Consider the following 71,234-nt stretch of genomic DNA (forward strand, 5'->3'; position numbering starts at 1 on the left):
CAGGATCCCCAGAAGGAAACTTTCATATGCCAAACAACCTATATTTAAAGTCAGACAATCCCAATCATATCCTCAAAATTTGATGAAAGTCAGTCCAGCCATTTTCTTATGATGGGGTACAGAAATAGACAAGAAGTCACAAACTTCATTCTATTATATGGATAAATGCCCCACTGCTCCCCAGTTCTGACCTTTAGGGGAAACGAAGAGAAAATTTACAAAACAAGAGCCCACTTAGCATGCTGTTCTGTACCTGGCCTTCTTTGTTTCTTACTTATCACTAGATCTTGAGATGGCTTCATGTTTTACATCAGTCCACACAGTTTGCCCTTGTATTCATAGTATCAATACTGGTTCAACCTCATTTGTGAATGTACCTGTTTATTAACATGGGCTATAATTATTAATAATCTACTTATTCTTTCTAAAATAAAGTCTTAATTTCTGTTAAGTATACGGTGACCAACTCATCTCTTTGCCTGGGATTTTCTCAGGTTTTTTTCTTTTTTTTTTTTTTTGAGATTAGGCCTGAGCTAACTACCGCCAATCCTCCTCTTTTTGCTGAGGAAGACTGGCCCTGAGCTTACATCCGTGCCCATCTTCCTCTACTTTATACGTGGGACGCCTATACGTACCACAGAACAGCTTTTGCCAAGCAGTGCCATGTCTGTACCCCAGATCCGAACCGGCGAACCCCAGGCTGCAGAGAAGCAGAACATGCAAACTTAACCACTGCGACACCCGGCCAGCCCCAATTTTCTCAGTTTTATCACTTAAAGTCCTGTGTCCTGGGAAACCCCTTAGTTCTAGGCGAACTGGGATGTTTGGTCACTGTATTTAAGAACCACATAAACATTAGACAAGTTTGAAGAACAGGTGGGACGTTATAACAGCACAAGGAGTGATCTTCATCTTTGCCCTAAGAGGAAACTATTAACCAAATATTGTCCATATAAAATAAAGATTTTCCTAGGACTTTTGTTATTATTTTTGAGAATTGCCTCATGCTTTTAGGGGGCTGCATATTATTCCATTGTATGACTTCACCATAGTTTCATTCAATCTGTTCCCTACCGATGGACATTTTGTTTCTTTCCAGTGTTTTGCTGGAACAAACAAGTCTGCCATAAAAGTCCTTATTTATCTGTTCTACAAACTGGTAAATTCTGCATTATAATTTGTTATGAAAAAAAGGTTTTCCTGCTAAAAACAAAACTCGAAAAGCCGCAAGATTAAAAACTCTCTCATCTTGGGCCTTCTGTGAGTCTCTTTTTCTTCAGGTGACTGACTGGGCTGAGGATGAGTTTAAAATGGGTTGGCAGCCAAAGCCTGGGATGGAAGCCCAGGCAAAGGGGAGACTGCCGGGGACGCATGAGGGAGAAAAACAGCCTAGTGCTGTGGTTCCCAGCTTGGAAGGGGTGTTTATCAAGGCGGGTGGGAGAGGACTTGGCCAGACTTTGAGGGGTCCAGTGTTGGCTGGGAGCGGGGCTGAGAGACTGGAGCCATTCAGCCGTGTTCTAAAAGGAGCAGGGAGAGGAAGGAAAAACAAGCCCAGACACACACTGGGTGGCTGCCGGCTGGCCAGGGCTTCTGGTACAACAAGCCTGGTGCCAGGCTGGGGGGCCCAGCCAGCTCTCCCCCGGGAACCCACTCCAGACTGGGTAGGCTTAGGTCAGTTCCGCAATGGCTTCTTGGGGCTATTGGGAATGGATTTTTACAGACTATGGGATAATTCAGTACTTTTCCAGAGAGATGGGCTGCCTGGGCCAGAAAGGTGATTTTCTAGGCATGTTGTGTGTGATGCTTGTGTATTAATGCGTCTTTATCCATCAAAAGGGCTGCAGTACCACTTGCCAAAGTGCTCTGTGCAGAATGCTGTTAGTGAAACACACGATCCAAAAGTCAGCAAGGTTTGGGAAATGCCAGGTCAGACAAAATCAAGCAAAATTCTTTACTGTGGAAATTCTCAGACCCTTCAATATGCCAATACTGTGCTTCATGAATTTTCAAAAAGGTGGTAAAGTGTGCATTGTTTCCCCAACTTTGAGTCCTTGGAACATGGAACACATAATAACATCTTTGCTAAATGTTGTTTGCTAATTCTAATCCATAGGATAAGCCAGAAGCCAACAGGCCCACCCTTAAACATCTAAGAATCTAGGACACAGAGGGCTATGGAATCTGGCCAATGAGACATCTCGGATGCTTCCATGCTCTACATGAAAGTATGATAGGCGTTTTTCACAATATAAAATAATTGACTTTCATGATCATAAGGGATTCTCTTGGAATTTTGAGTTACAAGCAGCCCCATGCTGGTCAGAACAGTTGACCGAATATGGCAGAAGGGCTCGGGCATGCTCCCGCCTGCATCTCTGCATCTCACTTCTCTTGGTCCCAGAGACTCAGCATCACACTTAACCACTGTGGTCTCTGAGGACCTCCATTTGTCAGGCTTGGTGCACACAGCACCATGGGAGAGATGCCCATGACTGGGTTCTGAGGAATGCTGAGAAGTTCACTTCACCCAATTAGTAACCCCATCGTGTGGCTCTGCGTCTGTGACTCCACCTTTGCTGATGCATTCTTTGGGTTCGAATGCAAAGCCATCTTGGAAGAACTACTGTCAAGGTCCTTGGCAGCCTCTCTACCCTGACATCTGTGTGGAAAGAACCAGGTTTGGTGTTGGTGGAGGATGTAATACCTTGTATTAGAGGCTGTATTTGCAAATTTTTCCCATCCTTGGGTAAGGCTGGTCCCTTGTATCTAGGGTCTCTTTCCCATAGGAGGAATTGGAAAATGAGATGCTAAGGAGTCAGGGAGAACATGAGTCTTAGTTCACTCTGCCACCAATTCGCCGTTTGATACTGGAAAGGCCTTTCCCTCTCTGAGCCTCACATTCTTGCTCTGTAAAATGAGGTGGTCAGATTATGTCAGTTATTTTCTAATGTTTTGATCATAGGAAGCCTTCTGTCAAACAGTCTTCAGTGTCATCCCATAAAAAGACAGATAAAAGTAGTCTTTAACCAAAATATTTTTAAACTAACATTATATCATTATAACATGGAAGTATTTACTATAAAAGTCAGGATTAAAGTTCTTTCAGGAGCAAGGAGGTAGTTGTGAGTGGGTCGGCCCATGGAGGACTTTTGGGCAGCTCCAAAATTCTCTCTCTTGACCTGAGTGGAAATTACAGGTGGTGTTTTCCTTAGAATCATTCAGTAAACCATAAAAATATTATATTACCAATGCATCATAAAGTCAATCACTGAGAACACAAATGTGTCAATTAGGTTTAGCTGCAAAAGGCAGAAATCCAAAAAAAAGTGACTTATGTAAGAGAGAAGTTTATGTTTTTTTCATGTAAATGAATTCTATAGGTGAGCAGTCCAGGGCACTCAATGCAAGTAAGTAAGAACCCAATGATCAGGGCTGGCCCAGTGGTGTAGTGGTTAAGTTTGCATGCTCTGCTTTGGCAGCCCGGGGTTCCCCAGTTTGCATCCCAGGAGTGGACCTATGGCACTGCTTATCAAGCCATGCTGTGGCAGGTGTCCCACATATAAAACAGAGAAAGACGGGCACAGATGTTAGTTCAGGGCTGATCTTCCTTGGCAAAAAGAGGAGGATTGGCAGCAGATGTTAACTCAGGGCTAATCTTCCTCAAAAAACTAAATAAACAAAATTAAATTAAATTAAAAAAAGAAAATGATCATCAAAGACCCAAAGTTTCTTCTCTCTTTTTGTCCACCAGCTTCAACGTGAGACTTCCAATTCACAGTCTAAGATGACTGACTGAGCTCCAGCATCCTGTCCACATTAGAGCCAGCAAGAAAAGAGATGAGAAGAGGGACACACCCTCTCACTTTAAGGAAACCCCCAAAGGAGCACTCACAACATTTAGTTACATCCCATTGACCAAAACTTAATTACACGGCTTACTTAGATGCAAGGGAGGTTGGGAAATGTAGTCTTTAATCTGGATGGCTGTGGACCTACCCAACTGTAGTTTCCACAACAAAGGGAAAAACAAAGCGTAGATTTAGGTGACAACCAGCAGAATCTGCCACAACATATTAATGGATTTTGGTGATTGGCCCTGAGCTAACATCTATAGCCAATCTTCTTTTTGCTTGAGGAAGATTGTTGCTGAGCTAATATCTGGACCAATCTTCCTCTATTTTTTTGTATGTGGGACGCCACCACAGCATGGCTTGACCGATGATGTGTAGGTCCACACCTGGGATCCGAACCTGGGAACCCCGGGCTGCTGAAGCTGAGTGTGCGAACTTAACCACTATACCACCAGGCCGGCCCCAGTCACAGTTTTAAATATAGCTTGAGGTGTACAAAATGAGATGAATGTTAAGCTTGTGGAGCTGTGGAAGCACTCACAGAATGTGGCTTAAAAACCTCTGAACGAGAAACTTCCTAAGAGCCTTTCCAGCTTTGACATTCTAGAATTCTATGAAAGCACTGCCCTCTCACCGGAGCTTACTGAGGGCTTTCTCTGGGGACTGACAGGGGACTTCTCGTTACCTTCAGGACTGTGAACTGTGCTCATTGTTTCTTCTGAGTCAGCACAGCCCTGGCCAAATATCTTGAAAAGCTCTCTGTCACTCAGCAGCCTTCCCTCTTGGGCTGGGAGTTCCCCGGGGACGCGGAGTTTACCGAGGCATTGAAAACTCAGTGTTTCAAAGCAGTGGCTGCTTCTTAGCAGGGAGTGGCTCAGACTTTCCCTCAAGAGTTTCAGAGACCTTTATAGTAGAAGGGCCTCCCTTTGGGTCAACGCTTTCATTTTTCAGAGGAAGCATGGATCCAGAGAGGTTGAGTTCAAATAAATCCATCTGAAGTCACTAGCAACGTATAGCAGGGCTGGTCCGCGTACTGAAATGTCCCAATGTTTTCCACACCATTAATTATAATAGATTGAATTTCTTCGATATTTTCTATGCACCAGGCTCTGGGCTAAGCACATCACATGCATTATCTCATTTAACCCTCACAACAACCCTGAGAGATAGGCAATTTGTTTTTCTTCTTTGGTCATTTTACAGATGAAGAAACTGCAACTTAGACTTGCCCAAGGCCTCGCTGTTACTTGGTGTGGATCAGAATTTGAACCCCCGCAGCGCCATCAGAACCTGCACTTTACTCTCTGTGCTGAGAAGTGCTGCCTCCCATGCTGTTCTCGGCCTGAGGAGGACAGACTTTACTACATGGCAGGAACCTCCATCACACCACTTTGACAAATAAAAATGGCAAGTAATAGGATATATTGGAGTATATGAGGAAGCCATTTGGTGTAAACCTAATTCGGCCTGACTTTATCTTTCCAAAAGGGCCTGACCCAGGCCGTTGAGCATGCATTGTATATCTGCTTTAGAGATTCCCTATGGCAAGAGCAAAGGCCCCTGAGATAAAGGTGCAACTTCCCTCCCTCTCCCAACGTGGCGTCTCCTTAAGGATTAAGCATCTTTCCTTAGGCTAGAAACTGATTGCTGCGCTCACCTGTGACCGCCAGCTGGAGACAATAGACTTGCCTCCTGCTACACCCACGTAGATAGCAGACCCACTACCTGCTGTGTCCATCAAGCGCTGTGCCGACAGGGCAATCTTGTGACTATTGCGGGAGGGACATTTCAATCATATGTGAAACACCCTCTTTGAGGGTATATAACCACCCTGTGTACCCCCACTTCTTTGGAGTGCTCTGTTCCTTTGTGGAAAGACTCCCCCAGGTTATAATCCTAAGATTTAAGCTCAGAATAAACTCACCCAAATTTTCATTTATAGATTGGTTATGGATTATTTTCGTCGACAACTTGGATATCGCATCCCTTCAGACTCCCCTTTGCCCCAATTTTATGCTCTCTTCATCAACGTCTTGCTGTCTAATTCAGCAGCTTGGGGGCCAGCCCGGTGGCGCAGCAGTTAAGCGCACACATTCTGCTTCAGGGGCTCAGGGTTTGCCGGTTGGGATCCAGGGTGTGGACATGGCACTGCTTGGCAGGCCATGCTGTGGCAGGCATCCCACATATAAAGTAGAGGAAGATGGGCATGGATATTAGCTCAGGGCCAGTCTTCCTCAGCGAAAAGAGGAGGATTGGCAGTAGATGTTAGCTCAGGGCTCAAAAGAAAAAACCTTAATTCAGTAGCTTGGCACAGGGAATAATATGCCCTGAGATGTGGATACAAGACTTTCCACTAGCGCAAAAGCCCATCCCCCTGATGAAGTGGACGTGCTGATTTCCCAGGAATGTCCGTCTCACCCTGTCTGTATGAGGCATCCTCCAACACTGCAGAAATGACCAAAGGGAGCCTCCAAACCCGCAGATTCTGCCCCTAGATGTGGGGACCGCAACCTCCCCTGGAGGCAGTACTGCCTCAGGCCTGCCCCAGCAGCCGCAGCAGGTCTTTCTTTCCGGAACTTTCTGTGGTATATACACAGTGGCGTTGCCCGGCAGGGCCTATCTGCCTGCTGTCACTCCCTTTTCCCCCAGGCAGAGATGCTGAGGAGTCATCTGGCCTTTAGCACAACAGGAAGCTCTCAGGATGAGAAGGACTGGGGAGCTAAAACAGTTTAGCTCCCTCCCAGCTCTTCAGGCTTCTTGTCCTTCAGGCTTTTAATCCATTCCAGAGGCAGAGGAAGGATGGGATGAGGTAATGGGCCTGAGAGACTTTGCATTTTAGAGAAGGTTCTAGAAAGGCCCAGAGGCAGAAGGTATTGTTTTTGTCCTGATTGGGGCAACATTTCTGAGGGGAATGTTGGTGGGGGTGGGGATTGCTGGGCAGCGTGTTCAGAGGGTAGTGGGGGTTGGAACAGTGAAAGGGAATCAACACAGCTGAACTGCCTCTGTAAAGAGCATAACCCTGGAAAATCCCAGAGCTTCGTACAGCCCAGTCTGTGCAGAGCCACAGCCGAAGAAAATAAACTCCCATCATCACAAGTCATTTGTAACTTCTATAATCTTTACTTTTATATCTCTAAGAGCACTAAAAAGGATCCGATTAATAATCCATAGAAACCTCAGTTTCTGTTCCCATCAAATTCTCTCATCTCCTCACTCCTATTGCCCACCTGCTATGAAACTCCGCAAAACCCCACACCCAGGACTTGTGGATTTTTTTCTCTCTCTTTCTTCCTATTAATTAAAAAGAAATTTTTTTTTTTGAGGAAGATTAGCCCTGAGCTAACTGCTGCCAATCCTCCTCTTTTTGCTGAGGAAGACTGGCCCTGAGCTAACATCCATGCCTATCTTCCTCTACTTTATATGTGGGACGCCTACCAGAACATGGCGTGCCAAACACTGCCATGTCCGCACCCAGGATCCGAACCGGCAAACCCCAGGCCGCCAAAGCAAAACGTGCGCACTTAACTGCTGCGCCACCAGGCCAGCCCCTAAAGAATTTTTTAGAACTTTTTATTTTAAAATAAGCATAGATTCACCAGAAGTTGAAAGGATCATAATACTCGAAGGTCCCATGTGCTCTTTACCCAGTGTTCTCCAATGGTTATACCTTACATAATTCTTTCCTATTACTTTTTTTTTTTTTTTTTTTTTGCTGAGGAAGATTCTCCCCGAGCTAACATCTGTGCCAATCTTCCCCTGTTTTGTATGTGGGTCGCTGCCACAGTATGGCCACCAATGAGTGGTGTAGGTCTGTGCCTGGGAACTGAACCCGGCCTGCTGAAGCAGAGCGCACTGAACTTAGTCACTGGGCCAGGGGGCTGGCCCCTCTTGTTACATTTTAATGGCTCATCTAATCCCCACCACAACTCTATGAGATTACTGTTATCATCACGATTTTACGTAAGAAGAAATCGAGTCCCAGAGAAATTAAATCAATTGCTCAAGATCCCCAGCAATTCGGTGCAGAATCAGGACTTAGACTGAGATGTACGGACTCCAAAGTTTGTGCGTGCTCCCGTTAGTGCTTATTCTTCCTCCTTTCCCTCTCTGACCCCTCCAGGAGAGAGCAGACCTCCTGAAAAGGCCCAGCCCCCAAAAGAATGCAGTTCTTCACATGCCTCAGGGGAACAAGGGCCAGCTACAGTTTGCTAAGCGTTGGAGGAGCCTCCCCTACATAGCTTGGCTGAAGAGTCATCACAATTAGGCTTGTGACCCAGACAGCAGCCCCAGACACTGCTTCAGCTCCTTTTTGGAGCTGGAACAAGCTTTCTGCTTCCCTTAAGCCTGCTCTTTGCCTCCTCCCATGACGTTCCTCCTCTCTCCCCCTCCTTCTTTGATGTTTCTCCGGAGCCTGGAGTGATGCTCCTCCGCCCCAGGTAACGAACATCAACTCCTCTCTCTTAAAGGTACAACTGACTGTGGCTCCCTTTGTCTCAGAGACATCAGAAAAGGCTGTGCCTGCAGAGTACACATGAGACCTCAGAGCCAGAAATCTGATTTTCTCTGTTGAAAACTGCACAAAACCCAACCCAAACCAGTCTAAGCAAGGAAGGGGGTTGGTGGGCTGCTGTAAACAAAAAGTCCAGGGGCCAGCCCGGTGGCATAGTGGTTAAGTTCACTCGGTCCACTTTGGCAGCCTGGGGTTCGTGGGTTGGGATCCAAGGCACGGACTTACACACAGATCATCAAGCCACGCTGTGGAGGTGTCCCACATACAAAACAGAGGAAGATGGGCACAAATGTTAGCTCAGGGACAATCACCCTTACTGAAAAACAAAACAAAACAAAAAACCCCCCGAAAGTCCAGGGGTAGGGCTGTATACCCCAGAAGGATTGCATTCTGCTGTGGCACAGAAACTTCATCTCAAAAATCCTCCTCTTTTTGCTGAGGAAGACTGGCCCTGGGCTAACATCCGTGCCCATCTTCCTCTCCTTTATATGTGGGATGCCTACCACAGCATGGTGTGCCAAGCAGTGCCATGTCTGCACCTGGGATCCGAACCAGCGAACCCCGGACCACCGAGAAGCAGAACGTGCAAACTTAACCACTGCGCCACCTGGCCGGTCGCTCAAAAGCTTTGATCTCACTTTGCAAAACAATCTGGCCGTCCAGGGATAGTGTAGAGTTCAAGCAGTCATCAGTGCCGCGGCAGTTCCTTCCGTCAGCCCTCCCTGGTGACTTTCATTCTCCTGCTGCTCCCCTTCCAGTCTCACGTCTGCTGGCCAAGAAGGAAGAGGGATAAAGGCCGAGTCTCCCTCTTTTCACGAGCTTCCCTGGGCACTGACTTCTGCTGGCAAGTCATTGACCAGAGCCATGTCACATGGCCTCCCTCCACTGCAAAGGAGTCCAGAAAGCTGCGTATTTAGGGCTGGACCTAGAGTTCCCTGAGCAAACTGAGGGTCTGTCGATTAGGCAGAAGAGGAGACAAATAGCAGCGTCTGTGCCAGGCTGGGTTAGAGGCCCAGACCAATGTTGCTGGACCAGTCTCTGTCTCTGTCTCTCTCTGCTCTGCTCTCCATGTTGGCTTCACGCTCATGCGGGCCTCGCCTTGTGATGTCAGAAAGGCTGCTGTTGGGGCCGACCTGGTGGTGCAGTGGTTAAGTTTGCACATTCCGCTTCTTGGTGGCCCGGGTTCACCAGTTCAAATCCCAGGTGCAGACATGGCCCCACTTGGCAAAAGCCATGCTGTGGTAGGCATCCCACATATAAAGTAGAGGAAGATAGGCATGGATGTTAGCTCAGGGCCAATCTTCCTCAGCAAAAAGAGGAGGATTGGCAGTAGTTAGCTCAGAGCTAATCTTCCTCAAAAAAAAAAAAAGTCTGTTGTGGAGATGAGACTAGGGCAGGTTAAAACAAGGTGGATAGGAATGGCCTGGGGTTAGTGTTAATGGAGAGAAGGGCTGGGTGTGTCTGCCAAGGGAATTTGGGAAAGTCCTCAAGAAAAACAATGGGTTGTGGATCCCTCCCAGCGTCTCAGCTGTCTTTTATGGTTATTAGTATTCCAATGAACACTCAGAAACAAGAATTTGGTTGGTTTCTTGAGAATTCCAAGCAAAGCTACTTGGAGATTCAACCCAGAGAATGACTCAGGGGCCATAAATTGAATGACCAGGGCCAAGGCTGGTTGGCTGTGTCCTATGCGGAGGCTGGGAACAGGGGTCACAGATAATTAACAAGAAGATCACATTCCAGGAAGTCTGGGCCAGCCAGGGAGGTGCTGCCTGGGTCTGGGGAACTGGATCGAGTGGTCAAGAGGTGGGGAAATAACTGCTGTTTATTGAGTTGTTTTTATGTGCCAGGCACTGTGGGAAGCCTTGTACCTGAAGTGTCTCCTGAATCTTAACTGCCATGTGGGGAGAGATACCATTATCTCTGTTCTACAGACAAGAAAACTGAGAGGGAGAGGCGAAAAGAATGCTTTGGACTGGTTCCTATTGAGGGGGTTATTAAAAAGTATGGTCAGATTTCTTTATGTTCTCTCTCCTCAGAGGAAATGGGAGAGTTTGGTATGTTTATTGTAGTACTTGCAGTGAGTTAAGAAAGGCAGTGGGCTGGTGCATTTTGTCCCTTGGCATCCACTGGCCCTTTCTCCAGTGACAGCGCCCAAGTTTTCCCCCGGAGGACCCCTCCCCCCACTCTCAGCACCTGTGTGGGGTGGGAAGCCTCCACGCCCCGCTTCAGGATAAGAATGCCCCTCAGTCTGGCCAATCAGAGCCTTGCATCCCCTGGTCACAGGGAGGCAACAGCTGTTCTCTCAGCTGTTCTGAAACGCAGCTCGTCTGGGGAGGAAGTCGGGACAATGGAATAGGCAGGAGGCCTGGGAGCAAACTGCTTCCTGTTCCTTCCAAAATGCACCACTAGGCCAGTGTCTGTTTTTCAGAATAGCTGTTATTCTCTTGGAAATGGCCGATTACAGCTAGACCACAGGCTCTGTGAAGGCAGGGACTATGCCCGGGTGCATCCCAGGGCCAAGCACAGTCAACAGTAGGTATTTAATAAATGATCGTTGAATGACTGAATGAGTTGTTAGACCCGTTGATCATTTGCTGAATCACAGTTTAACATAATTGGAGGGACCCTGGAGATCTTTTAGTTTGATCTCTTCCATCTTAGAGGAAGACACCACGGCAAGGGGACTTCCAGTGAGACCAGAACTGAGGGAGAATTAGATTCCAGGCCTGGCTCACTTTATAATGCCAGAGCTTTTCAAGGTGGGACGCTCACCACTTTTTCTTCTGAAGATGATTTTAGCATGAAATTACACTGAATCCACAGAGTGAGTAAATGATCTTTTAAGTCTTTTCCAAGCCTTCTGATCACATGGAGGGGAAAGTCGGTGTAGAGGGATTAAACCGCTAACATCTTTCTAGCACTTGCTAATCTTTCTTTGTTTTAACAAAGGAGCTGACTTTAGGCTCAGAGCCTTCATGAACAATAGAATTAATTTAATTCAATTTGATATTGTTATCTTAGTGTTTTGCGGAAAATTTTAAGCTTACTTCAAAACAAAGAGAATGAATACTAGTGTCATGTTGATGAGTGCTTGGTGAGTCGAGGAGTCGAAAGATTTCTTGGACTCTCAAAGTCTGGTAGTAGTGCTCCTTTATTCAGAGAATAGCATGGAGTAGCACGGGGACAGGGCCTGCGGGCGGTGAAGAGCTGCAGCATGGGGACAGGGCCCACGGGCGGTGAAGAGCTGCAGCATGGGGACAGGGCCCACGGGCGGTGAAGAGCTGCAGCATGGGGACATGACTGCAATGGGTGGAGGGCAGGGCTAAATTTATAAGGCATAGGTATGTGAGTTATTTCTTTACAAGACAAAGGAAAGATTATGTAAAAAATGCTGTTAAAATGGGATCAGTACAGGTGGGGTCTAGTTATCGGGTAGTCCTATAACTTTGGATAGGAATCAGATCAGATCAGGTCAGGATGTCCTGTGCTTCCGGGAGGGTGATATAGATCAGTATGTAGGGCAGGACGCCTTGGGCTTCTCTCCCTGGGGCAGCCTTGATCCACATCAGTGTGTCCTCTAAAGATAGGGATATGTGCTGAGAAATGTGTGTAGGTGATTTTGTCTTGTGGGAGCATCTTAGTGTGCACTTACACAAACCTAGATGCTACAGCTTACTGCTATGTCAAGGCTGTATGGTACCAATCTTATAGGACCACCATTGTATATGCAGTCTCTCATTGACCAAAACGTCATTATGCAGGGCATGACTATATTAACCAACCATGTACCCATCACCCAGCTTCAATTACTGTTAACATTTTGTCAGTTTTGTTGTACTTACCCACCCCCAACACACACTTTTTTTCGGGAGTATTTCAAAACAAATCTCATGCATTATATCATCACACCCATATATATTTCAGTATGTATAGCTAACAGATAAGGACTTTCTTTTCAATCTAGCCACAATTCCATCATCTCATCTAATACAATTAAAAGTAGTTCTTTAATATCACCCAATATCCAGTCTGCGTTCACATTTTCCAGATTATCTCAAAAATGCTTATTTATATTTGGTTCATTTTAATCAAGATACCAAAAACCCCACATCCTACACTTTATTCTTATGCCTCATTTAATCTGCTGGAGCTCCTCCCCCGCTCACCTTTTCTCATGCCATTTATTCATGGTAGAAACCGTGTTATTTGTCCTGGAGAATTTCCCACATTCTGGATTTGGCTGGTTGGATTCCACTGGTGATTGGATTCTTGTGGTGTTTTTAAGCATGTTCCTCTATCCCTTTGCATTTCCTGTAAACTGAGAGTTAGATTGGTACGGAAGGTGGTTCCTGAGGAACAGAATCTTAAAGATGAGTTCACTGAATTGGTTCTCTGGTCCGATTAGATTTAAAGGCACTAATGACCTTGTTTCCAGTGCTAAAGGGAACACCTGTGGTCCATGGCATGCAGTGGCAAAATAGTTACTCAAACCATTAGCCGTAGCTTCCTGTGATCCAGTAGCTGTAGAAGGCGAGGCTCTGCGTGACTGAGCTCTCACTGTCACAGAGCATCTTAGTGAAAATAAGCAGTGTGATGCAGCTGGGGGGCTGCTTCTGAGTGTGCTGGAGAAGGCAGGAAAAGAAAATGATGAGCTCAGGACATTAAATTCGCAGCTCAAATGATTACAGGCTTTTCATTTAATTTCTTTACTTTTTTTTTTTTTTTTTTGAGTAAGATTAGCCCTGAGCTAACATCTGCTGCCAATCCTCCTCTTTTTGCTCAGGAAGGCTGGCCCTGAGTTAACATGTGTGCCCATCTTCCTCTACTTTGTATGTGGGACGCCTGCCACAGCATGAGGTGCCAAGCAGTGCCATGTGCGTACCCGGGATCCGAACTGGCAAACCCCAGGCCCAGAAGCAGAATGTGTGCACTTAACCGCCGTGCCACCAGGCCAGCCCCTATCATTTAATGCCTTATTTTAAAATTTTCTCGTAGGCTGTAAATGTTGATTGCTAATCATATTAACACAACGTATTTGTCTTATCATATATATAATTTATTTCTTTATCATATTGTTTCAAGATACGAATATTAATACTAAGAATAAGATCAGTGAATGTATTTTTTCCTCAGTATATATCTAACTAAGGATGAATGGCCAAAATACTGTCAAATTTACTTGAAATAATGATTCTCAGGATATGGTTATGCCACCAACTTGATATACAATTAGGCATTCGCCTCTGTACTATTTTGGTTTTAGAATTTATTTTATCACTTTGATATAATTTAGTATTTTTAATTATGTATAACATTTAATAGTTTCAAAGCTAGAACTATATGACAAGGTATATTTGAGAAGTAGCTTTTATCAACAAACTTCTCCTTCTCTCTCCCTAAGGTAACCATTTCTATTAATTTTTGGTTTATCTGTCAACTGTTTCTTTTTGAAAATATTAGCAAATACATTTACGTATTTTTATTTCCTTCCCCCTTGCACTGTAAACATTGTTCTGCATCTTGTTTTGTGGTTTTTTTCTGTGTGTTTTTCACCTAATATGTCCTGGAGACCATTTTATAGCATTATATAGAAATTCTTCCTTTTTACCCTGTTAGAATTTGATGGCATAATTATATTAGCCCTGTGTCAATTCCTTTCTATTTATGACAAGTTTATCAGTTGGGTTCCTGGCAGGAAACAGATGGCACTTTCAAAATGGGTAATCTGAGAAATTAATTAAGGGACTTTATACAGACCTGGGCCCCATGAAGGTAAACCACAGGGATGGTGCAGTTCCCCAGGGCCAGCCACTGCAACGGGCCTGAGGTTTGACAGAAGTAGTTACTAGAACCAGAAAGGGGCCGCCGCCAGACAGGAGATGGGACCTTAGACTAAGAAACACAGCCAGGCTGTTGTGATCTCCCAGGAAAGGAGCTGGGGGAATAAATGTGCCAGCCGCATTCTTCTTTCTCCTTCTTCCAGTCTCCTGCTGATGCTCCCCACTGGCAAATCCCAAGTGGGAACAGGCCATAGGAGCCCACTGATGTGGCTCTGTGCCCCAGAGCAGATGGGGAGGGGCTGAGAGTGAACCCGAAGGGCAATCAGAACACACCTGGCACAGCAAGGGATACCCTTTTTTTACTATGTACTAGTGATACAAACTTTCCTTTAAAATAAATGTGTTTAGGTTTTAAAAAATAAGATGTGTGGGGCTGGCCTGGTGGTGCAGAAGTTAAGTGCACACGTTCCGCTTTGGTGGCCCAGGGTTCACCTGCTCAGATCCCGGGTGCGCACATGGCACCGCTTGGCAAGCCATGCTGTGGTAGGCGTCCCATATATAAAGTAGAGGAAGATGGGCATGGATGTGAGCTCAGGGCCAGTCTCCCTCAGCAAAAAGAGGAGGCTTGGCAGCAGTTAGCTCAGGGCTAATCTTCCTCAAAAAAGAAAAAGAAAAGAAAAGAAAAGATGTATTGACACACATAATAGTCATTCTATAGTGGAAAGTTTTATTTGAGCCAAACTGAGGACCACAGCCCAGGAGTGCAAAGCACTCTGGGGAAGAGTGGTTTTCAGCACAGTTATGTACCATTTCCAAACAAAGAGGCAGACATCAAGCATGACGGGGGCACATTCTTTCAAGCGTTCGTGGAGATATTCTGTCACAGATTAGCACATACACAGCAAGTCAACACGGCCTTGGCGCTGTAGGAAAGGAGGCGTTCAGTCTTCTCTTTAAAGAGGGCTGGCATCAGACAAAGGGAGGTATAAATTTTTTATCTTCAAAGAGTACATTCTTTACTTTAGGGTAACAATTAAAGCAGATATACAATGTATCTTTGACAGGCTATAAGTCAAACTGCTCTGGTTAAAATAAAATTCAGGCCAAATCAGGTTTAAACCAGAATGGCTTCCCCATATACCTGAAAATATAAAATTTCTTGTAGCAGGTGAAATAAAGCAAATAATGCTATGGGTGTTACGAGGATATGGCAAAAATGGTGAAGGTGGCACCAGGTGACAGAGGTCTGCGAAGCCCTGCTGAGGACCACACTGCCCGCTCGTATTTTAGGTAATGGCCTCCTCTCCCTCCTGGCCCCTGCCTGGCTGCCTTTCCTCTGGACCTTTGAGAGTTGCTGAGAAACATTAGGGAAATGATTTTTTTTTTTAAAGATTGGCACCTGAGCTAACAACTGCAGCCAATCTTTTTTTTTTTTCTGCTTTATCTCCCCAACCCCCCCCCCCCCACACACACACACACAGTTGTATATCTTAGTTGCTGGTCCTTCTAGTTGTGGAACATGGGACGCCACCTCAACGTGGCCTGACGAGCGGTACCATGTCTGTGCCCAGGATCCGAACCCTGGGCCGCCACAGCGGAGCACGCGAACTTAACCACTCAGCCACAGGGCCGGCCCTGGGAAATGATATTTTTAATTGGAAAGAGCCGGAGAGGCCCGGAGATGCCACTGGGTGAGGGGTCTGAGGGCCCCTGACATGGATCCATGCTCTCCTGGGCATTCCACTGCCCTGCGCCCCCACCCCTAAACCCACTCCCTTGGCTGCCCTCCCAGGGAGCACAGGGTCCTCTGTCTTATTCCTTGGTCAGCTGAGCAGCTGAGGGAAGCTGAACACTCAGGGAAGCTGTCCTTGGGGCTGAGACTCTGGGTTGGGAACTAAAGGACCTTAAGGGGAGGAGGGGTCCCCTGCCTGTAATCAGGCCAAGCTGCCTCAGCTCTAGCTCACAAGCCAGCCATGGCCCGAGGGCTTAGGTAATGATCTCAGAGGAGCTTTTATTTCTCTCCAAGTTCCTGGGAGGCAGAAAGCTGTGAGACTGGCCGGGGATAAAAGAGACGGTTCTCAAAGGAAGCATCCGTCCTGCATTTTCCTTGCCTCCGTCTCTAGACACAATGTCACTCCCTCAGATACGTGATTGCATCCATCCTCTGGGCTGGGCTGTGTGCACAGGCTGGGGACACAATGGAGACAAGGTATCGCTTCTCCCCTCACGAAACTCCCAGTACAGAGAGGAAGACAGATGAGTCAACAGTTATGGAGCCCACAGGGGACATGCCTAACGCAGACCTTGGGAGTCACAGAGGCTTTCCAAAGGAAGCGATGTCTAGGCTGAGAACTGAGGGATGCTGGGAATGAGCAGTTTATGTCCACAGGGAAACTTCCCAGGCAGGGAGAACAGTGTATACAAAGGCAGCCGGAGGTTCAAGAGATCTGATAGAGCAATTACAAGTGGGTCTGTTTGTTAGAACGTGTTGGGGGGTGCACAGATGGGGGTTGTCGAGAAACAGGCTGGAGGGGTAGGTGGGGACCAGGCTATGCAGGCACCTCTAGGTTCCTTAAGGAGCCTGGAGCGTATCCTGTGGGCAATGAAGTTGTTAGGCAGGGAATGATGCAATCAGATTTGTGCTCAGGAGACTCTTCATACTACCCTAGAGCTAGCTCTCAAATTTGTCCCCACATTCTCTCTCTCTCTCTCTTTTTTTGTTTTGAGGAAGATTAGCCCTGAGCTAACTACTGCCAATCCTCCTCTTTTTTTTTCTGAGGAAGGTTGGCCCTGAGCTAACATCCGTGCCCATCTTCCTCTACTTTATATGTGGGACGCCTACCACAGCATGGCTTTTTGCTGTGTGGTGCCATGTCCGCACCCAGGATCTGGATCTGAACCAGCGAACCCTGAGCCGCCGAGAAGCGAACGTGCGAACTTAACGGCTGTGCCACCATGCCGGCCCCATGGTGAGTTCTTGATAATGGAAAAATCATCACTTTCAAACAAATGCAACCATCGGGTGAGGCACAAGGGCTATATCGGTGACAAGACAGACGAGGTCCCTGCTCATGTGGCACTTAGACTCTGGGGAGATGGAGATAGAGAACAAACTCATAAACATACAAGATAATTCTATCCTGTGATAAGTGCTACAAAGAAAATGCCCCAGGGTGGTATAATCGAGTGACTAGAGATTGGGGGGTGAGTAATGACGTTTTTGAGATTAGGCAGTTAGTGAAGGCTTCTCTCGAGAATTAGTTGAGCTGAGATCAGATGGATGGAGGGTGGCTTGTCTGTAAAGACCTGAGCCTAAAGCATTCCAGACAGGGGAACAGCAAGTGCCAGGCCCCTAAGGTAGGTGAACAAGGATCATGCTTGACAGAGAGAAGGCCAGTGGAGGTAGGGAATGGAGCAAGGGAGAGAGCAGTTGGAGCTGAAGCCTGATAGGCTGGGCCCAGATCACACGGGACTGTGAGGGCCAAGAGAATTTGGATTGTATTCTAATGGAATAGGAAGCATTAAGACTGAATCAATTAGAACTAAGTTTGGGTGTACATAATAGAAAGCCCAAAAATAATAGTGACTTAAACAAGATAGAAATGATTTCTCTCTCAGTAAAATTCCGGGGTTGATGCAACAGGTCCTTGGTCATCAGGCACCAAGCTATTTCTATCTTTTTGCTCCATCACTTTAGCTAATGGCTTCCATCTTTAAGGTCTCTTTGTGGTCTAACATGGCTGCTGGCACTTCAGCCATTATGTTTCAATTCCAGACAGTGGAAAGAAGGAAAAGAGGAAGGGCAAAAAAGATGGACTTCCACATGCTAATCAAAGTCTGTATTGCTGCAAACAATAGCTCTGTCCATTGGAGTCCCTTTTCATTCCACCAGGAACGAGTCTCTGCCAGACAATATAACCCCACCACCTTGAGGAGGAGAAGTGACGAAGAGGCCAGCACAGTCTGCTGTGCAGCTGAGAGCAAGCATGTGAGGAATCTGAGGCAGAACCACATCAAGAGCACAAAAAGGACGTGACACATGAGACATTCGGGTTTAGCCACAAGCAGAGCTGCCTTTAGGGTGTACATGGGCTTGGCCACATGTTTTGGAGGGGGAGTGGGGCCCCTATCTATAGAAACCACTCGATTAAAAAAAAGAAGAAGAGAGACACACTTCCCAACTGAGTCAGATTCCTGACAGGATCCTTCTCAGAAGCTCCACACATCTCACTGGCTAGAACATGGATCCTGGGCATAGAATTCTGCCAGGGTTTAAGCAGGATGGGGAAACGATGTGATCTGCATTTTAAAAGAGTCATTCTAGCTACTGTGTGGAAAAGGGCCTGTCATGGAGCAAGAATGGAAAGAATATCAAAGGAGGAGTCACAGACTCGGTCCCCGTGCTGATGCTTCACAAGTTAACCACGTGACCTTGAACAAGTGTCTCCCCCTGCCTGGGCCTGAGTTACCTCATTTCTTAGATTCCGTTGGCTGTGACAAGCCCTCAGTTCCCTTCTCATTATGAAGCTAACATACCAGAGGTGGTTGCCTGTGGGCCTGGCAGGTCTCGGAGCTGGTCCTGGTCCTGGAGAAGCCCCTCCAAGGCTTGGACCCACAGCCCTTGGTGCCCAGAGTGTGCAGGGAGGATTTCAGACATCAACATGCCCCTGAGGGACCCTGGCATCTCCAGCTCCCAGATTTCTTCTGGGTGGCTCTCCTGTCCTGATCTCCTTGACCCCGTATCTCTGAAAGGCACCAGCCTTCAGGCCTGGGCACCCAGGTTCCAGAAAGAGGGAGAAGGCCCAGCCCCGGCTCCTGTTTGCCCCTCCACCTGCCCCTGGCTCTGTTGCTCCTGCTCTGTTTCTGCCTCCATCTGTCTCCTCCATGTTTGCCTCTCCTCTGCTTCCTCTGGGTCCCTCCGTGCTCCCACATGGACTTCTGACATCACCACACCGGGCCAGGCTCCAGGCTCAGTGAGCGCAAGGAGCAGAAGTGAACCATTCTTGGCCCCCACCCTCCAGGGCCCCCCGTCAGGATCTTCTTTCTCTGCTCTTGCTACTCTTGATGTCGCTCCTCTTTGGTGGGTCCTTCTCTCACATCCTTTTGTCTTTCCCTCTCTGTCTGATTCTCTATTTTAAAAGCATAAAACAATAGTTGATTATATGCTCATAAGAAATCCAATATAGAAGTATACAGAAGTAAGTATAAAGGTCCCCTCACCTCCGTTTTCCACTCCGATCCATCCCCTCTCCAGAAGCTGCCATTACTTCCAGTTTTGCGTGCATGCATGGCTGACCCTGGTCTCTGCTCAGAGCCCTCTCCAGTCTCTCTCCTCTCTCTCTGACTCTGTGTGTGGGCTTCACAGGGTCTCAGTCCCTCTGCCTTTCTCTCTGCCTGTCTTTTCTGTTTGTGTCTCTTTCTCCTGCTTCTCTCATTGTCTCTCTAACTCTGTCCCTTTCTCTCTCTGTCTCTGCCTCTCACTCCCTCACTCTTTCTTCATCTGTCTCATTCTATTGCTGCCCCTCTTGTCAAAATATAGTTTTCTAAAAGTTAAAAACACACTCATACAAGTAAAAAATGAGCGCATGTCAATAACTGATTTACCCTGTTAATGAGGGAATAAGCAGGTGCTGAAGCTGGTTCAAGAGAATTCAAAGAGAGATCATGTATCTATAGGCACTGAAAGAAAGCTGGAAAAAGGCTGCTAGGTCATATACAAAACTGGTTAACTTCCTACCAGGCATTAAAACTTAACCTCTGGGGTTCTTTCTTTAACTGGACAGAGGCCTACGAGTTAACATGTAACTTCAGAGTCAGAGTCCTAATCAACAGTAAACAGCAAATCAAATAACACCCCATCCCCTAGAGAAGACGGTGATCCTTGGATGGGCTTGTAGACCATGCTCCAGTCGAACGTTGAAAGGACATGTGTCGGCCTTTTGTCTTACTGCTAAGTTTTGGTAAGTTTTCTCCACATTTGTTTCTCGGTGTCTCTTTCTTCTCTATCTACTCACCTGTCTTTTCCTGTCTCTCTTGGTCATGACAGACCGTCACAGTCTATCTCTCTCTTCCTCTGAGTCTGTCTCTCTTCTTTCGACTCTCTCTGTTTCTTGATTTCACAAAGTCCTTTTGTTCACCCGGGAGTAAACCATGTGCCAGGACCTGTGCTGGGAGCTATGGCGAAAAGACAAAGCCAGCTCCGACAGACAGGCCCCTGCCACTATGTCTGCATTTCTTTTCAGAATTGGAAGGAAATCAAATGGAAATTCTGAGCGCTTGGAGGAGAGGAGCTGAGGGTGTGGGACGTGGCAGGGAAGGGAGGGCCGGTGAGCGGCAGTGGGCTGTCGCGAGCTCCCAGCTTCAGCCGGCTGGGGCAGAGATGATTTCACACCACAAAAATGTCTGAATCAGGAGAATAACCCAACTTGGGATGGGGCTGGGAAGCCGGCAGCTTAGTGGGGGAGGGGAGGAGTTGGGGATCTGTGTTGGGACCAGGGGCTAAGATGGGTGGCTGGCTATGACTCATTGTGGCCCTTGGATGTCCTCACTGTTCTGGGATTTCAGGAAAGAAACGCTTTCTTCTCCCATGTTGTAACTGAAAGGACAGAGCCGGCCTCTGGAGAGATAGCAGGGTGGACTCTGGGTTCAATCCTGGAGAATCTTAAGGCTCTGCTAGCAAACCCGAGGGTCTGAGTGAGGGAACCAGAGGAGGGAGAGAGTCAGCAGACAGAACAGAGCGAGAAGAGGAAACACTGAATGTAAAGGCTGGAAAGCCTCTAAGTTGAATGAGATAGTGACTTCCAAGCATTTTCTTAGCTGCAGAATCCTCTGTTCACATGAAGGACCACTATTAAAATAGCCAAACAACAGCTGCTTCTGGGAGTCCAAGGAGGGGTCCTGAGCCCCCTCATCTTGGTCCTCCTCACCTGATGTTTGGAAATTATGACCTAACCCAACACCCTTGTTTTACAATTGAGCAAACTGAGGCCCAGAGACGGGAGATGAATTGCCCAGGTCATTTATGGAATGAGTGAGGAACCCAGGTCCCTGACTCCTTGTCCAGTGCTCTTTTCCAAAGGATGGGAAGGACAGAAAGAGAAGAGATCCAGGCAAAAGGGAAGGTGAGAAGAGAAATGAGAAGATGGAGAAGAGGAACAGATCAGAAGAGAGAAGCAAGCAAGAGGCTGGGTTTCTTTAAAGTTTTCCAAACCAGGAGCTTAGACATTGGCCTTCCTCCTGGAAGAATATAGGAGAGGGCCAGTCAGTCCCCTTAAAGAGAGGTGATTCCAGCGCCTGTCAGCGAAGGTACAACACTCGACACTCGTGGCTCAAGAGGAGATTTCTCCAGCAGATGGGTTTTGTTTGGAGAAGAAAACATATAAAAAGGGGAGGAGGGATCCAGAAGCCTCTGGGTAGGGCACACGCCCTCCAGGTTGGCTCGGGCCCCACTAGTGCTGGTGTCGTGTCTTAGAGGGGCTGCTCACATCTGCCATCTGCCTGCCCCTGAAGTTCTGCTCGGTTGAAGCACGGATGGGCTGGGGACCTGGAAACCTGCCCGCTTGGCCGTCTTTCTGTCCCCTTAAGTCTCCTGAATGGAACCCCTAGAGCTCCACAGAAGGCAGTTTGAAAACCACTGACATGGAGAATCTCAAAGATCCATTACAAGTTCCCGTCTCAGGAAAGGAACAGGGGCCAGGAGTGGGGAGAGAGGACATATTGGGGCAGTGTTGGATCCACCTCAGAAGAGGGCAATGAGCCTGCCTTATCCAGGAAGTGGTGGAGAAAAAGAGACTTGGGTTGGAGAAGGGGGTAGGGGCTCAGCTGCTTAATCCAGCTCTCCCTTCTTGTCCCCCAGCTGCCCCGTCCCTGGGACCCAGAGAAGACCCCAGGCTGGCCCCCAGGACAGCTGAGTCACAGCACCGGCTGCCACGTCGCTGGGCTGCCAGGCCGTCATTATTTCTGGTTCCACAGCTGCTAAAACTGAAGAGAGGTTTGGTCTGCGGGCCACGTCAGGGAACATGTAAGAGCTGCCACGTTGTAGGGTTGGGTTATTGGGCTTCCTCCCTTTCAGAAAAGATTTCCAGGCATTTGGGGTTTCAGAAGAAAATTGATGCCTGCGTGTGAGTGTTCCCTGGATCTGGACCAGCAGCTGCAATGTTACAGAGTCAGGGATGGGAGGAGACAGAACCAATCCACTGCCGAGCTCCTCCAACCCCGCCCAGGACTATGGGGAGACAGTTCAGGCCAAAGGGAGCCCTGCACCATCAGCCATGGATACAGGACCCGCGAGAAAGGCTAAAGGGCTATGAAACCTATAACACAAATCTTTAGCGGTTAGAGAGCGCTTGTCCACATCAAGGGCAAAGGCGGTTTCTCAGTGAGCTTTAATAGAGCAATAGGCCAAAGAATTTGTTAGCTTGGGTCAAGTCCTAGCTCTGCCATTTACTGGCCAGGTGACCCAGGACAAGTCACTTCACTTTCCTGGAGTTTAGTTTCTTCTTAAGAGAAGGGCATTGGATCAAACAAACATTTCCCAAAAGGTATTTCATGGAACACAAGTTCTGTGGGATGTGTTCAGAATTTCATGAAAAAAGAGGGCTCTGTAAAGTTTAAATGGAGTTACACAGGTTTCTTCTCTGCAGACCTTTTCAGAGCCTTTAATGTTCAAATGTGCTTCAGGAATATCCATGAGGAAGGCGACGAATGCTATATTAGCAGAACCCACTTGAACCTAGGGTCCCTCTTTTTTTCTGAGGACTAATATTTTGCGGAACACACTTTGGGAAATGCTGAATGATTTAATGATCTAATTGTAGGATAACTAACATTTACTAATAGCTTAGGATATGCAACAGTGAGCCAAATGCATTACAAATATGATCGCCTTTAATCCTCACAGAACCTCCTAAAGTGGGGGTTCCACTTTACCCTTGAGGAAACTAGCGCTGGAGGTTAAATAACGTGCCCCAAGTTTTTCAGAGTTAAATAACTTGCCACAGGACCCAAACTCAGAGATCTGACTCAAAAGCTGGGCCTTTTAACTTTGCTCTTATATCTACTGACTCTAAAACCCATGCTCGCTTGAATCTTACACTGACTTCATACCCAGGAGGGTCAAGAATTATACACATGTTCATTTTACAGACAAGGAAACTGAGGTAGAGAGGAGAGGTGAGGTGTTCGAGGACAGATGTTAGGGCACAGGTCCCACTAAGGGTGGAACCCAACTCAGAACTCAAATTAATGCTTCTTCTTGGGTGGGTTTGTGTCAACACGAGAAGGTGCAGCCAACACACTGTTAACCATTTGTCACTTCAGTGAAGAGGGGGCTCTGTGGGGAGATGTGTCTGTGAACTCTGCCTGGAACCCCGGGTGGAGGCAGCTGGTGTAAAGAGTCTTGGACCGAGTGTTAAGAGTGTGGAGTTTTCATTTCAGCTCCACTGTGGGTCAGCTAGGTGACCTTGGGCAAGTCCCTGAGGGACACTCTGTCTGCCGAAGCCCAAAACGTGCTTCGCGAATCCTGATTTTTCCACCTAATAGACTAAAGGTGCCGCTCAGTAGGACTGTGGGTATAGAAGTCCTTTGTGAGCTGTAAGAGGCCTGAGGGGAAATTCTGAAGCTGCTCAGTGGGAGTGTTGCGAGTGGGGAGGGTGCAGAAGTGAAATCCTCCTTTCTGGCCTTGCCTGGTCAGCGACCACTTTGTCCAGGGGACCAGGGGCCAGATGACAATGAGGTCTTTGTGCCCTTCAGCCAACGGGAGGGCGGACCTGGGGAAAGATACAGTAACAAGACGACAGGCTGAGTCAGTCTCCAGCGTGCCCAGGCCTTCTTAGCTTGCCAGCCTTCACTGTGAGCCAGAAACACAAAGGGTGCATTTCAAAGCTGTGATACATAATCTTTAGCCCAAAGGGGTCAGCTGGTCTCATTCCTGCCTCCAGAGACTTGGAGCAGCCAGAGCTGGCCTCAGCCTGGGCCTGGGGTTGGGAGACCAGAGCTCCAGGCCTAGCTGTCCACACTGTGACCTTGGGCTCTACGATCCTCAATTTCTTCAGCCGTACAAGGAGGGTGCAGGATTGGGTAGGGCCTAAGGGCCCTATCAGCTCTAATCTTTGAAAGAGTCATGGAGCTTCAGCCTGAGCTTGAAGGATGGATGGGTTTGGGGCCGATGGGGAAGAGAGGCAGCCTCACCAAGAGCATGGTGTGGGCAGAGGTGTGTACAGGGAGGGATGGGGAGCGGGGGTCTGGGGTTGAGCTACTTGTGTGGATTCCTGGCTTCACCCCTGTGGGACTTTGAGCAAGTTCATTAGTTCTCTGAACCTTTGTTTCCTCATCTTTAAAATGGGAATGGTAATTGTATCCACCTATGGTAGAGAAAATAATAGCCCCACAAAGATGTCCAGGTCCTAATCCCTATCATTGTAAACACACTGCTTTACATGGCAAAGGGGACTTTGCAGATTAAGTTCAGGATTTTGAGATGGGAAGATTAGCCTAGATTTTCTGGGTGGGCCCAATGTAATCACAAGAATCTTTGTAAGAGGGAAGCAAGAAAGTCGAAGTCAGAAAAAGGAGACACAGGGGCTGCCTGGAGCATAGTGGTTAAGTTCACATGTTCCGCTTTGGCGGCCCAGGGTTCACCAGTTTGGATCCTGGGTGTGAACCTATACATTGCTTGGCACACCATACTGTGGTAGGCGTCCCGCATATAAAGTAGAGGAAGATGGGCACGGATGTTAGCTCAGGGCCAGTCTTCCTCAACAAAAAGAGGAGGATTGGCAGCCGATGTTAGCTCAGCAGTAATGTTCCTCAAAAAATAAAAAAAAACGGAAAAGGAAAAGGAGACACAATGTCAGAAGCAGAGGTTGGAGTGGTGAGCTTAGAAGATGGAGGATGGGCCGTAAGCCAAGGAGTGCAAGTGGCCTCTAGAAACTGAAAAAGGCAAGCACACAGATTCTTCCTTAAGCCTCAGAAGGAGCACAACCCTGCTGACACCTTGATTTTAGAACTTCTGACATCTGGAACTGTGAAGTAATTAGTGTGTATTTTAACTCATCACATTTGTGGTGATTTATTAGAGCAATAATGGGAAACTAACATACCACTCCACTGTGAATGTTAAGTAAAGACTAACCAAGATAGTGAACATAAAGTGTTTTGCCCAGTGTCTGCTCAGTAGTATTGGATACTATTATCTCTCTTCCCGGTTTAATCATAATTGTTCCAACCAGACCTGGTCCCCTACAGGCCCTCAAGTTCCCACAGGCAAAATTCAAGTGTTTTACCTGCAAGGCCCACTCAGGACTCACGGCCTGGAGAGCTGGGCATTGAGATCCCGACACTGTTTCCAATGTAAGGGTTTAGGGGATGCTTCTTGGCGCTGCTTTTATGCATGTAACTTTCTGCTTGGTTGCTTTTCTCCCCGCCAGAAGCCAAATCAACAGAGCCTCCGCGATCTGTTTCCAGAGTTCGGGCCTCTCGCCCCCTGGCTAGGTGTTCCGGCCTGTTCCTGGGAGCACTGGTTGCCCACCTGTCCAGCCCCGGTCCAGCTCCCAGAGGTGGCCCATCAGGCAGTTTGGGTGACAGGGTCCCTGGAGTTACTGAGAAGAAGGACAAGCAGGTTCTTGGTGGGGTTGAGGCTCTGCCTCAGGGGACCTGGTTTTGAGTTCCAGCTCCACTGGGTGATTGCAGCCTCAGCTTCCCCATATCTACAGTATAGGTTCTAAGCCCTACCCTGACTCCCTCACAGGACTGCTCTGTCCGAGGTAAGGAGGTACTTTGGAATGGCCAGAAGGGTATAAAAACGGTAGGAAAGGAGAAGAGGAGGAGGAAGGAGAAAAGGAAGAAGAGGAAAAGGTGGAGAAGGGGCTCTCGAGTTGGCAATTCTAGCCCCACTTCCAGTTACGTGTAGAAGCCACGCTCTCTCCACCCCAGGGTCTCGGCGCTTATTCTCCCCTTTGCCTGGAATACTCCTTCCCCAGCCCTTCTCACTGACTCATCATTTAACTTTTTTCTCAGAATGTACCTCCTCCAAGAAGCCTACCCTGTCTGCCCTATCTAAAGTAGTACCCCCATCACTGTCTCGTTTCATCCTGTTTATTTCATTCTTTGAATAGGTCACAACCTGAAACTAGTTTATCATCTGCCTCCAGCTGTTAGAATGTAAAGCGCATGAAGAAAGTCTTTGTCCAACTTATTGCTATATCCCCAGTGTGATGGAGTCAATGAATGAATGAATGAGGTAGCTGATCTTCTGGGAGGTGTGGGGAGCCTGGATGCCATGTAGCTGTGGGCATTCCCAAGGCAGTGGGCGGTAGAACAGCCCAGAAGTCTAAGGCTGGGCTGGGTGCTAGTTCAGGAAGTGCAGGATCAAGGTAGAGGGGGTGGCGCCTTGAGCACACAGCTGGACATTGTCTGGCTGGGGTGGTGGGCAGGCGGCAGGGCCCCCAAGGTACTCTCTTCTCATTCTGCAGGCTGAAAAGCTGATCCAATGTGATGCTGGGTCAGCAACACGCTGAACTGAAGAGCCGGGTACCAAACGACTGTGGAGTCTAGAGTCCACAGATGTCTGAGCTGAAGGGGAATTCAGGAGTGGGTAGAGTGTAGTGCATAAGCGCTTGGGCTCTGATGCCCCTTAAACCTGGGTTTGAATCTCTAATTTGCCATGTATTTTGTGCATGAGCTTGGGCAAGTGGTTGATCTGAACTTCATTTTGCACATCTATAAATGGGGATAATAATAGTTCCTATTTCATACAGGTTAGATCAGAAAATATATGCCAAGGACTCAGCTCAGTGCTTTGCACATCATAGGTGTTTAATAAATGCTGGCTCTTGTTACTACTATTATGCTATCTAATCTATTTACAAATGGAAAAGTTGTAGCTCAGATGGGGGCAGTGATGAGCCCAAAGTCACTCATTGACTCAGTGGCAGAGCAGGGACTGGCCCCCAGGTCTGCCACATCAGGCCCAGTTGCACTTCTCTCTCTTCCTGTAAAGCCCTTGATGGTGGCAGGAGGACCAGCCTTAGTCCTAGTGGTCTCCCTGCCTAAGTCATGGTCATCCTGGCTTCAGAGGCTCCTATTCTCCCAGGGTGCTCTCATCCCTGGACATAAAACCTATCAAGTTTTCCTCTGAAGGATCCTGGCTCAGGGTCTCCCCACAGGGGTCTGGGAGTGGTCCTCAGATGGGATCTCTGTCCCAGAGCTTTAGCCTAGCCCCAATCAGCTTTCCAGTTCCTGAACCAAAGGCCACATTGGAACTCCAGCCAAACACAGGGAATGGTTCCATTGGCTCATTCTCATCAGAATCATTATCTTAGTTTATGAAGAAAAACACAAAGTTTAAGTTAATTTTAGTCCTCACGATGCCTGGGAACTATAGCAACCAATCCTATAAAAAATATATACATCTGTCCAGATGGCAAAATAGATATCTGAGGAGTCTGCCAGCACCCTGTATTGAACAGCTGAGGCAGAGCATCAGCTCTTGGCTTTGGGACCAGGGAGAGGCCTTGGGGATCATCTGGGGCAGAGATCTTTTTTTGGGTTCCTGACTAGTCCCTTTGAGAACCTGAAGGAAGCCATAGACCTTCTCTGCAGAAAATTGCACAGAGGCCCAAACTGGTACCTTTAATTTTTGCAGGTTTGAGGATCTCTTGAAGACCAGTGTTGGGCACTATTCCAGGCTAGAGCTCTGTTAAAAGACAGCTCGCTCACTGACTGAGCCAACTTTGTGTTGGCTACTGCTCTAGACACTTGGAACACTGGGGTGAGCAATGTGTGTGAAGGCCCTGCTCTCGTGGAGTTTCTGTAGCGGGAGAGAGAAAGTTTCTGACTGTGACAAGTGCTAGGACGGAAATAAAGAGAGAGGCAAGGAGATTGATTTAAGCTGGGTGGTCAGAGGGCCTCTCTTAGGAGAGGACATTGGAACAGAGACCAATGAGGTGAGAAAACTCCAGGCAGAGGAAAATCAGATGGAAGAGTGTCGCTGGCAGAGGTAAGAGCAAGTGCAGCGCTCCTGGGCTGAGAGTAACTTTGGGGTTGATGAGGAACTGAAAGGAAGCTGGTGTGGCTAGAGTAGAGTGATGGAGGAGGAAAGTGGCAGGAGGAGAGGATGGCAAGAGGCAGAGCCCGCATCTTGTGGAGGTCTGTGAGAGCGTTCTCTGCCTTCTCCCTTTCCCATGTTATTCAAACCCAACCCATGCTTCAAGATCCACCTCTTCCATGAAGCCCTCTCTGCCTGCTCCAACCTAGGGATCCTGCCTCTGAACCCCTGGGGCTAAACCTCAGAGTCTGTACCATTCATGTGAGGGCATGTATCCATAAGGCATGTCCTCTCAGCTTGTCCAAAGTTCCTTGAGGGCCAGACATTAATTCTTGCACCTCCGGGAGTGCTAGGCATTTAATAAATATTCAACCAAGACCTGTTGCACTGTCTTGGTTGGGCATAGTATAACCATGAACCAAGTTGACTGCAGAATCAGCCTGCCTCTGCCAGTTTCAGCCAGGTGATCCTGGGCAAGTGGCTTAGCCTCTTTGAGCCTGTTTCCTTCTTAGTAAAATGGGAATAAGAACAATATCTAAGTCAAGCGGTTGCTGTGAAGATTATTAAGTCCTCAGTAACCCTTGGCTCTTGTTACTTCTCTGATTATTGTCAATATCATCCCTCTCGTTATCTGTTCTATACTGATGACACAGATCTCCCAGCTAGAAAGCTAATCTTTCATGTGTCTACTAGTGGTGCAATTAGAGTGATTATTTTTAGAACATATCCCAAATCATCAACAACGATGCCATCAGTGGCAGCTTTTCTTGTCTGTACAGAGGCCGGCCCTGGCCTTGCCTTTGTCACAGTACAACCCCTTGAGTGGCTTTGCCCTTCTCAGCATTGGCTAATGTTAGGGAGGGCTCTTGTAAAGATTGCTGGTGGTAAAGTCAAGATACGTGGGCCTGGCTCTGCCACTAGGGGCCCTTGGGTAATCGCTTGCTCAGAACTCCAGGCCTCAGTTCCCCTCTGAACAACAAGGACGTTGTTGGAGGTGATTCCTGTGTGCCTGTCCAGCCCTGGCACTCCGTGAGTCTGTTTAGGCAGCAGCTCCAGAACCCAGGAGGCAGGCATGGTGTGGAGTCTGCTCAGGATGGCCCACTGCAAGGAGATGGAGAAAGAAATGGAAGACAGACGCAGCTCTGGCTGTGGGGAGAAGGAGGAGGTGGGAGGAAGGAGGAGACAGAGGAGGAGGAGGGACCGTGGGGTGGCGGGGGAGGCAGACCCAGCCCAGAGCTCTGAGTGGTTTCCTGTTGCCCGGCTCTAAACCCCTCCACATTCCTGCAGACCTTCAGACTGCCCGGAACACACTCCGCCAGCCGCCTGCCCGCCACTGAGGTATGCACGACCCCTGCCCTGCCTTTCCCTTCTCTGGCCGCACCAACCCCGAAACCCTATTCCCTCCACCAGTTTGCGCACATCGGAGAGGAAGCTGTACTGGAGGTCTCTGGGATCAGGGATGGGGGATGCACATGTTCTTCGGGCTCCATCCTCCTCCCCTTAAGGGCAGGGCCGAGGGCTCACTGCCTGTTGCTTTCCAGGTGTCTTCACAGTATAACTTGGTTTCCCTTTTAGGTTTGCAGAAAATAATCTCACTGTGTCTCTGAGGGAGTATTTTCTCTCTCTGTCTCTCTCTGTGTCTGTTTCTCTGGTTTCCGAGGCTGCCTGCCTGTCCTCTTCGCTCCCTTTGCCAATGTGGCAGCCTCTGCCTTTCCTGGGAATCTGATCCTGTCACAGCTGCAGGAGGGAGCTGCTGGCAGCCCGAGTCAGCCCTGCTCCCCATTCCAGGAGAAGAAACTTCCTAGACTGGGTTCTTGGTCAGGGGCTCTGTTTTCCAAGAGGGACTTTGCAGGAATGACAAACTGATCTCCGGCAGACAAAGGGGGAGGCTTCACCCCTAATCCGCACCTCCAGGAAGGCTCCTGTTTCCTTCAAATTCTCCCCCATCCACCACCGCCTTACACATGCGCACACGCGCGCGCGCGCACACACACACACACACACAGACTCCAGTGCCATTTGGCCTGAAATAGCACCATCAGATAGTCAGTCTTGGGTTAGGTGTTGCTCCCATCCTGGGCTCCCTGGGGTACAAACACAGGAACGCACCAGCGATAGCCCCCTAGTGTTCTAGATCTGAAGACCCCAGACATCTGATATTATCCCACTAAAGGGCTGGCCCGAGGGAGGCTGGGGTGGGGTTGGGGGTAAGCTGATGGGGGCAAGGGGGTCCATGGCAACCTTCTCACACCTCTTTGTTTTGAGAAGCCCAAACACTACAAAGAACTGGTGTGTAGCCTTTTGGGGTGTTAGCTCTTCTTCAGATAAACAAACCCCTTGCTGTCTTTACCCTTGTTGGCTCCATTGGCTGGTTAACAAGCAGACTTCCTGAGTCCTGAAGGACACCAAGGGAAAAGGGGGCACTGGTATGACCATGCCTTTCAGGAAGCCCAGTCTGCCCAAAATGGAACAGAGAGGCACACATTTTCCTCCAGAAAGGACAGCATTCTAGGCAGAAAACACAGAGAAAATATTTCACCAGCAATTCTCTTGGGTTGCATTTCTGTACACCCAAGTGCTGATGGTAGAGCGAGAAGCAGATCAGAAGTAGGATGGCAGACTTAAGGCGCACTTACTTAGGTAAGTGTTTCCTCTGGACTTAGTTTCCCTGCCTATAAACTGAGAGGGTAGGGCTTGAAGGTCTTCAGGGTGCCTGATGTCCTTGGAAACTTTCAAAGGAAAGTCTCTTAAACCAGAATCCGCGGACTGGCCTTTGAATGGGCTTCGAGGCATCTGCAAGCCCCTTAAAATTGGATGTATGGTAATGCATGTGTGTGTGTGTGAGAGAGAGAAAATACAAGAGGGTGTTCACAGCCTTCAATCTTAGGATATTCTCAAATGGAGGCATGACCCCCAAAACAGCCAGAGAGCATAGTGGGAGACGGAGCGAGTGGGACTGGAAGCAAATGTATATTTGCGGGAGGATGAAAAATGTTGCAATGGGAGTGGTTGGGGAAGAGAGAGTTAACTCTCAGCCGTCAGCTGCCACATCGACAAAGTTTGGAGCAAAGGGAGGAAGGGAGGGGTGGGCGGGGGGTGCCTGGAGAAGGAATCAACTTTTGAAACTTTCTCCAAGTCCCACCCCCCCAAAGGCTCTTCTTTGCCATGACTCACTCCAGGAGGAATGCGAGTTGCCACGGCAACCTTTTTTTCAGGGTCTCTGCCTGCTGACTGGGAGGGGACACTGGGAGCACTCAGAACTTCAGGCTCGGTCAGACTATCCCCCACTCCACTCAGTCCCCAAATACCGGGACAGCAAACTCTGGGCCCTGCCCTTCTGATCTCCCAGGATGGTAGGGCAGCAGAGGGGGCTGTGATAAGCTTCGTGGACAGGGTGTTTGAAGACCTGAGTTTTAGTTCCAGCTCTGCCCCAAAAGTGCCATTGACTTTGAACAACTTACTTCTCCTCTCTGAGTCCTAGCTTGCTCCTTGGTTAAAGAGCGATAACAGCTGCCACCTCAATGGGATACTGTGTGGACAAAATGGGATAATGCACAGGGGAGCACCTGGTAAACTGAGGCCTTCCCTCTTAATGCGATGGGTTTTCAGAATGGATAGATTTACGGCATCCAAAGAGTTGGTGAGATCCCAGCTTTTTTCTCTGGCAAATCCATCATCTTGGGGTTTGTATATAACTTCCCTTTCTTAAAAGTGCTGATAGGCGTGTCTAACAAAGCTAAATATTGTTGAAATTCAATTTAATTTGAGGACATCCTTGAGTATTTCCCAAGAGTTTGTACCCTCCAGTGTGGAAAGAGCATTGGCCAAGGCACGAGCAGAAGTGGGTCCTAAACGCACAGTGAGTGACGTCTGGAAAGACCCTTCCCCTCTCTAGGCCTCAGTTTCCTGATCTGTTAAATGGGCAGTCTAAGCTAGATGGTCTCCACGTGCCCCCCCCCAGCTCTGAAGTCCTGTGAACCTAAATCCAGACGCTGCTTCCATTGGAAGCAATCGCTGGCCTACATTTTGAACACACCCTGTCCCTCTAGTTGAAAAAGAAACAAGAGAGGAGGGGCCGGGGGATCTCGGGTTGCATAACAGTCCTGCTAAAATCTTTATCCATCTGTAGAGACAGTTAACCAATAGCAGGGCTGAGGTTTGCTATGTATAAGAGCAGCTTTCCTCGCTGAAAATAAACTATAAATAGGGAAGGATGGTGGAGGAAAGGAAAAAGCTGAGGATGTGAGCTTATAAACAAGCTCTCTTGTAAACACGAGAATATTTGGCTTTTGAGGTGATTTAAATAGGTAGCTAAACGTGCAGAGATAAACAGGGACAGACACAAACCCTTGAGGATGCAGGGTACAAGCATTTCACCAACAGGCACCCACTGGCACAACTAAAAATAAATGCCTGAATACATGAGCAGACACAGAAGGCCACTTAATTCTCCCTGGATGATTCCTTGACTCATAGACAAGTTCCAGGTACACATCTTGATGCATGTGCAAAGTCTGATCCTTACTTGTACAGGCTGAAGCAGACAGACGCTGAGTCAGACACACAGACACAGCTTTACACAGAGGTCCACAAGGCCATAGGTAACTTATACAGACACACTGTCAGGCGTGCAAACACAACTGCCATTTGTAGCCACACACAGATGAGCACAGCCAGACGTGACTACAGGTCATGACAGAGAGACAGACACACACATACAGCACCAGACCACCTGTTACATTTTACAGATTGAGAAATTCAGACTCAGGAAGGGAAAATAACTCACTCAAGTTCACACAGTAAACGTGTCTGAGCCAAACTTCCAGATGTTCGGAAACATCCAGATGTTCACCTTGCTTTGTGCTTGTTTGTTTCATCTGATCAGTTTGGTATCATGCCTACACACCTCCCGCTATACAACAAGCCCTGTGGATACTAAGTGATGAGCAGTGCTTTCTCTGTCCTCTTTGCTGGCCTGCGATGGCCTATCCCAGCCCACGTGACTTTGTCCTTTAGGGCAGCAGACATGGCTAACAGGGAGTCTGCTCATTTCCTTCCTGCTGGCTCCCTCCCTAAGCTCCTTTACAGGAGCAAAAGGATGCTGGAGCTGAGCTTTCAGCCAACCCTGGGGATTAATGAAATTACCTTTTCTCTAGAGCACAGAGCCTGGACCCTAAACCCAACCCTGAACTTGGGAACAGCTGGGCTGAGCAGGGCCAGGGCCAGCAAGCAGTGACTTGACAGAATTATTTAGAAAAACAGCCTTCTCCTCATGCAGGAGGAAGTGTCTTAGACAGAAAATTAACTCTGCCTTCACTCCTCAGGCATAGAGCTCAATGTCTTAGGGAAAATATGGATGGAGGTACCACGTTTCCCAGAGCTGGGTTCTTTCAGAAACTTGGGATTAACCTACCTCATCTGGGGATCCTGCTGGGTCATCTTGTGTTAAGTCATGGGATCAGGAGCCCAGACTGATCAGATGAAAACAGAAACAGAACCAAACAAGGTAAACATCTGGAAGTCTAGCTGAGGCACGAGCTTGTATGACCTCGAGTAAGTCGTTTTCCTTCTCTGATCCTCAGTTTCTCTCTCTCTCAAATCAGAAGCATGACAAATAGGTCTCACGTGTCTTGACAACTTACTAACTTAGCTTAGATAATACAACTTAGCACGTACTGGTAGTGGCTGCCAGAAGAACTGTGTTCAGGATTCAGATGCCACTCTGAACTTTAGGGGAAAAGCCCATATGATTGATTAGTAATGTCTGCCACATGCACAGGAGAGGCAGGTGGAGGCATCCATGCCACGTATTTGCTATCTTCAGAATGTGGCAGCCTGGACACTTTGATGTTCTTCCTCATCCCTTCCATTTGTGGTCACCCGGATGCAGCAGTGGTCCCTAGGGGGAGCCAAGGAGGAGAGCCTGTAGCTCCACCCTGGGCCTCTCTTAACCACAGTGAAACGTGGCATCTCAGATGCCTTTGTGGAAGCTCAGTCAGGCTGATGCTAGTCTCAAACTCTGGGGCTACTTCTGAGTTGCCCCAGAACCTCTTCGATCCTAGGCTTGAGCACCTATAACACCCTAAAACCTTCCCTTAGCTTCTTCCTTTCCAGCAAGAAATATTAGAAGTAGAAGCAGAGAGTCAAGGGGGAGGCTGCGAGAGGTGATGCTCTGATAGGCTTCTGCCTGAGTCACTCAGAACATCCGGGCTGAAAGGAACTTTAGGGACCACCTCGTTCAAGGGCTTTCCAACTGTGTTCATAGAGGAATCCAGAGATGCTCCAAGGCCTCTTGGGGGGTCCGAGTGAGTAGGACTTCCAGCCCCCATCTCAACTCCATTTTCACTTGCTTTTGTTTTTTAATTTCAAGCTGATTTATTGAATAGGTAATAATGCATTGACATGTTTCAACAAATTCAAGAGGCCTTTAGCTGTTTCAAATATTGGACTTCTGTGGAACGCTTCATTGAAAGAAAGGGCTCCCTGCCTTACATAATTTTGAATACCACTGATCTAAAACAACCTCCTCATTGTGCAGACGGGCAGGGGCAGGTGAGGTCCAGGGAGCAGAGGAGCCTTCCCTAAGTTTGCATGGTGAGCTGGGAGTAATGTTGCCAAGACTCGATCCCCGGGCCAGGACTCCTGATTCCACAGCACGAGACCACCTCTGAGTGGTTGTGTCTGCTCCGCAGGGTGTGAGTGCCAGTGTGGCCACATCGGCTGCAGTGGCACCTCTCTGGCTTGGCTCGGCCCTCCTTCTGAGTCCCAGCTCCCTGGCGAGCCTGGCTCCTGGGTTCTTTTATTAGCCTCTCAACTTATTTTCCTCTCCTTGGGCTTGTTTACCAGGAACATGTGTTTTTGGAACCCTTGTTTCTAAGCCAAACAGTGGGAGTGAGATATCTGGCTTGCGTCAGCAGCTCAACTAAGAGGCGAGCCTGGGCCCTGGCCTTTGTTTCTGTGTCCTCTGGAGGCTGGGCTGGAGTCCCCCAGGCCAAGAGGAGCAATGTCTCCCTTGTTCCGCCCCAACACCCTTTCTCCCTGGGCCACAGACAAAGATCTGGGATTCTTGCCCTGGATTCTTGAGGGGGATGGAGATTCTGGGATCCTTAGATTTTAAGATGCTCTTCCAAACACCATTGCTTGCCTCTTGTATTCTCTCATGTAAGTCACCTATGAGCCTTTCAACATAGGTGTGTTATTTCCATTTTACAGACGGAGAAATGAGTTGAGTCCCAGAGAGGGAAAGTCACTTTCTGAAGGTCACACGATTAAGTGGCAGAGTCAGGATTTGAACCTGTACCTTCTGTCTCCAGAGCACACGAGCTTAAGTTGATGTTACACTCACGCTATACAGGTTTATAACTGCTTGGTCTAATCTGGTAGCCACTAGCCACATGTGGCTATTTAGATTTAAATTAATTAAAATCAAATGCAGTCAAAAATTCAGTTCTTCATTTGTGCTACCAGCATTTCAAGAGTTCAATACCACTTGTGGCCCATAGCTACGTATTGGACCACGCAGATACGGAACATTTTCATCCTCTCAGAAAGTTCTATTGGACCGCATTGCTCCATAAACTTTTTCTACTCAAATCATATTTGATGAGTGCGACTCAGATTCTGTGCTTCGTGTTCTTAAGAGTCTGTGATTCCAAGACCTACAGTCTAAAATTCTATGATTCTGAGATTTCCCCCAGTTTTGCCTTTCAGTGACTTTTTTTTTTTTTAAAGATTGGCACCTGAGCTAATATCTGTTGCCAATCTTTTTTTTCTTTTCCTTCTTCTCCCCAAAGCCCCCCAATACATAGTTATATATTCTAGTTGTACGTCCTTCTGGTTGTGCCATGTGGGACACCACCTCAGCATGGCTTGATGAGCGGTGCTAGGTCCACGCCCGGGATCCGAATCAGCGAAAACCTGGGCCACCGAAGAGGAGTGCGCTGAAGTTAACCACTCAGCCGCGGGCCAGCCCCAGTAACTCTTTGGTGCTCAGAAAGAGCCCGAAGGAACCCTTTATGTTTTGAGGGAGATGAGCTAGGGGTCTGGCTGTACTTTTCCATCCCCAGAGTCTCTCCAAAGAGAGAGAAGTGACCTCAGCTTCAGGTCCTGCTGGCAGCCGAGGCCGGGATTTCAGCCGTCTCCAGAGCAAATAAAGGCAGAAGGAAAGGACTCAATGTACGGACAGGAGGCGGTGGTGGGTGGGGGTGAGCGGCGTCTGCATGTGATGACCACGGAGCCAAGGGAAACACACTTCTTCTCTGCACCTCGGGTCAGTTCACAGCCCAACTGGGCCCCGTTCAGGTGGGCACCTGGGAGGGAGCAGCCGCCAAGAGAAACAGTGTGTGAGGCGGAGAGCAGCCAGTGGTGGAGCGGGGCTGCCTGGTCCTCATCAGCACGGCCACTCACTCCCTGGGGCTCTCAGCACGTTTCTTCCCCTCTCTGAGTCTTCTTACGCATACTAGAGGGCAGAAAGACACGCCTCGAGACCCTAATGGGATGCTGGATTATGAAAACATTCTGAAAAGCATAAACATTTGTACCTTCACCAACTAAAGAGATACAAAGGGGGGAGTTTTCTTTTAATACTGGTCCCTGACATGAAGATGTTTATATTTTCACCATGCCTGCCAGATCTAGTTTAATGGGCAAAGGATGTGTGCGCAGCTGATAAGTTCTGAATGCTGGGCTGTGACCCTATGTTCTGACCTTGCTGGGGTTACTGTTGCATCTCATGAGCTTCCCAGGATGGGTGCCTGACCTCTTGGGCCAGTGGTGTTTTAGAGAACCTCAGAGAGGGACCTCACGGGTATGCAGGAAGTATGGCTGTGCATCTAAGAACAGTCAGCTGTCCCCTTCCCTCCCATCCTATCATCTGGAGGGAAAGGTTCTGGGGCTAGTGATGTAGTGCTGGATACCGGCAGAACCCATAATTTGGGAAATAACTCCTCCTCCAAGGTTTTGTGTCCTTCTCTTAACACTCTCACTTTCTGCATTTCTCCTCCGCTCCCATGCCAGTCTCTGAACATAATCCCTGTTAGGCCCAACCCAGCTCCATGAGAAGGGAGTTTGTCAACTTGGGAGAGGCCTGAGTGTTGCGTGACTTCCTCCCTCTCAAGCACAGACTCATGGGGGCAGGGGGACTCAGAGCCCTTCATGCCTGTCTGCCTACCTGCCGGTGCATCAGAGGCTCCAAGGGGACAGTGCTAAAGTTTCCTTTAGAAACCATAAGGCACTGCAAGATTTAGAACTATTTTTCTCTCTGGCTGCAACACCAGGCATACGGGGAGGGGCAGAAAGGGTGAGTGTGCCACCGGGAAAGAAGCGCGGGGAAGTGGCCAGGAAGGACAGGTGGAAGGACCGACCAACAAACTTTTCCCTGGCCAAGGAGTGGAGCATAGTGCCTCTGCTCAGACACAGGACACACACTCCGGAGGTGTCAGTCTTCCTGGTTCTCCCACCTGAAGCTTATTACATTTCCAGCCCTAGCTGGGCTGTTTCTAAAATGACATGACTTCTCTGTCATCGGAGCCCAGACAAGACCTTTTTTTTGTTCTAGCTACCAGACTCCCCGTGACCCTTTGACTTACTCTCAGACAAGTCCTTCATTGATACCTTCTCTCCCATTCCATTCGTCCAAAGCCACAGGCAGGAGTTGTTTTGTTTGTGACTTCCAAATGGGGAAGCGAGAAGGGAGATTTTTCCACCTCTATGCCTGGGAGGAACAAGCATACAACTGTGTAAGGGGAGGAACATTCCAAAAACTGCCTGGAAAGGGAAGATTGGACTCCTCTGGGAGTTGGGGCCCTGGTGAAGCAATGCCAGTCTCCCAGGTCGGTTCGTTGAATTTCTGTTAGCTTTATTCCATGCGCACTCCATGAAATAGGAGGTGGGGTTTTGCGTCTATTTTAGTGCAATAAAGGACCGTTATGAAGTCTGCTTCTCCCCTGACTGCCTCTGCCATCCAGATACTATAATCCAGGTGAAAATGTATGATGCCAGAGGGGACGACATGTGCCAAGTCCAGCATGTGCCTGTGATATTTGAAGGGCATTTTAAGGGCCCAGTCTACCACCCCAAATTTCGCCTAGCCTAACTCTCTCAGTTAATGGAAGGGGGAACCAAAGTCTAGAGAAAATGAAGGACTTAACTAATGCACCCAGCTAGTATTGAAACGGAACAAGAGTCCCTGGCATTAATCCAAAACCAAGTGTTTTTTCCATGATGCCAGGGTGCCTCCCACCAAGGTGCTTGGTCAGTTGAGAAGTCTTGGAAGGAACTGGGGATGATAAGCCCAAGATGGAAGTTTGAGGGCGCAAAAGAGGGAAGACACGGCTACTGCTCACCTTGACTAAAAGCCGCTTGGGGCCGAGGAAGCACGCTTGTGCTGTGTGGCCCCACGAGGAACAGAGTAGACCAGGAGAAGTTTGAGGGAGGCAAACTTAGATCAGTGTAAGGAAGAACTTTCTAAAGCCATTTGGAAATGGAAGTTCATTTAGTCAGAACAAGAAGTACAACCTCCCCATCACAGATCCTCTGTTAGGGATGACATTTTGGTATTGAACCATCAGAGGGACTTCTTCTCCAAGCTCCCTTCCAGTCATGAGATTCTTAGTGTTGAGGGTTCAACATTTAGAGAGTGAGGTCTTAGCAGTGACCAGGGCTGGAGAATTTTCTAGATCTCAGCTAACATACTTTAGCTGTGGTGGAACGAGAAGATAATATGAACATGTGCAAGCATCTGGACAGTCTCCCTAGGAGATCCAGAGAATTGGTGTCCCTTCTGGGTAGGATGGGGAAAAATATGGCCACCTTCAAGTTTCCGCTGGTCACAGTCCAAGACTATTGTTCTTTGTTTTAGAATGTAGATCTCATTGCCATTAACTTCTCCCATTACAGAGGGGGTGGGAAGGAGGAGGAGGAGGAGAGTTTGGGGGGATAGAGGAAAAAAGAACCTAGAACATCAGGGATTGAAGGGCCCTCAAGAGGATCTGCTTCAGCATTGCCCAAACGTGATTAAGTTAGCCCATTGCCTTTGTTGAATCACTTTTAAAAACTTAAATAAACCTATTGAGAAAGGAGACTTCATATCATTACCATAAATGGAAAAATCTGTGTACTTTTGTCATAAGTAGAAGGAAACCATAAAAATAAACACAAAGAAGACAACACAACTGTATTGAATTCCAGCTGGATGTAGTTTCCTGTAGTGGCTCTGAGCCAGAGGCCTGGTCTCTCTTAGAAAGGGAAAGAGACGAGTGTTAGAGAGGTGTTAAAGACATCTTAGCACCACACTGAGACTTTCTCCTCATATAATCAGGATTGAAAGGGAACTGAGTAGAAGCAACTTTCTCCTGTGTCTTTCACTATCATTTAACATGTACCATCTGAAGTTACCTTGCATATCACAGGAATTCAGAAGAGACAGAGGGAACTCTCCATCAAGAAGCCTGCCACTCACTGTAATCTCATTCACTCTCCTCCCACAGGGTTCCCAGCACCATGAGGGCCTGGATCTTCTTTCTCCTTTGCCTGGCCGGAAGGGCTTTGGCAGCCCCTGTAAGTACCTAAACATCATATCTGCTTGATCTTCCCTCCCATCTCCAGCTGAGGGGTATCGAATCGGCCAGCCCTGGATACTCAGAAGGGACAGGAGCTTCCCCATCACAAGTTATTTTTGTTTTATTTCTGAAAAAGATTTTTTTTTTCTTAAACTAATAAGATCAGAAGAAAAATTGAGATGCAGACTTTTGGGTGGAGATTCCAGAGAAGAGAGATTTCCATGTAACGTGGAGATGAACTTTTTAGCAGTCAGAGCTTCCCAGAAATAGACCAGGAATGCTTTGGAAGGAATTGACCTCTGTGTCATATGAGGAATTCCAGAAGAGCGGGGGACGCTGGTGGGGATGATGTTAGGAGAGAGTCGAGCCACAGAGAGCGAACTGGTCAGTTTCTGAATCAGTGAGGCCTATTTGGTTGCAAGCAACAGACTCCAATCTGACTAAATTAGGGAGAGAAAGGATATAGGAGTAGATGATAAAATCAAAGGGCTTGGGGAGAACTAGCAAATGGCAGCTCCAGGATCTGGGAGGTAAGAACTAACAGACAGTCTCGGAGATGTTGCCATCTGAATGGATCTGCTCCAACAGTTTTCACAGCTTGAGAGAACGTGTCAAGAAGATTGTAAAAAGTTCAAGGAGAGCTGCTGAGCTTGGGTCTTGGGCCTGCTTCTTAGCCAGGGGGGTGCGGGGCACCTTGAGTGACAGACAGTGCCTCCAAGAATTGCACGCAGAGGGCCAGTAGTGATCCTCCAAAGCCAGACTGGAAGCCGTTGCCAGGAGAGGGAGGAAGAAACGTGGGGCAGGCAAAAAGAACATTTTCTTTCAACCTGTAATTCCCTCATCCTGTCTTCACTGGAGGTGTGAGTGATGGTCACCTCTCGCCGTCTTGATCAGGCAGGTAGATTTGGGCAAAAGATTTGGCAAGGTTACCATTACTTTCAGAAGCAGAACCAGCCAGCAAGGGGGCCTCAAAGTGATATGCTATCTTGCTTTTCCCTACTGCAAGTTGACGTGGCAAGAAGGAATCACTAAAAAAAGAAAAAAATAGTAATAATAATAATAATATCACACTTGTTGGAAAGATAACGACATTTGATTAAAATTCTGGGTGTTTATCCCCTCTGAGTCTCGGTTTCCCCATCTCTGAGATGAGGGGAGTTGATCTGTAACAGTGGTTTTCAGACTATAGGACTCAAAGCAGTGGAAATGTTTTCCAAGTTCAATCTTAGATAGACACCTTAGATACAAAATATATCAAAGGGGAGGTGCTCTTGGTGTCCCATGGAGCCCCGTGTTTGGCATCTCCTTGCCCTCGTGGCCCCATCTGTGGCAGTCCCCGAGGCACAGCTGTGGGAATCTCCAGTGAGCTGCTCTCCTAATTCCCTGGCTCTAATGTTCCAGGCAGGATCTGGTCTTGGCCCTGACCTCTCTGAACCACATTTTCTCTCCCCAACAGCAGCAGGAAGCCCTGCCTGATGAGACAGAGGTGGTGGAGGAAACCGTGGCTGAGGTGTCCGAGGTACGTGGGTGGTGACCCCAGACCCCCGGCCCCCCTCTGTCCACACCCATTCCCTGGGGAAACCACATAGGTGCTGTGGGTCTCATGCTGGAATGGGGCGTTCTTCCTCTTTCCACGTGTACACACAGTATGGGCATAAATCTTGCGTATTCCCCAATCCTGACGCACTCCTGATTGATTCCCAGACCTTCAACAGAACTCTACATTTGGGAGCCAGGATTTTGAAATTTGTTCTTTTTCAAGCTGTTGGACAATTTTTCTTAGACAATCACCCACAGTCTCCCCATACATCAAACAGAGGAAAGGGGAGCTGCTCTGGTGTAACTGGCAGGGGTGGATGCTCCGTACTACCCCGTTTTGCCCTGGTGCCCCTAGGGGGCCTCTGAGGCATCTCAATAGAAATCTAGGGCACTGCAAACACAGTGGGTCCATAACATTTAATCTCAATGCTGGGCCTGGCATTTGTGCCCTCTGTGACCTGGACCCAGCACAGCACGCCTTTTCAGCTTGACTCTCATCATCCCTTTGTGGGTGTCCGAAGCTCCAGGCAAGCCTCCCCACCAGTCTTCACCCCTTTCTTCCAAGTCAGGGATGGGGGTGGGACAGTCGACTCATTCCTCTCCCTCCACCCCAGGTACCTGTGGGAGCCAACCCTGTCCAGGTGGAAGTAGGAGAATTTGACGAAGGTGCTGAGGAAGCTGAAGAGGAGGTGGTGGCTGAAAGTAGGTCCCTTCCCCGTGACTTGGCACATCCAGTCTTTGTCCCCTGCTGCCTGGGCCTGGGAGGTGGGGACAGCTTCTGTGAGGTTCCCTCCCAAGGGAATGCAGGGTAGGGTCCTCCCTACAGGGGGGGCTGTGGGGAAGAAATGGCTTTAAGGGTTGGGAATATTCTCTGGCACTCAGTCTCCTGGACTCTAGGGAACATCAATTTATAGCCAGGCCATCCGTGCTGTGAGTGGCAGGAAGGGAAGTTCCTCAGCTGGCAATGGCCTTCTCCCCTCACAGCTCTTTGCCCTGATTCCAAAGTTGGATTGCACATTCCTGCTGAGGTCACCGGTCACATCTGGTCACTGCACTCTTTGTTGACCTCTGTCTGAACCAAAACCCCATATGGGAGCAGACCTGAGAGCACCTCAGAAGCTTTCACACTCATTAGCTTATTTGATTTTCACACAGCCATGAGGAAATAAGGCCTGGAAACCTGACATAACTCATACAATGCTACCCATGGAGTTGGTGCCAAGGGGGAGAAATAACCAAGGGCCTCTGGCTCCAGCCCATTGCGTTGGCATCTCCATCCCACAGAGTGGAGAGGCTTCATACCCCAGGGGTTAACAGCATGGACATTGAAGGCAAACCAACCAAGGTTTGCATCTAGACTGGTTGACTCCCTGTGCTCCTCCGAGCCTCAGCTTCCTCATCTCTAACATGGGAATGATGATGGTAGAACCTCGCCCCAGGGCTGTCAGGGGATTGTGAGATAAAACATAAAAGTTCTCGGCCCAGTGCCTGGCAGAGCAGGCATGCAATAAAAGATGACTAAAATATCCTAGATCAAGCATCAGGAGGAAAAGGCTAGATTACGCTCTCGTCCTGAGGGCACAGAGTTTTCGTTGGAGCGGAGGGGTGTCTACTGAGTCATGTTCCTTCCCTCCCACCCACCTCATCCGGTGTTTACCAGACACAGCGGGCTCTATTGTTCGGTGGGGGCCTTGAGGGTCTTCTCCCTTTTCCTCTACAGCCACTCAAGGCTGTTTTGTTGGGCCTCACAGCTTCCTGGCTCCACGATAAGACCAACTTTCAAAGTCATTCTAGAAGGTCTATTCTAGAATCTGGAAATGCCTCACTGTGGTTGATCAACCAAGAGCTGAGAATACAGTGGTTGCTTCAACCCTCTAGGGAGCCGTGTGGCGTCCAGTGCTCCTGGGTTCCAGGCTAAGCCTACAGCCTCCTGAAATGTGCCTGACCTTGACCTCAGACGGAATGTCTAATCCCCAGTCTGAGCCAGTTGCTCTCCTAAATGCTGATTGCTGGGCTCAGCAGAAGAGAAGGGAGAACTCAGCGCTGCCCAAAGCCCCAAGTGGGGACCACAGCTGAGGACTTCTGCCCAAGGATTGGTCTGGATTGGGTTGGGGTGGACATGCTAGCCCAAGTGGTGCTAACGACATGCCCTTGCACTCTACCAGACCCCTGCCAGAACCACCACTGCAAACACGGCAAGGTGTGCGAGCTGGATGAGAACAACAGTCCCATGTGCGTGTGCCAGGACCCTACCAGCTGCCCTGCCCCCATTGGCGAGTTTGAGAAGGTAAGGACTGAGGGACAGCGGAAGGTGGCGGGGGGATTAGGCTCTTCAGAACACAGAGTGTCTGCCCAGGAAACTGGTGGCTTGGCAGTTGTAAGGGGCAGCTCCACTCTCAGAAGTCCCCTCACTAGATCTGATCACGGAAAGAAGGTGGAGATGAGTCGGGGGGGCTCTGCCTGTCACGGGATCTCTCCAGCAACCAGCAGGAATTTACTTAGCACCACATTGTTCCAAGCTCTATGCCAGACTCAGAAAAAAACTACATCAACAACATCGGCTACTGAGATGGGGGCTTTCTCTACGTAGAGGCAGCTTAGCAAAGCAACAGGGCCAAACATGTGGGTTCTGAGTTAGCCTGAAGGGTTCAAACCCCGTCTCCACCACTCATTAGCTGTGAGATCTTAGCTAAGTTGCCGAAACTTTCCAAGTCTCCATTTTTTTCATACAAAAAGTGGGGATAGAAATAGTCTTTATCTCTTAGGGCTATGGTGGGGATTAGTCAGACAATGCCCAGTACTTAGTAAGTACCCAGTATGTGCTATTTTTTTTTAATCTTTCAAATCTATTCATTCTACTTCGACATGATAGGATTCATTCATCCATCCATCCATCCATCCAAGTAAATATTTATTGAGTACCCACTCATGCCAACCATTGTGCTAGTGTGACCTAGCTCAGAGCAGCAAATCTGGTACCAGCATTATTCCCACAACCTCCCATCTGGCTTCTTCATTGTCACTCTCTCCCCAACACAACTTATACTCTGGGCTCCAAATTTTAGCATTATTGTCAACTCTTCCCTCCTCTTTACTCCTTAACCCCTATCCCATTGGTCACCGAAGCCCATCAATTCTCCCTCTGCAGTGAGATCTAAGTGATGCTAAGTAAGCACACGCAGAATGTTCAACACAAGACCCCCTCCTCCTAACACAGCTACTTATCGCCACTGACCTCGTTCAGTCCTTGGCTCTGCTTGGCCACCCCCCAGTGCGGAGATTCCCTAGAAGGACTTGCACGACTCAGCATACAGTTACTCACAGTTAAGATTTATTACAGCAACATATTAAGGAAAGGCAGCTGGATCATAAGGGAACAAGACACAGGCAGAGTCTGGAGGAATCCATGTATAGGCTTGCTTACTCTTTCCCACCCGTGAGGGGTCTCAAAGAGTGCACTCTTTCCCCAGCTACAAAAATGCAGTCACATGTGAGTGAGGTTTCTACCCAAGGAGTCCATTAGAGACTCAGTTTTAAGTGGGGGCTGGTCACATAGGCATCCTCTGCCTAGCACATAGCAAAATTCCAGATTCTCAGAAGGAAAGCTGATGTTCCCCATAAACCATACTGCTTATACAGGCAGCCTAGGCACAGTGAGCCACCTTTATCATATGTGGAAAGGTGTGTAATGGGGCAGGGAACTGTTTACCAGCCGAGCTCCCAGACGCCAGCCAAGGGCCAACTTTACAAGCAGGCCTTGCTAAGGAAAACAGTCCCAGGCCTGCTGTGTTAACTGTTTTCTGCACACTCTGCCTTTTCCCATCCGTATCTTTAGTCCATCCTTTCTGAATCTTCCAGGTTGGTTTCCCATACAGCAGCCCTGACTCAGTCATGCTTCTGCTCAGAGACCCACATCGGCTCTCAGCATGGGCTGAATATTGGCCTGGGAGCACAAAGAGTGGGTTCTTGCCACAGTCCCATCACTAGCTCACTATATGACCTTGGACTAATCACACTCCTTGCTTGGCCGTCAGTGTCCCCATCTCTGAAATGGGCGAGGGTGGTGCTATCAGTGAAAGGCTTTGGGAATAAAGGTGCGAAACTCTGTGCTTTGCCGATAGGTGTGCAGCAATGACAACAAGACCTTCGATTCCTCCTGCCACTTCTTTGCCACCAAGTGCACCCTGGAGGGCACCAAGAAGGGCCACAAGCTCCACCTGGACTACATCGGGCCTTGCAAATGTGAGTCTTTCCTTGGGCCCTTCTGGGCTTCCATCTCGGGGAGAGACCACTGAACTGACGCTGATGCTGGCTGTGCCACCCCCATGCTGTGCGATCTTGGGCAAATCCCTTCCACTCTCTGAGCCTCAGGGTGCCCATTTATAAATTGAGATGATTGTCTATGAGTAGATTCCTCTCAACCCTGAGTTCAGGACATCTCCCGGGAAGGGCTGAGCAGTTGTGGAAGCACAAGATCAGGGAGGCCTTCTCGAGCCTCTCACTAGCATCCAAGACAACTCATTTCTCTTCTCTAATGAGGAAATTGTTCTATGCAGCTAACCCAAATCTTTCCTGCTTCAACACTGTAAAGCAAAAATGACGTTCTACCTGGGCCTATAAAGCCGTGTTAAATATTTGAATTTGAGTGCTTTAAAATAGGGGAAACCTGTCAGTTCCCCTTAGGCCCCATTACTCAGTATTGTCACCTCCTTAGCCCTTTTACTCCATTACATTCCTATCTGCCCACTGAAAATGTGTGATTGTCCACCCTCTTCTAGAAACCAGAGTTAAGTGTTTGGGGGAAAGGATGCCAGGGTGTTGTCTGGCCTCTTGTCAGAGATCCCAAGTGCAGGTTCAGCTGGCCCAGATGCCTCCTCCAGCATTGCAGCCACCCTAGCATTTGAAATACCCAAGGCCACGTCTCCTTCCCCTTCAAGACAGTATCCACATTGTGTGTCTGGTACATTCTGGCCCCAGATGGCCCTAGGGAGAGCCACTCACCTGCCTCAGTTGTGCAGACTGCAGAGAGGTTGGGGGAAAACCAGATTCTCCTGCAGTCAGCCCCATCCCCCAGTTATGGGGCCCAGGGTGTGAATGAGAAGGCGCAGGCCTGGAGAGGGTGGGCGGGGGATGAACACTGTAGGAAGTCTTGGGCAGTGAGCCAGAGGAGGGTGCCAAGGAGCCTTTCGCCAAGCGGCTCCTGCCGTCCTCTTGGGCCTTCAGCCCCCTCGCTCCAACTTTTAGTGTTTCCATCACAGACATTCTCTTCCACTCCCAGGCTGGTGGCGAGGAAGGTGGTGGTCCTAACACAGAGAGGGCTTTCCATAAGTCCAGGGATGAGGGAAGGACAGACCTCTGGGCCCCCAGGCAAGCACATGTCCTGGATGTCGGATGAGCTCTGATAATGTGGTCTTGAGCAAGCCCCTTCTCTCCACTCCCTTCTCTAACTCGTCCAATAAGCGGGTAGACTTGGATGAAACTCCAGGTCCAATATACTGGGATTCTAAGTTCCAAAGACCAGGATGGAATCATTATCACTAAGAATGTTCTGGTGGTGGGGCCAGCCTGGTGCCATAGTGGTTAAGTTTGAGTGCTCCCCTTTGGCGGCCCGGGGTTCGCAGGTTTGGATCCCAGGCACAAACCTACACACTGCTCATCAAGCTGTGCTGTAGAGGTTTCCCACATACAAAATAGAGGAAGATTGGCACAGATGTTAGCTCAGGGCCAATCCTCCTCATCAAAAAAAAAAAGAATGTTCTGGGGGCTGGCTTGGTGGCGCAGTGGTTAAGTGCACACATTCCACTTCAGCAGCCCAGGGTTCGCTGGTTTGGATCCTGGGTGTGGACATGGCACCGCTTGGCAAACCATTCTGTGGTGGGACTAAAGTAGAGGAAGATGGGCACAGATATTAGCTCAGGGCCAGTCTTCCTCAGCAAAAAGAGGAGGATTGGCAGCAGATGTTAGCTTAGGGCTAATCTTACTCAAAAAAAAAAAAAAAAAAAGAATGTTCTGGTGGTTAAGCATTCCTGACCCCACTCCCACCCCGGCTGAGCTGGGCCTGTGGGTAGATGTTGTTCTGCAGCCTCCCAGCTTCAAACACCTCCCAGGGGTTGACATCACCAGCATGGGTCCTGGGCCTCTGCTCTTGGGGTTCATCACCCAGAAAAGTACAGGAACCATTGTGGTGGATCATTTCCCTCAGCAGATCAGATCAAGGCCAAGGGAGCACCAGACACAACTTTGCACTTCTCCGTATGCAGAGCACTCCTCCCCACACATACTCTCCTTTGCTCATGTGGTGTAAAGAAACTGTGGCCCCAAGACGTTGAGCCACTGTGCCAAGGTCACTGATTGAAGTGGCTGTAGGAAGAGGGCATGGGGTGGGGAGAGTGGCCCAGGCAGCATGTTGACCTTGGGCGGGGAGAGTCAGGGTCTGTGCTGACCCGTGTGTTTTGGACCCTAGACATCCCCCCCTGCCTGGACTCTGAGCTGACCGAATTCCCCCTGCGCATGCGGGACTGGCTCAAGAATGTCCTGGTCACTCTGTACGAAAGGGATGAGGGCAACAACCTTCTGACCGAGAAGCAGAAGCTGCGAGTAAGTGGTGTCTTTCCAGCCTGTCCCACGTCACCTGCCTGGTCCTGAGCCAGACAGCTCCTGGCCCTGAGCTGGCTGAGATCCACAGTCCTGTTCCCAGAACTAGACCCCAAGTGTAAGCCTACATCCCTGCTCTGACGAGTGCCTTTACCCCGGGCACCAGGACACAGACTTCCCCTCGCTGCCCTTGGAGGCTCATAGTGCACATTCACATCTTAAAGGCACTGAGAAGTCCTGTAATGAAGAGACCTGCTGCTCATTTGTTCAGCCCAGTGTTAAACAAAAGAGGCACAAACCACCCTATTCCTTTTTCCTTCTGAGTCTGTGGATCTTAAACTTTAAGGGACATATCAAGCACTTGGAGTGTGTCGAAATGCAGCCTCCTGGGCCCTACCTCGGGCCTACTGAATTTGTGTCTCTGGGAAGCAAGCCCAGGAAGCTGCATTTTAACATGTTCCCCGGGTCATTGTGAGGTGGCAGCTCTATGCAAAACTCTTTGAGATCACTTTTGTGCATGAGATGCTGGAATCCTCTATACCACTTCCTTCCCTCATTTTGAACCTTGGTCTTGGCTGGTCTCTGCCTGCTCTGGCCTCCTGTCAGCAGTGAAAGGGGCCTGGACTGGCCCAGACAGTCTCCCTGGACGCTTTGTCACAGAGCATCTCTGCTCCCACAGGTGAAAAAGATCCACGAGAATGAGAAGCGCCTGGAGGCTGGAGACCACCCGGTGGAGCTGCTGGCCCGGGACTTCGAGAAGAACTACAACATGTACATCTTCCCCGTGCACTGGCAGTTCGGCCAGCTGGACCAGCACCCCATTGACGGGTAAGAGCCCAGGCCCTCAGGATCTCGGGGGGCTGCTCTGGCTTGGTCCTGGAGTGGACAGTCATGAGTCAGGGCTGGTAGGCTCACTGGATATGCTCAGAAAATCTCTCAGCAGCCTTCACTGCTCCCAGCCCTGGAGCCCACGGTTTGCCTAGGGGCTGGGGCAGGAAGGAACAGGCATCCGGAGAAAGGATGCAGAACTGGGCGGAAGAAAGCCATTAGACACTGTCAGCAGGAACGGAAAATCCCTCATTAACCCTGGGAGTACAGGCCTTGTGTATCCATTAGCTGAGGGAGACTGAGCCAGGAATGAGCGTAGACCCCATGGGGTGGCAGGCGCCCAGGTGGGGCAGCCTGCATGCTCACAGTCCTTCAGCAAGACCCTGAGACCCAGCCCAACAGGGCAACCTAGCCCTGGAAGTTCTTAAAAAATTCACAGAGCCAATTCCATCCACATCACAAGCCCTTGGTTTGATAGATGGGTCATGAAGTGCTGTGCAATGCCCTGAAGAGTAGGCAGGTCTCTGGTCTGTGAGCAAACACTTACTGTCTATGATGTGCCCAGCGCTATTCCAGGCAACGGATTGAACTTGGTCCTTGTCCCATGGAACTCACACTCTGGGTGATGATCTGCTGCTCACACTAGAAGGAAAAAGTAGAACAGGCTGTCAGAAGTTGCAGGTGGTGGCTTGCAGTGTCTGCAGCTGAGCAGGGGCTGTGCCCCTCACCACCACCTTCTGGCCTTCTCTTGCTGTGTGTTCCTGGAGGAGCCTGGAAAGGAGGACCACGCTGCTCACGTGCCTGGGCGAGCACGCTGTACCCGGGCACACTCCTCTCCAGAAGGCTTGCCTCCGCTCTTGGTTTAGCCCGTGTGCCTGGAGCCTGCCCATCCTGTCAGGATCCTGGGTGCTGGGGTCTCCTGAGCTCTGGGAAACTCTCTGCTGCTTCTCTCCCAGGCTCCTTCTGTGGCTGGAATCCAACGGAGTCATCACTGTGGAGGGGAGGGAAAATTCAGGGGACATCTGGAGCTTAGACTGAGCAGCTGGATCCCACCGCAATGAAGGGGCCAGGAGGGAGGCGCCCAGATGGGGCTGCAAGGACAGGGCACGTGGGAAGGCGCTCCGGCCTGGGACAAGGGATCCATCCTCCCCCTCTTCTGTCCCAGAGCTATGGGGCGACCTTGTCTGGGTCCCTGCCCCTCCCTGGGCCTCAGTTTTCCCAGCAGTCTACAAGGAAAGGGGAGGGGGGTGTTCCTTCCAGTTCCACCATTGTGTGATTCCTTCCACGAGTTGGGTGGGGCGAGGGGGGTCTGGCCATCAGAGAGAAAATTGGAGTCACACTGCAGCCTCTTGGGGAAGAGTGTCTTGAGGACAACTAGTTGAGGGCTCTGGGGAACAAGGGAAAAAAAATCATACACGTGCTCTGGAGTCAAGGTCAGCTGGAAGAGTAGGAATGGAGCACAGTGGGAGAGAAATCAGAAGGCCTCCCTCGCACACACTGCATGGGCTACAAAAAACCAGAGCTCTTTGAAGGTTAGCATTCCCTTGACACTCACTGCCCGTCCTGTACTTCCCACGCTCCTCCCCAGAAGCATCATCCTTTCGATGCATCTTTTTAGTCTCTTCTATGCATTTGCAACTGCATAAACGTGTGTCCCTAGAAAACATGCATTGTTGTTTCATATTGAGCTACCAAGAGCAGAAGTGCTGAATATTTTCATTCTAAGTTTCTGTGCCCTCAACTCTCAGTCAATTAGGAAATAATTAAATGCATCAAGAGACCTTTGTTGTGAACCCATGGGACCTCAGAACTGGAAGTGTCCTTGGACATTATGCCAACTCCTCTGCCTTTAGTGGAGAGGGAAGCTGAGGCTAGAGTGGGGCAGCACTGTGCTCCAAGTCCCACGGCAGGTCAGTGGCAGAGCTGGGGGTAGACCCAGGGTCCTGGCTTCCTGTCCTGAGGTCCTGCATTGCACATCGTCTCCTTCCGCCCTGTGGTCCAGGCTCACTCCCCACTGTCTCCCCATGCTGGGGCGTGGGACTTTTCCATGCCTCAGGCCCTCCCGCCTCCTCCCTGCAGGTACCTGTCCCACACGGAGCTGGCCCCACTGCGTGCACCCCTCATCCCCATGGAGCACTGCACCACCCGCTTTTTCGAGACCTGTGACCTGGACCATGACAAGTACATCGCCCTTGATGAGTGGGCCGGCTGCTTCGGCATCAAGGAGCGTGAGTGTCTGAGCCAAGGGGCATGTCCTCTCTCTTCCTCCTCTCTGTTCTTTCTGTTGTCTGTGTATCCTTTCTGCTTGATTCTGCTCTCTGTGCCTAGTTAACTCCTGTCTGCTCTCCCCTGTCTGGGTGGGCCTTTCTCTCAGGCGACTTCTTGATCCTTGTCTGTCCCATCTGGCTGTCTCTCTCTCCCTTCCTCAAGCATTAGCACTCACTCTGTCAGGCACTATTTTGGGAACTGGGAGGCACTTAGAGAGGAAACAGGAAGTATAACTTGGCAGCGTGTGTGACAGGGACACGGGACAGGAAACCAAAGTTCTCAGTCCCTGACTGCCTGGGTGACCTTGGCCTGGTCCCCTGGGCCTGCTCCTGGGGATGGGTGGGACCCACCACCTCCTCGGGAAGCAGGTCTTCACGGGCACACGGCCTCGTTTCTAACTCTGCTCTCTCTTCTTGCTTTGCAGAGGATATCGACAAGGACCTGGTGATCTAACCTCCTGCCTCCTTCCGCAGGACCGGAGAATTCTCCCTCTCTGACCTTTCCCTTCCTGTTTCCCCCAATGTTTAAAATGTTTGGATGGTTTGTTGTTCTGCCTGGGGACAAGGTGCTAACATAGATTTAAATGAATACATTAACGGTGCTAAATACGGAAATTTTAACCCAAGTCATGACACTCTTAGTTGTAGCTCGGCTATCAAGGCCTCTTGCTCACCCACTAACGGTCCCATTTTTCTCTTGCCTCTTGCAGCATTGCTCATCGTCTTGGTGGCCTATGGGTGGGAACTGATCTGCTCAAGTCCGCCTTCAACACATACTGCATCTTCAGATTTTCTCTCTATTTCTCTCTTTGAAAGTAACACTCACCAAGTCAGACTTTGTGTTAATTTTATTTAGGGTATTGGCTGCCAGGGGGTGGGGTGGGTCTTCCTCACGTGACTTGAAGTTGGGCAAAGGGAAGTAACAGATACATGATGTTGGCAAGGACATTTCCGGGACGAGAGAACCTGTGGTGTAGAAATCCCTGCAGATGCCATCAACCAGAACCACAGATAACACGTCTGTTTGCCTGGGGCTGTAACTGAGAGAAAGAACCTGGGGCTGTGTTAGGAAAATCTGTAAACTCTCACAGGAGCCCAGCCCCTCACCGTTTCCTCCCTCACTTTCCAGGGCCATTTCTTTTCACATTAGGCTGTTTGTTCCAACTTTTGGGAGCTGTGGACCACAGTTCTCTGGAAGCTGGGAGTCTCCAGGACTCTGGGGGGTGGATCCGCACATTCTACAGGGCTTCTCTCCTCCGAACCGTCCTTGGGAGACACTGGCTGGGCTGTTGCAGCCAGGAAGGCCAAAATCAAGGGTGAGGCGTAGAAAGTTGTAAAATAGAAAAAGTGGAGTTGGTGAATTGGTTTTGTTTTTTGGGTTTTTCTTTTTTTTTCCCGTTTGGATGGCTGTCCTGAGGGGTCTTTCCCTCGGTTTCTAGCATGTTCCTCCTCCTTTTCTCCCTCTGCCCCTTTTTCTTTTATTAATCAAGAGAAACTTCAAAGTCAATGGGATGGTCGGATCTCACAGGCTGAGAACTCGTTCACCTCCAAGCATTTCATGAAAAAGCTGCTTCTTATTAATCATGCAAACTCTCGCCATGATGTGAAGAGTTTGACAAATCTTTCAAAATAAAAAGTAAGGACTTAGAAACTGCCTTCCTGTGTGATTTTGCCTGTGTCTTTGTCTTAGTCACCTCATTACCCTGACACACAGACACGTGACATACGTGTCTACACACAACTGCACAAATGCAAACCTTGGCAAGCACACTATTATACTTTTGTACACACACCTGCACACCCACAGGCTTATTTATACACAGGGAATATATATCCTATAAACACGAATCTAGCTCACTTTTAATTTTCTGACCTGTGGGCTGACCCTTTTTCATTACTGTGCTTCATTATCAGAAGCACCAGGCTGAGCAACTATCTCCTTTCACGAATCATTCATTCATTCCTCCATTTATTCAATAAATGTTTACAATGTACCTGCTATGTACCAGGTCCTAAGCCAGGTGCTGGAGACACAATTGTGGCAAAGCAGACAAAGCATTTGTTTTTTTGGAATGTACAGTCTCGCGAGGAATAGATTAAACAATTGCACAATTACATATAAATCACGAGATGTGATGGGTGCAATGAAGGAAGAGTATAAGAAACCATAAATGTGTGTAGCAGGAGGACACACCATTATTCTAGAGTCGAACTGTCCGTTGTGGTAGCCACTGCCCATGCATGACTGTTTAGATTTAAATTTAAATTAATCATAATGGAAAACTCAGTTCCTCAGTCACACTAGACACTTTTCAAGTGCTACATAGCCACCTGTGGCTAGTGGTTATCCTATTGAACAGGACAGATCTAGAATTTTCTCATCATCACAGAAAATTCTATTGGACAGGGCTGTTCTAGGCTTCCTGGAGAAAATGTGAGCCGGGTTCCAAAGGAAGAGAAGGAATTAAGAGTGTGTTACGGGGAGGAGAGAGAACAGGAAAAGAACATTCCAGGCAAGGGGAAGAGCATGTGCAAAGGCCTTGAGGCAAATGGGGAGCATGATGAGTTCCAAGCCAGCACGGCCGGTGAACAAAATGAAGGGCAGGTCCTACTGGATGGAGCTGAGGAGGCGGGCAGAGGCCAGACCATGTGGGCAGGTAGGCCATGGTAAGGAGTTTGAATTCCATTTTTTGTGCAATGGGAAGTCGTTGGGTTTTAAACCAGAGAGAGAGAGAGAGAGAGAGAGGACTGGACTTTCTTTAAAATGGACATTCTGATTTTGGAAAGATAATGTCATCATAAGTCCACAGAGCACTTTTCAGAGCTCATGCACGTCCCTCATGCTAGCGTACTATTTCAGGCGGTGTTCCGAGACTCCCCTTCGAGACAGAGAAACAGGCCCCAGAAGTGTGCTCCAGTGTCACAGGCCACAGAGCTGGTCTTCAGGTGCCAAGCCCAGAGTTGTTTTGTTTCCCTCTTATTTTAAATTATTTTCAAATTACTAAAATAATACAAACTCATAAAAAATCAAACTGTGTCCTGGTGTTCTCTTTCCTACACAAGAGGAGGGGAAAGGCTGGCTGGCTTGGTCCCAGCCGTCTGAGGAATGCGAGCCCAGTGCTAGTCTCATAATCTCCGGCAAGCTAGGCAGAGAGGCTGACAGGGTCAATTTCAGTATTGGCTCGTTTATTTGTTCGCAATGTTTATCAGGTGCCTGCAGGATGCTCGGCATGTCCTATGTTCTCATGAGGAAGGCCAGCACGGCCCCTCTGCCCTGGAGGCTTTGTCTGGCTGGGCAGACAATGTATAAGTTAATACCGTTTCGAGTAGAAACACTTGCTATAAAGGAAATAAAGCAGAGCGCTTTATGGAACGCAGCTCAGATGGGGTGTTCCTTCAGGTAGAGAAGGAGATAGGACATCTGCCCTGAGGACGGCAGGGTGTAATCTCACGCCTTGGTCAGCCTGGGGCAGACAATCCATGTGATGCACAAACTCACTGTTACAACAGCTCTGCCATCAACTTACAGATGAGGAAACTGAGGTTCAGGGAAGCTGAGTGACTCAGTCATGTGATGAGACAATGAAAAAAGGAAGGACCTGGAACCCAGAGCTTTCTCCCCCATACCTGGCACGAAGCAGGAATCAGCCCAGGGGCCTGGAGGACAGGGCAGGGCTGCATATCCTGCCGGCTGCAGCAAAACTGATCCACTGAGCTGACAGGCGCCCTCAGAGTCCAGAATCCTTAAAGGCAGTGTTTGCCTATCCTCCTCTCTGTGCTTTCCGTCCCTTTAAATCAAATCACTTAAAAGAAAAGACAACTTAACCTTTAAAGAGAATGATCTCATTACTTTGGGCAGAAAATCAATGTCATTTACCATAAATAGAGATAAGCCTTAAAGATAAATACAACAAAAAATCTAAATTCAGTGAAAAAGCAACGTTATGCAATTATGAATGTGCCCTGTGCTCAAAGGATGCTCTGTTCCTTGTGAAAACAAGAAATCTGTGACTTTCTGTTTGATAACCAGACTGTCCAAAAGAGAATCAAATTACACCTAATTCACTGTGAGTTCATGCCAAATCTGTGCTCTCCTAAAGTCATCTCCTGCTCTGAAGTTGTGGGTATCCCTCCCTTTGGGCAATTCCTCTTTACTCTGAAGGGGCTGTGGGTTCTTTGGAGACCATCGAGGTCCCTGGGGTCAGCGGTCTCCCTCCCTCCCAACATCCGCTGCAAAACTAGACTGAGCCCCACTCAGTCCAATGACCCAACACTGAGCTTGTTTCCTCATCTGTTCTCATATCCTCTGATGCTAGTGGTCCCTGCTTCACAGGTCATTGTGTCTGGCATGGAGGAAGCTGATAATAATACTAATAATGATACTCCCAATTAACTGTGAGGGGCCTGCTCTTTCCCCACCACCTAGACCGGTCCTTTATCCCTGGTCCTCTCTCAGTTGTAAGGTTTCCTGCGTCAGTGCCACATTCCCTTTGCCAAGGGGCTCAGGCATGTCAGCTGTTAGGCTGTGCTGGGCTGCCTGGTGTTCGCATTGGTTTTGGCTACAAGACTGCAAGGGTTAAACGTGTCCAGCAGGAAACAGAGCAATAAGGGCTCCGTAAGGAGGTAAAGGGGCCCTGGACAGGGAGGCAGGAGTCCAGTTTCCAGGACAGCAGTGTGCGCCTGGACAAGTGCCTTCCCCTCTAGGGGTCCCGTCTCCCCCTTCTGAATCATGGTAGAAGGGGAGCTGGCTGAGATGGTCCCATCTTCAGAGACTCTATGAGATCTCTCCTTCTCTCCTTCTGAATAGGCTATAATGGGATGAGTAAGGACCTTGGGCCTTAGTGGCCTCACAACCTGGTTTCCAGATGTTCCCCCAGAGCCAGAGGGACCCAGCTGAGCTGGAGGCCAGGGAGGCTGCTGAGGAGGGTCAGGGTGCCCCCTGGCGGGGCTGGGGAGAAAGGCTCCCAGAGTTGTGGGATGCATCTGAACTGACTGCTGGAACCTCCAAGCCACAAGGACTCGGGGAAGTCACCCAGCCCAACCCCTCCCTTTCCAAATGGGGAAACTGAGGCTCACAGGGGCAAAAGATACTCCCTCAGGTAAGGCTGCCAGATAAAATACCAGACTCTTGGTTAAATCTGAATTTCAGATAAACTAGGAATAATTTATTTCATTTTATTTTTTATGTATTTTCTGAGGAAGATTAGCCCTGAGCTAACATCTGCTGCCCATCCTCCTCTTTTGTGCTGAGGAAGAGTGGCCCTGAGCTAACATCCATACCCATCTTCCTCTACTTTATATGTGGGACACCTACCACAGCAAAGCTTGACACGTGGTGTGTAGCTCTGCTCCTGGGCTCCAAACTGGCGAACCCTGGGCCGCCAAAGCAGAATGTGCAAACTTAACCACTGCACCACCAGGCCGGCCCCAGCAATAATTTTTTTTTAGTACAAGTATGTCCCGTGCAACATCTAGGACATACTTCTATTAGAAAATTATTCTTTAGGTATCTGAAATTCAAGTTTAACCAGGTGTCCTGTCTTTTTCTTTGCTAAATCTGGCAACTCTACTTCCAAGTCCACCCACTGAGTTCACGTCTGAGCTCGGACTGCAGCCCAGACATGGGTCAGGGCCTCTTCCCCATCGTGTCTGAGCAACATCTTTTGCTAGCAGCTCTGCCCAGCACTCAGCAGGGGCACGGGAAATGCTTGTTGTCAGTATTCCAGGAGACAGCAGGTGGAAGGATATCTGAATCCTGACTTTGATGATCCCAGGAGTGTCTCAAATGGCAGAAGGGAGATGGGTCCTCCCCACTCCCCCTAGCTCCCAACCCCTGCTACCATCCAAAACCCATGTTTGAGGTTTTGGTAATAGAGTTGCCTGACACCCCTGCCCCAGTTTGATTGACAGGGTTCGGGGGTAGCCTGGGCCTCTGCATTGCTAAAAGTTCCCTGGGTGATTCTGAGCACAGCAAAGACTGAGACCCTCAGCCTTTGGGAAGGAAGGACAGGAGACTGCATGGATGGGGCACATTTTAACTGTTGTATATCAGTAATTCTCAGTCTTCACTACGCAGAGGAATGAGGGTGCGTGAGGGAGGAGGAGGGCGGGGGGATTGTTAAAAATGCACAGTCCCAGCTCCACTTCCAGAGATTCTGACCGAGCGGATCCAGGGTAGGGCTCTGGATCTGCACTTTTCACAAGGATTCAGGCTTCTCCTGTATTTGTAATGTGTTTTATTTCTTAAAAAATCAAAACAGAACTGAAGCATCTATGGATGAATGGTAAAGTCCTTAAACCTTCTACTTGCTATAACTTAATAATTTCACTAAAAATCCATTTAAACCTTAGGAACGTTTTAGGGGGCTGTGACGCAGGTGGCCTGAAGACCATACCTTGAGAAACACTGGCCTAGCAGGCAAGAGAGTGGGCAGAGCTGCCCACGTCTGCATACACATTGGATACCCCTATGACTAAGAGCTGGGAGAGATGGAGAAGTTTCTCGGAAGAGATGACCAGGACCTGTCTTGAAGAGTGGGGAAGATTCAGAGAAGAAGAGGGAAGTATCATAGTCAGGCAGCAAGCAGTCTGAGCAAATGGGAGAGTGAGCACCAGGAGACTGGGGTTGTGTCTTAGTCACAGCTGGTACCCAATAAATGACCTCTCTAGTCCTGTCTCCTAATACCACCCCTTCAGTCACTACACTCTAGCCACAATGGCCTCCTTTGTGTTCCTGAAACATATCAAGGTCTGCCCTGCCTCAGGGCCTTTGCACTTACTGTCCCCTCTGTTGGAACTACGCTCTTCCTGCAGCTTTTCATTAGTGTCTACCTCTTCATCACTCTCAGGTCTCAGTCCAAATGTCTCCTCCTCAGGGCCTCTGCTGTCTACCCCTCTTACTCCCATTTTCCCTCCTTCATATCAATGACCACAATCTGTAATTATTATCTCATTTATTCACTTTTGTAGTCTGACACCCCCCCCAGTGCAAAATGTAAGCTCCATGAAAACTGGGACCTGATCTCTTCTGCTCACTGCTGTGCTCCTAGCCCTCAGCACATTTATGGGAACTTAATAATTCTCAGTCAACATTTGTTAAGAGAATTAATTAATGAGAAGTAAGGCAAGGCCAGAGTAAGGAAAGCCCTAGAACCAAGGAAAAGGGCAGGTGGACATTGGGGTTTGAGAAAACATAGGGGAAAATCTCCTTGACATTGGTCTTGGCAAACATTTTTTACATAGGACATCAAAAGCACAAGCAACAAAAGCAAAAATAAACGAGTGAGACTACGTTAAACTAAAAAGCTTCTGTACAGCAAAGGAAACCATCAGCAAAATAAAAGGGCAACCTATGGAATGGCAAAAAACATTTGCAAACCCTCTATCTGAAAAGAAGTTAATATCCAAATTACACAAGGCCATACAACTCAATAGCAAAGCCCAAAGAATCTGATTAAAAAATGAGCAAAGGACTTGAATAGGTATTTTTCCAAAGAAAACATTCAAAAGGCTGACAAGTACACAAAAAGGTGCTCAACATCACTAATCACGAGGGAAATGCAAATCAAAGGCATGATGAGGTACCATCTCTCACCCGTTATAATGCCTATTATCAAAAAGACAAGAGATGACAGGTGTTAGCGAGGGTGTGGAGAAAAGGGAACCTTTGTACACTGTTGGGAGGATGAAAATTGGTGCAGCTACTGAAGAAACAGTATGGAGGTTCCTCAAAAAATTAAAAATAGATCTACCCTAGGATCCAGCTATTCCACTACTGGGTATATATCTGAAGGAAATGAAGACACTATTTGAATAGATATCTGCATCCCCATGTTCATTGCAGAATTATTCACAATAGCCAAGACGTGAGAACAAGCTAAGTGTCTGTCAAAGGATGAATGGATAAAGAAACTGTGGCAGAACTCCTGCCCCTCCTCCCATGATCAAGTGGGATTTATACCAGGGATGCACGGATGGTTCAATGCCCACAAATCAATCAACGTGATACACCACATTAACAAAATGAGGAATAAAAACCACATGATCATCTCAATAGATGCAGAGGATGTATCTGACAAGATCCAACATCCATTTATGATAAAAACTCTCAATAAAATGGGTATAGAAGGAAAGTACCTCAACATAATAAAGGCCATGTATGAAAAACCCACAGCCAACATCATACTCAACAGTGAAAAACTGAAAGCCATCCCTCTGAGAACAGGAACAAGATTAGGGTGCCCACTCTCGCCACTCCTATTCAACACAGTACTGGAGGTTTTGGCCAGAGCAACTAGGCAAGAAAAAGAAATAAAAGGTATCCAAATTGGAAAGGAATAAGTGAAACTTTTGCTGTTTGTGGGCAACATGATCCTATATACAGAAAACCCTAAAGAATCCACCAGGAAACTATTAGAAATAACCAACAATTACAGCAAAGTTGCAAGGTACAAAAATCAACTTACAAAATTCAGTTGCATTTCTATACACTAATAATGAATTAGAAGAAATAGAAGTCAAGAATACAATTCCATTTACAATTGCAACAAAAAGAATAAAATATCTAGGATTAAGTTTAATCAAGTAGGTGAAAGACCTATACACTGAAAACTATGATACATTATTGGAAGAAATCGAAGATGACATAAAGAAATGGAAAGATATTCCATGCACATGGATTGGAAGAATAAACATAGTTAAAATGTCCCTATTACCTAAAGCAATCTACAGATTCAATGCAATCCCAGTCAGAATCCCAATGACATTCTTCTTGGAAATAGAACAGGGAATCCTAAAATATACAGAACAACAAAAGACTCTGAATAGCTAAAGCAATCCTGAGAAAAAAGAACACAGCTGGAGGCATCACAATCCCTGACTTCAAAATATATGACAAAGCTATAGTAATCAAAACAGCCTTGTACTGGTACAAAAAGAGACACACAGTACAATGGAACAGAATTGAAAGCCCAGAAATAAAACCACACATCTGTGCACAGCTAATCTTTGACAAAGGAGCCAAAAACATACAACGGAGAAAGGAAACTCTCTTCAATAAATTATGTTGGGAAAACTGGACAGCTACGTGCAAAAGAATGAAAGTAGACCATAATCGTACACCATACACAAAAATTAACTCAAAGTGGAGTAAAGACTTGAACGTAATTTCTGAAACCACCAAACTCCTAGAAGAAAATAAAGGCAGCACACTCTTTGACATGGGTCTTAGTAGCATCTTTTCAAACACCGTGTCTACTCAGTCATGGGAAACAAAGGAAAAAATAAACAAATGGGACTACATCAGACTAAAAACTTCTGCAAGGCAAAGGAAACCATGAACAAAACAAAGACAACCCACCAACTGGGAGAAAATATTTGAAAATCATATATCCAACAAGGTGTTAATTTCCAAAATATATAAAGAACTAATACAACTCAACAACAACAAAATACCCCAATCAAAAATTAGGCAGAGGATTTGAACAGACATTTTTCCAAAGAAGATATACAGATGGCAAACAGGTACATGAAAAGATGTTCAACATCACTAATCATTAGGGAAATGCAAATCAAAACTGCAATGAGATATCACCCCTCGCTTGTTAGAATGGCCATAATTACCAAGACAAAAAATAACAAATATTGAAGAGGATGTGGAGAAAAGGGAATCCTCATACACTGCTGGTGGAAATGCAGCCACAATGGAAAACAGTATGGAGATTTCCCCAAAAATTAAAAATAGCAATATCATATGATCCAGCTACCCCAGTACTGGATATTTATCCAAAGAACTTGAAATCAATAATTCAAAGAGACTTATGCACCCCTATGTTCATTGCAGCATTATTCACAATAGCCAAGATGTGGAAGCAACCCAAGTGCCCATCAATTGAAGAATGGATAAAGAAGATGTGGTATATATACACGATGGAATACTACTCAGCCATAAAAAAGACAAAATCTTACCATTTGCAGCAACATGGCTGGACCCTGAGGGTATTATGTTAAAGGAAATAAGCCAGACAGAGAAAAACAAACACTGCATGATCTCACTCATATGTGGAAGATAAACAAACACGTGGTCAAAGACAAGAGATTAGTGGTTACCAGAGGGAAGCGGGTTGGGGTGTGGGCAAAAGGGGTAGAGGGGCACTATATATGGTGACGGATAAAAATTAGACTATTGGTGGTGAGCACGATGTAGGCTATATAGCAACTGATAAATAATAATGCATACCTGAAATTATACGACATTATAAACCATTATGATCTCAATAAAACAATTGGAAAAAAAAGAAAATATATGTATACATACATACATACAATGGAATATTATTCAGTGATAAAAAGAAGGAAATCTTGCCTTTTGCAGTAACTCGGATGGACCCTGAGGGCATTATGCTAAGTGAAATAAATCTGACAGAAAAAGACAAACACGGTATGTTCTCACTCATATCTGGAATCTAAAAAAGCTGACCTCAGAAATAGAGAGTAGAATGGTGGTTGCCAGGGGCTCGGGCTGTGGGAAATGGGGAGATGTTGGTTAAAGGGTACAAACTTCTAGTTATAAAACGAGTAAGTTTTAGGGGCCGGCCCTGTGGCACAGTGGTTAGGTTCGCACGTTCCGCTTCAGCAGCCTGGGTCCGCCGGCCCGGATCCCGGGTGCAGACATGGCACCGCTTGGCAAAAGCCATGCTGTGGTAAGCATCCCACATATAAAGTGGAGGAAGACAAGGACAGATGTTAGCTCAGGGCCAGTCTTCCTCAGCAAAAAGAGGAGGATTGGCAGCAGATGTTAGCTCAGGGCTGATCTTCCTCAAAAATAAATACATAAAACGAGTAAGTTTTAATCTACAGCTTGGTGACTACAATTAACAATACAGCGTCATATACCTGAAAGCTGTTACGAGAGATCTTAAATGCTATCCCCCACACACAAAAGAGGTAATTTTGTGAGGGGATGGAGCTATTAACTAATCTTATTGTGGTAAGCATTTTGCAATATATACGTGTATTAAATAATCACATCGTGCACCTTAAACTTAAATAGATCATGTCTATAATATCTCAATAAAGCTGGAAAAAAATAAAAAACAAAAGACCAAAGAATAAAACCTCTGCATTTCATATGTTGTTACTAGTTTAGTAATATTTTGTTCTTCATCTGTTGAAAGAAGTCGCAGATCTCTTTGGGGACACATTTGCCACGGGATATGGCTACAAATGCAGGCCACACAAATGGGTCAAACTGATGACCACACACGCGCCACTGGGTGTCCTGCTTTTATGAGCTGGTGAGAAACTCTTGGTAAAGTTCCAGACAAAGCAAAGTGAAGCATTCATCCATCTACAGGGTCATCGCAGTTCCCCATATCTTAAAGCAGCGCAAAACAAAACAACAACAAACAAAAAACCAAAGAACTTTGTCAACGTTTGCAAAGGGGAGTTCCATTCTAGGCTCAGATAATTGTGAACAGGATTTCATCATTTGTTCATTCAAAAGCCATGCGGGATATGAGACAGTTCTCTGGGCAGGACTGTCTCATATACTGCAGGACGGCTAGGGTCTGTCAGCCCCTGCGCACTAAACGCCGGCTGTGCCCCCACAGCCCCAAAGAACTCCACATGTCTCCAAGAGGATCCCCAGGGCAGGGTACAGCCTCGGTGGAGAACCTCTTTCTTGGAAGGTCAGGGAGCGCCGCCTGAGAGACCAGCAGGGGGCAGCATGACGCAAGAAATGGGAACATGCGCCCCACCTCCGGGGGTGGCCGAGCAGCCTGGCCCCTCCGTTCTCAGAAGGACTTTGAGGGATCAACTTCTCCACCACACTCGCCCCGCAACACACACCATTTTACAGGTGGGGGAAACTGAGTCTCAGAGAGGAGAAGGGAGTTGAGATTTGCTCTATATCTATTCTTAGTGGCACAGTCAGAAAAGGAATTCAAGAAGCAGAAGCCGCAAGACGTACAACGTCATCATCCCTGTGCCCGGAGAAACGTTATCTTCATATCCCCAGTTCTCAGCCATGGGACAGACGGACAGGGGCTACAGCCCTCGAGTGGCCCAGGGCTGCCTCCTGGGCTCAGCAGAGAAGGCAGTGTGCTGGAGGAGAAAAAGAGAAGCCAGCAGACCTGCCCCAACCAGTCCCAACCCTGGCAATGGCTAGGAGACTGCATGGTCCCAGCCGAGCGACTTCCCCTCTCTGAGCCCCCAATTTTCTTTTCTTTATTTTTTTAAAGATTGGCACCTGAGCTCACAACTGTTGCCAATCTTCCTTTTTCCCTTCTTCTTCTCCCCAAATCCCCTCAGTACATAGTTGTATATTGTAGTTGTGGGTCCTTCTGGTTGTGGCATGTGGGATGCCGCCTCAGCATGGCCTGATGAGCGGTGCCATGTCCGCGCCCAGGATCCGAACCCACGAAACCCTGGGCCGCCAAAGCAGAGCACGCAAACTTAACCACTTAGCCATGGGGCTGGCCCCCCCCAATTTTCCTTCTGTAATGCAAGTATTATATACATGGTAAAATCTTACCAAATATAAAACTCCAAACTGTGCATAAGGGTGTAAAATGAAGTGGAAATCCCTCCTCTTCAGCTCCCATTTCATTTCCTAAAGTAAATTAACTGTTAATATTCTAGATATACTTTTCTGGAAATATATTATTATAATATATAAAGATATATGTGTGTACATATATATGTATATATACTTTTTGTATATATTTTGACCCGGTGGTCTAGGGGTTAAGATTCTGCACTCTCACCGCCAAGGCCCAGGTTTGTTTTCCGATCGTCCAACCACACCACCCATCTGTTGATTGTCATACTGTGGAGGCTGCGTGTTGCTGTGATGCTGAAAGCTATGCCAGCGGTATTTCAAATACCAGCAGGGTCACCCATGGTGGAGAGGTTTCAGCAGAGTTTTCAGACTAAGACAGACTAGGAAGAAGGACATGGCCACCCATTTCTGAGAAAACTGGCCATGAAAACCCTGCGAACAGCAGTGGAGCACTGTCTGATAGAGTGCTGGAAGGCGAGAGGATGGCACAAAAACACCGGGCAGGTGCTCTGCTGTACACAGGGTTGCTAGGAATCAGAATCAACTTGGCAGCACCAACAACAACACTTTTGGTTATACACATTGGATTATGCTATACATTTTACTATGTGCTGTGTTTTTAATTTAAAATATCACTAGTAATCTTCCCAACCAAGGATGTATATTTGCCTCCTTCCTTCCAGTGCCTGCCCCGTATTCCATAACACAAATGTCCTACCGTTTAATGCTGTACCTACTGATAACCATACCCTGTGTTATCTCTTGAGGTTTCTTGCACTGACAAAGCACGCTACAGGGAACAAGCCTGTACACACAGCTCTGTGCACATGTGCAAGGATTTCTGTAGGAGAAATTTCTAGAAGTGGCATTGCTGGGTCCAAGAAAATATGTGTGTTTGAAACATAGACAGATATTACCAAGATGTCCTCCAAAATGTGTCAGTTCCAACTTTCTCCTCTGGCATAGCAGTAGGTCACCTCCCTGGCTGGCCAGCAAGGGGAAGGACTCATCTTTGAGGCCTTGATCTTTTCATCCACGGAATAAGAAGGTTGGATCCGATGATCCCCAGGGTCCCTTACAGCCCTGACTTTCCAGATCTGTGACTTTTTCCTCCAAGATGTCCAGCTTGGCGAGGGAGACTGGGCATCAGACTTCAGCAGCAGGTCTCTCTTCCTCACCCCTCCTCGTCCCTCCCTCCCCCTCCCCATTTCTCTCCCCCTCCAGTCCCAGGAGAGTGGAAAATGCAGGAGGCACCGGTTAGCAGGTGAGCAGAGTCAGTTCCTGAAGGGCTGTGGGAGGCCTCCTAAGTCCTTTCCTGCCTGCCCGTCCATTTCCCCACCTGCTGTACCAACTTCTGCCTTCCCTCCCAGGGCTCCCATGCAGGTCTCTTGAGATAATATCTTACGAAGTCCTTTGCCAAAAGCATGCCTTTTTCTGCCCCTGGAAGGAATTATTTTCACTTGTTCTGAAGAACAGTCTCTGCATGTACTTGTAACTCCTGCCAAGAAAGCCGAGAGGCCCTGAATTCCTCAGCGCCTGGATCCCAGAATCGCTTAATCTGCCGGCTGCTCCCCTCCAAGGGGCGCTGAGATGATGGAGTTACAAGCTGCTTAAAGGCTTTGAGGGTGTCAGCTTGAAGGGAGGAGATGGGGCCTCTCGGATGACAGAGTTTGGGAGAGGGGAGTGTCTACAGGCTTCAGGGCAGACACCCTCAGGGCGGCCAGACCTGCCCTCGGCTTCTGCAGGACCACAGAGGATTGGCATCATCGGAGCCCCCGAGGAAGACTCGGACCCTTTCCACCCCAGGGTCACTCAGCATGGGATTCTCAGAGCCTGAAGGCTCACCGAGATTGGCGAGGACAACCAGGGCTGCTTCACCTTGCACGACTCCAGGGGGCTCCATTTACATTGCCTACACAGTGAATGGTGCCCTGGAGAGGTACAAAGCGGTGCTGGTGAAGCAACACAGGAGCCTGAGTCATCTTTTTAAAATGAAAAAAACTCTAATGATTTCTTGTTGCACTCAAAATAAAGTCCATAAATCTCTCTGTATGATCCAGCCCCATTTTCCTCTCCAATCTCATGTCCTACCATCACCCTGGCTCAATAAGTTCCAAACACATTGACCTTCTTTCTGATCCCGGAACAGGCTCAGTGGCCTACTTAGGTTCTGCCTCAGGGCCTTTGCACAAGCTGCCTCTAGACCTTCCCAAAGTAGGCTGCTTCTTGTTATTGAATGCTTATCTTGCTTTCAGACAAGAGCTATTTCTATTCTCTCCCATCTTACATTCAAAGTTCCCTCCACAAGCAGCCATCGCTCCTTTTCAACACGCTCTTCCTTTTTCCTAACATATTATTTCCAAAACATTTACCTCATTCATGCTTGTATCCAGAGAGCCAGCACAGTGCCTGGCACCTTATTGATGCTCACAATTATTTGTTGAGCAAACACTGAATTGAGTCAGGGAAGTGATGGCACCTTGGAAACTGTAAAGTGCTGTTTCTTGGTGACAGCCATCCCAAGCAGCCAAGAAGCAAAGAGTGTTAGAGTCAGAGAAAGCTCAGTGTCCCCCAGTTTCATGAGCTGTTCTTAAAAAGCAGAGAACTTTTCTTTGCGGTCGGCGTGTCATTTTCTGCCTCCCTGCCTGCACAGGCTTATGAATGGTGGGGCTGGTGGTAATAATTCGGTCCAATCCCTTTGCTGTACCGATGAGGAAACTGAGGCTCTCCCAAAGCGGAGGAAGAGACAGACATTAATAGCTGAGCTGAGACTAAGACTGAGGGGACTCGGGCCCCCTTCCTGCTGGGTCAGTGTACCGCAGTGTCCGTTGTACAGACGACAGAGGGGGCGGCGTACTTCGAGGGGCAGCCTGGTCTGCCCTAAGAAACCTCTCCCAATGCCTAAAATTCCCAACCATTTTTCTTTTGTCTGAGTCAAGGTATTGTGTCTCTAGAAGACTCCTTTTAAGACAGAAATACTTTATCAAAATCTCACCCCTCAAAGAGATTTGTTTCTCAGATAAGCCCATGTGAAAAAGCAAAGAATGGGGCCCTGAGAGAGGAGGAAATTCCAAGAGTGGGGTGATGGTGTTTGGTACAAAGTGGGAGGTTTGAGGGTCTAGGCTTGGCGGCAGGAGAGTGGAAGAGAGGTGTGGCCCCCCACCACCCTCTGCCAATCTCATTTTGCCTCAGGCTGGCCTCCAACTTGAACCGTAGAGAACAGTTCAATGCCAACAAACAAACACAAGCACAAACAAGGAGCTGTTTGTGCCGGGAGAGGCCACCCCATGGAGGTTTGGGCGTAGCGGAAAGCGAGGCTCGGGTTTGAAACAGATGGCATTTAGAAAGCTGAGGAGAGAGGGGGCCGACCCCAGCTCCGCGTGCCTCCCTGCCCATCGCCCCTGTGGCGAAGGAGCATCTGCAGCAGAGGCACCTCCGGGGGCTGGCCCACACAATCTGAGTCCCCGTTCATTGGTCCTGCCCTCCTGGAGGGTGGGGCTGGGGGACCCAGGGGACCGTCTCTAGTGCTTGGACAGCTGGAAAGGGCAGAAAACAAGCAAGTTCAGCAAGACTCTGATATTCTAGCCGAAAAGCTCAGAACCGTCCACACCCTGCTCCCTGCGGTCAACAACTAGAAACACCTACAAGAAACTCGATGTAACGAATAACGTCACCAAGAACTGGACCTGAGCACCCGCTGGTCCTGTCGGTTCATCCTCTGCTGCTCCAGGGAGTGAGATGAGGCCAGGAACTGCCCCCAGAGCTTGGCTTGAGGGCTGCTGGACAAGCCTCCAAAGTGCACAGTTTTTCCTTCTTCTCTCCCTCTGCACAGCCTATCTGCTCTTAAAGGCTCAGCTGAAGTTCTTTCCGTGGCGGCTCTCTTCCCTCTGAGCTCTAATGGCTGCTGTCCTCACCTGGCACTTTGCGCAGGCAGCCCCGTGTCACCATGGCTTATTGGATGCCTGGCATCTCTCCAAACTTATCCTCAAGCTCCTTGAAGGCACAGTGCTGAGCACACAGTAGGATCCCCGATAAAAGCCTGCAGCTGGGTGGAACCTGAGTCACAACGATGGTCCACTACCCTCATGTTATAGATGGAGAAACTGAGGCCCAGAGAGGGCAAGGGGCTTGCACAAGGGAGAGCCAGGTAGGGCTGAGGCATGTGTTGAACTAAGAAACAAGGACAATGGTGTTCCGTGTGGTGTGTCCACATTAGCAGACGTGGAAGGCAGAATGTCAGCTGATGATGAGTCTGAGCTGTCCTTCAACTTCTGGATAAACTGCATTTTAAGAAATCAAATCCTTTTAGCTGTCTGCGAGTATTGTAGTTAAAGAAATTATATAGGATGTTTTTCCTTAACAGTCAGTGATCGGTCTGGATTCTTTGGCTGCGAGCGGCAGAAACTGATGCCAGGTAATGTAGCTGAAGGGAAATTTACTGGAGGGATGTGGGGTCGCTTGCAGAATAGAAGGAAGAATTGAGACCCCAGGATAGAAGAGAGCTGGGAACTGGCTGGCTTTGGGGATCCAGGGAGGAGGAGCCTGTCAAGAGGGTCACCAAGGACCACAGGTTTGATTAACTCCAACATTTGTCCTTGCTTCAAGAAAGAAAGTCCCCAGGTAGAAAGGCCCAGCTTGGGCCATGTGCCCACCTCTTGGCCAGAGCCGGGCAGGTTACCTTGACTGATGCTTCTATCAAAATCACACACAAGGGGGAGACAGGCAGCTCAGCTAAAGGAAATCAGGGTGCTATCACCAGAAGTCGGGGGCGAAGTGGAGAACACTACCACACCTTCAGGCCACACCCTATTGATTCAGAACAGAGGTCCGCAAACCGCAGCCCACTGCTTGTTTTTGTAAATAAAGCTTTATTGGAACATAGCCACACCCGTTTGGTTATATGTGTTGCCTGCGGCTGCTTTCGCGCCTCAACGGCAGAGGAGGAGTCACGACAGAGACTGCACGGCCCTCGGAGTCCAAAGTATTTACTATCTGTTCCTTTACAGAAAAAGTTCGCTCTGTCAGACATGAATGTATCGAGTGATTTCTGAAACTAGGACAAAACAAGGCAAATAACTGTGTCTGAGAGGCACAACACACCTCACTTCTGTCACAGCTCCTCTGTGATGGCCGTGTTGGGTTGAGTTCCTTCTCTTCTCTCACCTGCTCGGCCCCAGAAGTGGGGAGCTGTAACTCGCCTTTACCCTTTCTTTACGTTCTTGCACTATAGTGGGAGTTAAGGAGGACATTTTAGAGAAAGAAGAGCTTGTATTTTAACTTTCAGTATGGAAAATTTCAAGCATAAACAAAGTATGCAAGAAGGCAGAATGAACCCCCGACCCAGCCTCAAGCTTCAGCAACTATCAACTCACATCCAATTTTGTTTCATCTCTGCTCACACCCACTCCCCCTCCTATCTTTTTTATAGTTTGTCAACTTTTCGTTGCAGCAAAGTATACGTACAGAAAAGTGTACAAATCATAAATGCACAACTCAATGAATTTTTGCAAATCGAACATGTCCGTGTCACCAGTACCCAGTTCTAGAAGCAACATTACTAGCTCTCCAGAAGCCCCTCCTTGTGGCCTGGAAAGACTCTCCTTGATTTCTGATCCCATATCTTCATTTTGCAGAGGAGAAAATAAAGGCTCAACAGGGAAAATGACTGTCCCGAGAGGAGAAAGTTCCAGGTGCTGCTTTGTAGCCTTGGAAGTGCAAAGACTCCTGCACAGAACACAGCCCGGCACACTGCGGCCACAGGCTCCTGCGGAGAAGAACATTCTGGCCCCTGACTCCCCTCCACCCCGAGGACGTGGCGGGGCATCGGGGCAAGGTCTGCATCTGCCCTTTGCCAGACGGTTCCTACACCCTGGTCGGGGTTCCATACTGACTCCCCCAACCGCACACTCCTAAGAAGCTTAACAAGATTGTGCCGGAAGGACCCTTGGAGATCCTACCATCTTATGGTTTGCTTTAAAAAGAAAGAAAGAAAGAAGAAAACCACAAAACTTTATTCTTAAAGTTCCCTAAATTAGTAGGTTGTTATTGCAAAAAATTCTAAAAATATAGAAACCTACGAAGCAAGCACAGAATATTCACTTGCCCGGATTGTGCATTAGCCAGGGGTACAGGTGGCTGCTCGGAGAATGGGCTTTATGCGTGTGTATGTGTGTAATTTGTTTAACAGCTAGAGGAGAGAGCTCCTTCTTTTCCTTCCCTCCTCCTTGGCTTTCTCTCAAAGTCGTTGTTTTGCTGCCAAAAGCTGGACAAGGAGGAGATGGGAAGAAGGTAGAGTGATTGTCCCTGGCCATGTTGCACAGAAGCCCGGCCTCCCCATTCGCTTTTGGTGTGGTGTCTCTGTGGGGTGGAAACGCAGAGCACAGGACTATTCCCGGCACTGAGGTCGTGGTAAACAGCATTGTGTACTAGAAAACACGGACGGTTAGAGAGGATGCAGTGCTAGTGTTCCACCACCAGGCCCTTTGCACGCACGACCATGGGGAAGAGCAGAGCGGCCGTGCACTTTCCTGGGATCCCTCCCACCGGACCTCAGATTGAACCCAAGTTTCCTGACTCCCAGTGCAGTGTCTTTGTTCTATTCCACTTGCGTTCCCAGGAGAATCCAAAGTTTCTTATTCTGTCCCATTTACTCCTCAAACATACACATGTTCTTGTTGTGCTATGGGTGTCAATTCTGGGTTTGTGAAAAAAGTCATTGCGGCAATAACTCAGAGAGCCTGTGCTTGGAGAGCAAACTTGGCTAGGGAACTCCTGGCCAGCAGGCATGTGTAGCAGTCAGAACCAATTAAGGTGCAAGTGACAGATACTGAGATCAAATGAGCTTAAGCAAAAAGGGAATTCATTGGCTCATGTAAGCAATAAGTTGAGACTTCAGGCATGGCTGGATCAAGGGCTTTCTTCTCTCCATCTCTCAGCTCTCCTGTCTCTGCCTTTTGGTCTCTCTTTTGCTACTGCTGAGCTTCCTCTATTGGATGGGTGTGGGGGGCTGGATAATGGGCCCTAAGGATGTCCATGTCCTAACACTCAACTTGTGAATATGTTACCTTACGTGGTAAAAGTGATTTTGCATACATGAGTAAGTTAAGGATCTTGAGATGAGGAGATTATCATGAATTATCCAGGTGAGCCCAATGTAATCACAAGGGTCCTGATGCGAGGGAGGTAGAAGTGTCAGAGCAGAAGAAGGAGATGTGATGACAGAAGCAGAGGTCAGAGAAAGAGACGCTTTGAAGATGCTACCCTGTTGGCCTTGAAGACAGAAGAAGGAGCCATGAGCCGAGGAATGGAGATGGCCTCTAGAAGCTGGAAAAGTCAAGGAAATGTATTTTCCCCTAGAGCTTTCAGAAGCAATGTGACCCAGCCAACACCTTGACTTTAGGACTTCTGATCTCTAGAACTGTAAGGTAGTAAATTTATGTCCTTTTAAGCCACTAGGTTTGTGGCAGTTTGTTACCACAGCAATAGGAAACTAATACAGTGGAATGACCTTGCCACATTTATACCTTCTCGTGTACTGATCCAGGAGTCCATGGGGGCGGAGGAAGTTTCTTTCTCCAAAAGGCCCCACAGGACTCCCAGAGAAAGATTCCCTTTGGCCACAATCGGGTCACGGACTGTCTGTTGTGCCACCAATGACAGGTGACAGCACAGGGGAGTGAGAAAGCCAGCCCAGCCTGGGTG

At 48.3% G+C, this 71,234-nt stretch overlaps 1 protein-coding gene across 1 annotated transcript; it reads left to right on the forward strand.

Moving 5' to 3' along the window:
* The first annotated feature begins 29,411 nt into the window (after positions 1–29,411).
* Positions 29,412–52,629, forward strand: SPARC (secreted protein acidic and cysteine rich). The gene is made up of 10 exons (XM_046667616.1): positions 29,412–29,526; positions 39,675–39,744; positions 41,203–41,265; positions 41,900–41,987; positions 43,451–43,572; positions 45,407–45,527; positions 47,749–47,882; positions 48,559–48,707; positions 50,787–50,935; positions 51,400–52,629. The coding sequence occupies exons 2-10, from the start codon at positions 39,688–39,690 to the stop codon at positions 51,426–51,428; spliced, it is 912 nt and encodes a 303-aa protein (XP_046523572.1). The 5' UTR covers positions 29,412–29,526; positions 39,675–39,687; the 3' UTR covers positions 51,429–52,629.
* Positions 52,630–71,234: the final 18,605 nt, after the last annotated feature.

This window comes from Equus quagga, chromosome 7 (genome assembly GCF_021613505.1).
Source record: "Equus quagga isolate Etosha38 chromosome 7, UCLA_HA_Equagga_1.0, whole genome shotgun sequence".
NCBI lineage: Eukaryota > Metazoa > Chordata > Mammalia > Perissodactyla > Equidae > Equus > Equus quagga.

What these genes read in the sequence shown, in the direction of transcription:
- SPARC (XM_046667616.1), top strand. Translation starts at nt 39,688, where the DNA reads ATGAGGGCCTGGATCTTCTTTCTCCTTTGCCTGGCCGGAAGGGCTTTG. An exon ending in CCATTGGCGAGTTTGAGAAG is followed by an intron (nt 43,573 to 45,406) that starts GTAAGGACTGAG and finishes CTTTGCCGATAG; the next exon opens with GTGTGCAGCAATGACAACAA. An exon ending in CTGCTTCGGCATCAAGGAGC is followed by an intron (nt 50,936 to 51,399) that starts GTGAGTGTCTGA and finishes CTTGCTTTGCAG; the next exon opens with AGGATATCGACAAGGACCTG.